The sequence below is a fragment of the Denticeps clupeoides genome, chromosome 16 (genome assembly GCF_900700375.1).
Source record: "Denticeps clupeoides chromosome 16, fDenClu1.1, whole genome shotgun sequence".
Taxonomy (NCBI): domain Eukaryota; kingdom Metazoa; phylum Chordata; class Actinopteri; order Clupeiformes; family Denticipitidae; genus Denticeps; species Denticeps clupeoides.
The window spans coordinates 1,722,367-1,776,235 of record NC_041722.1 but is presented as its reverse complement, the minus strand read 5'-3'; the positions used below and the strand labels follow the sequence as shown (position 1 = coordinate 1,776,235).

The 53,869-nt window shown below is 41.7% G+C and overlaps 5 protein-coding genes across 5 annotated transcripts; 4 read left to right on the top strand and 1 right to left on the bottom strand.

Annotated features, from left to right (window-relative positions):
- Positions 1 to 17,972: 17,972 nt before the first annotated feature.
- Positions 17,973 to 20,241, top strand: fgf3 (fibroblast growth factor 3). Its single transcript, XM_028956924.1, has 3 exons — positions 17,973 to 18,396; positions 18,970 to 19,073; positions 19,372 to 20,241. The coding sequence occupies exons 1-3, from the start codon at positions 18,153 to 18,155 to the stop codon at positions 19,750 to 19,752; spliced, it is 729 nt and encodes a 242-aa protein (XP_028812757.1). The 5' UTR covers positions 17,973 to 18,152; the 3' UTR covers positions 19,753 to 20,241.
- Positions 20,242 to 24,248: 4,007 nt separating this feature from the next.
- fgf4 (fibroblast growth factor 4) lies at positions 24,249 to 25,745 on the top strand. The gene is made up of 3 exons (XM_028956876.1): positions 24,249 to 24,516; positions 24,933 to 25,036; positions 25,380 to 25,745. The coding sequence occupies exons 1-3, from the start codon at positions 24,249 to 24,251 to the stop codon at positions 25,554 to 25,556; spliced, it is 549 nt and encodes a 182-aa protein (XP_028812709.1). The 3' UTR covers positions 25,557 to 25,745.
- A 5,934-nt stretch (positions 25,746 to 31,679) lies between these two features.
- fgf19 (fibroblast growth factor 19) lies at positions 31,680 to 38,480 on the top strand. Its single transcript, XM_028956997.1, has 4 exons — positions 31,680 to 31,717; positions 36,812 to 36,978; positions 37,154 to 37,257; positions 38,142 to 38,480. Exons 1-4 carry the CDS (start codon positions 31,680 to 31,682, stop codon positions 38,478 to 38,480), a joined length of 648 nt encoding a protein of 215 aa, XP_028812830.1.
- Positions 38,481 to 40,666: 2,186 nt separating this feature from the next.
- On the top strand, positions 40,667 to 44,330 carry lto1 (LTO1 maturation factor of ABCE1). Its single transcript, XM_028956671.1, has 5 exons — positions 40,667 to 40,836; positions 41,375 to 41,480; positions 43,205 to 43,275; positions 43,360 to 43,474; positions 43,591 to 44,330. Exons 1-5 carry the CDS (start codon positions 40,778 to 40,780, stop codon positions 43,660 to 43,662), a joined length of 423 nt encoding a protein of 140 aa, XP_028812504.1. The 5' UTR covers positions 40,667 to 40,777; the 3' UTR covers positions 43,663 to 44,330.
- A 4,213-nt stretch (positions 44,331 to 48,543) lies between these two features.
- On the bottom strand, positions 48,544 to 53,040 carry ccnd1 (cyclin D1). Its single transcript, XM_028956591.1, has 5 exons — positions 52,843 to 53,040; positions 51,420 to 51,635; positions 51,030 to 51,189; positions 49,673 to 49,821; positions 48,544 to 49,508 (listed from the first exon to the last, which is right to left on the bottom strand). The coding sequence occupies exons 1-5, from the start codon at positions 53,038 to 53,040 to the stop codon at positions 49,353 to 49,355; spliced, it is 879 nt and encodes a 292-aa protein (XP_028812424.1). The 3' UTR covers positions 48,544 to 49,352.
- Between the last annotated feature and the right edge of the window lie 829 nt (positions 53,041 to 53,869).

Sequence of the window (53,869 nt, the reverse complement as noted above, 5' to 3'; positions counted from 1 at the left end):
GTTGCTGGTGGCAGGACAATGTACAGTTAGGGCTGAAAGAATGTAGAACATGGCTGGGCCTATCAAGGCTAGGGCAATGGAGGCCATGTGAGCTGCATTCCTGACAGAGTGACACAGAGTGCTAACACTGTGTCAGCCTCCCTTCAACTGTCTTCAACCAGCCACCACTATTTAACCACCTATAACATCAACTTCCAAATAATCAGTCTATCAAATCATTTTTAAAGATTTTAAATTGAGAAGAGAACCTTGAAGTAATTCCTAAACTCTACAGAGCAGTAAATGCATAGTAATATGATTGTGATGACAGACAATGACAGTGTATGAAAAAGTAATGAGCATTTACATGCCTACGAAAGAGTAAACATTGTCAGTATTTAAACAAAGTAGCTTCATATGAAATATCTTTCTCAACCTGGTGGTCCCGATCCACAATGGGGTCACAAGATCCTTCCAAGGTGACACCAGATCATTGTGGAAAAAATGTATACTTACAAAATAATATTTATATTTATGTTTAAATACATTATAAGTATCTTTAGTTGTTTTCTTAGTTTTTAATTGTGCCGTCGATGTTGGCAGCATGTTTAGCATGTTTGATAGTTGTTAAAAGCATTGGCTTTACAGAAAACCAGAATCACCTGTTAGCAAACCAGAGTTTGGAGTCAGTACTAGCAAATATCCAAGCTTGTAAGGTTTGTAAAAATCAGTCTAGAAACCAGGCAGCGATGTATCTATCTGCACCTGGATGCATGAGGGAGGTACAGAGGATGGTTTCAGTCAGCTACAGTGTTCAGTCAGTCTTCTAGGAGCTTCTAGGAACAGCTGAGGAACCAGCACAATATATGTTCTATCAGCACATGCCTAGAAACCATAGGATAAATCACCAATGCTGAAGCATGTACTACGAGATCCACAAAGGTGCATATGGTTAACTGTATTTCATTTGGGTTCATCCCACAGCAGCTTAAACAGTCCCTATAAACAAAACTATGAGTGACAAAAGAAACACGTCTGTACCAGGATACAGTGTTTTTTTTTTTCCTATTACAATGAGAATAGTTGCCACATTTAAGATTTTCTCACAGACCCCATATGTGTCTTTCATGAAAGAGTCGTCATTAAGCACAGAAGCTCCGGGTGCTCTTGTGCATGGAATGAATGTGATTACGTACTTTTAACATAAAGTGACACTCTCCATTTTCCCTCTGATCTCTGAGCCATTGTTATTTCACCAAAGAGCCCTCCACCTCAATAAACACACAGACACAAACCAATGCAAAAGTTGAAAAAGTGGCATTGGGTTGCAAGGTGGTCACATGTGAACTCCTTTGATGAATGGTAGGTAAAGGGCTACCTTTGAATGTAGATAAAAGGTTTACGGAAGGGGGGGGGGCAGAGGGAGCACTGGAGGAGCCGCAGTGAGGGGGGGGGGGGGGGGGGGCACTTTGGTTTCTCCACTGGCAGCAGTGCATGAAAATGGCAAGCTATGTGAAGAATCTTCCTACTTTATATTCCCTCCTTCTAGTTTCTTTGTGTCTCCCACTGATGCGGAGAAAGAGTGAGAGAGAGGGAGGGAGGTTCCTCTGGGGGCTGACACAGTCAGTCTCCCATGCGATTGCTGAGTGTGAATCGTCTTGTAGGACAAGACTGATGACATAGAGGAGGCTGTCAGATGTGACAGCTGGGTGGGGGACATGGGGGTTGTGTGTAGAGGAGAGGAATGAGTCTTTTCAGTTTGGCCAGTCTTTGCTCGGCTGACCTCTGATCAATTGGAAAACAAGAGGGGAAAAGGTGCCACCGTGGTCACCTTTCAACAATCCCTCAAACCACTAACCTCCTCCAGAAAAAGGCTGGAGCCATCTAAGATTGGACCCTACCAGACATTATTTCTTGATTAATTCATTTAAAAATCAGAATCTTTTAGCCATTTACCTTGTCTCACTAAAGTTCCACAAAAAGAACAATATTTCTTTTTTAAATTAACCTGCACATTAGATGAAGTATTATGAAATTATGTCCCTTCCTTGTTCCCCATTTTCAACGTGCTGGTGTTGCTTGCTAAAACAACAATTCTCTGTATTTGTGGTTGTACAGTTACACATGACAAGACCATTTCTACAGCCTTAAACTCAATTTATCTCCAGTTGTTATTTTATCATTGTTGGGCTGTAAGTTAGGCCCTTCCCAGACCTGAAGACCCGCTGATCACTCATTTGAAGTTGTATTTATAGAGCACAAGTACAGGTGCTCAAAATGCAACTGGATATGATTATGAATTAACATCGCCTATAGACAATTCCATGCGGAGGTGCAGGAGCCCGCTCCTTCTACGGCTGCTTACTTGTGAGTACCTTATCCTTTCCCAACATTACTTTTTTACCAAGCTGTGTGGCAGGTCCTATGGCTGTGTGGCAGGTCCTGTAATGTGTGGTCAGTGTTTGCACTTGCTAAAACTGTAACCAGGAGCAGGGCCCTTTGAAAGCTGCAACCTGAAACCACACAGAAGGCCCATTGAAGGTGTCTATTTATCTCTCCTTCACACTTTTTCCTACTTGTCTTCATGTCTGTCTCCAGCTTTCTGTGTCCCACAGATGTCAGTAGTTTTGCTATCAGACTTGTACCATTGTGCCATTGTACCAAGGCAGAAAACCATGGAGAAAACCATGGAGACCATGCTGCATGCATCCCCACCAATATTTACACTTAGTACAACCAGATGGTCTGGAGAGAATGACCAAATATATGTTTAGTTTGGTATCCCACTCTATTACTCACTATACTTGGAATGTCCTTTTTTTTCCCACACATTTAATTGCATGTGTATTTGCCAGTCACATTTCAAGACTGTAGCAAATTACCTTAAGGCTTGCAGTATATTCAATATGGCAACTTGTTCCAATTGTTTTTGGCACTGGCTCAAAGATCTGAGGAACCAGGTTCACCACAAGCCTCCAGCAAGACACAGCATTATTTTCACTGGGGGTGTCCTCTCTTTGACAGATTCTGAAAAATAAATACCTTGATACCACAGAACACCACATCTTTTCATAAATTATGCAAGTACAGGAAACTACACCACAGAACATCTGAGTAAGGAATTCAAGTGGAACTGCCTCTCCAAATTCTACTCTCATAAGCCCTGACCTTAAGGTCCAATATTCCAGAACCCACTGACTCTAACATTAGCAGTGTAGGCTGTAGTATAAATGTTTTTTTTTTCAGTTGTACTGAAGGCAAGTGGAAAACCGCCTCTATTAGTATAGATGTGCCTTTACAATCATTATGAAAGTTTCTATAAATATTCTCTATAAAGTAGTTGATAGAATGTAGCATTTTATAGTAATATTTAATAGTCATGTATGCCATATCACAAAGACATTTCAAATAACCAGCACAATGAAAGACTTTCAGAATCTGAAACTGAATCAATGACTGAATCAATCAATTATTTAATATTAATATCTGAATGAATGGCTGGTTAATTCAGCATTAACACATGATGTCTGTGTATTAGATGGCTCTTGAGAAAGAAGTCATTTCCTCACCATTTCTCACAGTCAGTGAACCAAAGACAAAGGGCTTGAGATGTAGGGCTGAGGAGCAGGACGCACCATGGCTCTCCCAGTCGGAGGTGATGGCCAGTGATGGTGATGGAGCACTCCTGATGTCAGCTGCCTTTGTTACTTTTGTGTCTTTGAATATCTGCTAATCTGAAGAAGGGACACTGATCTCAGGCATCTCAAAGGGCAACATATCTTCTCTATCACCCAGCAGAACTAAATAGGTGGACCTTCACAAGCCTTTTTCTGGGGAGACTTGAAGAGACTTTTGAAGAAGGAAGGCTTCCTCATGGGCTTTGTGGGCCTCCTCTCTCTGACACACACACTTTGTGATATAAAGAAACAAAGATTGTTTATTACATTTTATTCGTTGTTTTTCTGTTTTGGCCCAATTACTTGTTTTCTTGATAAAGGAGGGAAATTCTAAGCTGAGATAAAAATATGAAACAATATTATCTAAGATAAGATAGACTAGTTTTTCTATGAAAACATCCATCTGACATTACTGTCGGGTGAGGAGGTTTTCCTGTGTTGAAGACCAGATGCCCTCAGTGAGTAACTGGTCTGTCACATCGTTTTGACTGTGGCTCTATGTAGGAGAAGCAGATAAACATGCAGAAAGGACCCAAACCACACCATTAACAATGGAAGGGTTATGGAAGAAATCACCCCCCAAGACAAAGACCATAGAATCCTTTTATACTTTTAGGATGACCAGGACCCACTGGTGTACTGTATGTAACATGCTTTGTGGGGGGCTTCCACCCCAACCTCGGTGAGTCCCTGCCCTGCAACTCTGGTCTGCAATAAGCTAGCACTTCAACCATACCATCATATTCAATCTAAAGCAAATCTTTTTTTAAAAGTTCCTAAATAAGCATATCTGACCATATTCCCTGTCAACATGCTCACTTTATGAAGGCTGTATATGTCGACATCAAAATACCACACCATACACATACACACACATGCACACAACACACACACAACCAGTATCAGTCATTTAAGCTTGTGTCTGTGAGAAGACATGAAATCCTGCCAGTCACTCTTCTGACATACAGAAACCCCTCTGCCATCAACCACCCTGTCTTACTGATGACAGTTCCCTTCATCCGGCCTTCTGTACCCACTCAGATAGAAGGTGAGGTGTTGTCCTTCTCTCAGATGACCACCTGGCCACCACCTGTCCTCTGGATCCTATTCCCTGTCATTTTCTCCAAGACAAAGTCTCCAGCAACTACACATAAGCTTCTTGGGTAATTGTGTATATTCCCTTTTTCCCCAATTTTAACGCTAAGTAAAGCTGAGGATACATTTTCACGTAAATATCCTTAACTTCCTAACTTCCATACATTTTAATATTACGAGAGACCACATATAAAATGCATGGGTGGACAGTAACAAAGTAAATGTAGTTGTGTATTTGTAATGTAATTTAGGGTATTTTATGTTCCCCCTGTAGCTTGGCGGTAAGGAAGTGGACCTGTACACAGCTCACACTGCTCCCCGGGCGAATGTCACAGCCCACTGCTCATTAAGGTGACGGGTTAAATTTTGTTGTATCACCATGTGCTGTGCTCCATGCCTGGACGGCAAAGGGGCGTGACCAGGACGCTTCTCTTTCATATTTGATTCTACTGAGGTTTCATGCAAGAGTTCTGCAACAGCCAATTCTTTTTGCACATGCACTCTATATATGCATTTTGTGCTAGGAGGTTAGCAGTAATGTGTCAGGTCCAATTTATTTAGACATTTGTGTTCCCACATGCAGCCTAGAGAAGTTGGGGTGCCTTTGTATTATTAAAGAGTAAATAGACATAAAAACTGTAAGGGGGCTGGGCTATTCTAGACTTGTCTAAGATAGAATACATACCCCTACAATACTAGAATTGTGTCAGTCGGCTAACACTATTATAATTTTTACTATAACAGACAATAACAGTCAACACTACTGCTGTCTTGCATACATTCCAACATATCTGTGAAAAAGAAGGCCCATGTGAGTTGTAATGGCAGCACACTGAAACATCCCTTTTCTCTCTCAGACATCTTGTGAGCTGTGGGGCAGCAGCAGAGTTGCAGCAGAGACTGTAACACCTGTTCGAAACCACAAAGCTACAGGCTACAGGGACACACAAACAAAAGGTATTGGAATGAAGAGAGACGCTGTCTCCCATAGATGAAAGACTGCAGCAAGGAGGCCTCCTTTCTTCTTTTGATGAAAACAAAAATCAAACCATACACACCAAATGGCCTGCCATGTCATGCTTTTTTCAAAAGCCACACCTGCCCACTCGCTGTGGCTGTCCCTGTGCTGTGGACGGTGCGGAGATGATACAACTCGCTTAAAAACACTAATGTAGACATGAGAGAGGGAGACAGACAGAAAAAAAATACAGAACTTCAAACAGTCAACAGGTTTGTGCCCCTTGCACCACGCCCAGTTTGTATGTAGCACTAAGATATGGAGTTTGAAGTAAGCAATCCTTATAACAACATCTTGTCATTCAGTCTGACAAACGTCTACTCGTACTTCACTGTAAAAAAAAAATAATAATAGCAGCTATAAATAGGTATTGCATACAGAAATTCTGTTACTTTTCTTTTTTTTCTTATTGCTGGTTTATTGACCCCTTACTAAAAGACTATTTATTGCTTGAAAGCTGTGGTGAGGAGAGAGAGAAGAGAGTGAGGACAGATGGGGGACAGGTCTCAGGACAATCTGAGAGTCCAGTGGCTGGTCTGCATGTGTAATGGAGCTGCTGGAGGTGCACATACAAAACTGACCAGGTCCTCACCTCCTCCTGCATTGTGCCCCTTTATTCTCCGCTACACAACAAAGGAACCCATTCACATCACTGCAGCACTGCCCTCAACCTCCAGAAAGGAGAGCCGCAGACAGGTTCAGCCCAAAAATGTGTTGAAACCCAAGGTCTATTCAGGTTGTCCTGCATGTCTACAGACAAAAGCAAATGTTTCTCCCATTAGTTTTAAGTTTCCCAACAACCAGCAAACCCTGTAAAAAGGCAGAGGTAAGAAGTCAAAATTAGCATTATTTTTAACCTGTAATGGAAAGAATAATATAATTTATAACCCTATCAAGAGTAATATAAATGGTCAGTGTCCATTAAGTTGTTTAATGTAATTTAAAATGTTGTTAAGAACTGACATGGTACAAGGCAGCATTTTAATTTGCAAATATTGTTGTATAACCATCCATGGCATGTGCGGCGTGTGCGCACACACACACATACACACACACGCACACACACAGACATTTGCAGTTCAGGCGGAGATTAAGGTCATGTCAGGGTGTGTTGTAGACAAACCCTATGTTAGCTGCAACAGACCAACCACATCAAGGGCTGTCTGAAAGGAGGCTCGTTTCAACTGAAGCATGGCTACAAAGGGAACAGGGCTCTGCAAACATCAGGAGATTAGGGATCAACAAGGTGTAACTTCAGAGCGTCAGCCAGGGCAGCACACCAATCTTGATCTACGAGCCAGAGATTGAAACAGCACTAGAGTAGTGGATATCATTGGCACAGTAGGAACAGTAGGAATTATTAATTGATGTTTAAAGCAGATTTACATAGCTGCAATGCATGCTGCATATTAAGCAGCTGTACATGGGGCTAATGCTATAACACATAATACTTAGAATGTTTACTGTCTGGTACTTGTTTTATCCCATGAATCCCTCATTGTTTTTTCTTCATCTCCTGAATAATGAATATTTTGTATTCCAGTTCATTCTGATTATAAATTTGTATGTGTAGAGATGTCAGATTCTCCTTTTATTCTGGTATTTACAGCTAGAAACAATATAGAACATAACTTCATTCTCAATATTTCAAACTTCACGTATAAGGTGAGGGAAAAAAATCTTAAACTTAAATTGATTTAAAAAATCTACACACTATATCTGAAACTCTGAATGGGTGCAGGTACAGATTTAAATATACATTTACATTTAAGGCATTTGGCAGACACCCTTATCCAGAGCGACTTACAATGTTCTTACAAAGTTACCATCGATTAAGAGATCAATTCTGGACCCCCAACTATGAATACAATCTTTTAATTCACTCTGTTGTAGATTCTGTACACAAGTTCGACAATAAGAAAGTTACAAGTTAATCTAAATATTCTTTAAAGAGGAAGGTCTTGAGCTGTCGTTTGAAAATACTCAGTGACTGAACTTTTCTGACCTCGAGGGGAAGTTCATTCCACCACCGAGGGGCCAAGACGGAGAGGAGTCTAAATGAATGTCTTCCTTTTACCTTTAGTGATGGGGGGACCAGGTGAGCAGTACTGGAGGCTCGGAATATACGAGGTGCAGTGCGAGGTGTAATAAGGGCTGTGAGGTAGGATGGTGCTTCTCCATGTTTGGCTTTGTAGGACAGCATCAGTATTTTGAACCTGATGCGTGCAGCTACTGGGAGCCAGTGGAGGGAGCGTAGCAGGGAGGTGGTGTGGGAGAATTTGGGAAGGTTGAAGATCAGTTGTGCTGCTGCATTTTGTATGAGTTGTAGAGGTCGGATGGTGCACAGTGGTAGACCAGCTAGAAGGGAGTTGCAGTAGTCCAGTCTTGAGATGACTAAGTACTGAACCAGTAGTTGGGTGACCTGGGTTGACAGATACGGGCGGATTCGTCTGATATTGTAGAGAAGGAATCTACATGAGCAGGAAAGTTTGTTGAAAGTTTATTGTTACGCCAAGGTTGTGGGCTATTGTAGAAGGAGAGAGCTGTGAGTTGTCCAGCTAAATAGCAAGATCCTGATGTGGTGAAGAATCTGCTGGAATGAATATTAGTTCAGTTTTGGTGGGATTGAGTTGGAGGTGATGGGCTGCCATCCAAGATGAGATGTCGGTTAGACATGCAGAGATTTTGGAAGCAGCATGTAGATCAGAGGGAGGAAAGGAGAAGAGGAGTTGTGTGTCGTCAGCATAGCAGTGGTAGGATAATCCATGTGAGGAAATGACCTCACCAAGTGATCTCGTGTAGAATGATCTACATTTTTAAATCAAGCTACACACAGTTTTAGTGCATAAACAGTCAAAAGATTCACAAATTTGAACACCTCAGTAGCAGTATTGTTCTGCTGTCTCAGTAGGTACATTTTCAGTCTGTTTCACTCATTAGTATAATATAGCAATAGTAGATTTATTCACATAATCAATTTTACTGTATTAATAGGCAAAAATGGTTCAAAAAGACTTGAAATTGGTGTGATCTGTGGGCAGTGTTGCCAAAAACATGTCTTCTCTCACTTCTCATTATTTGTCAACAATTATAATGACATTAATGATTAATGATGTCAATAGTGCTTAAAACTTGTAATCAAGTTAATTGGAACTTGATTAATAAATAAACCTATTTACCTGTTATATAGAATTGTTGTCAGTCTGGATCAATTAAAATCGTCTGTGTTTCTCATTCAACAAATAATGTTAATGCTTCAAACACTGACAATTATGTAATTCACCACATCTTAGCGCATTAATGTCCCAGGTGAGAGGCTGAATGTAATATTATCCTGAAAGTCGGGCTATCATTACCCTCAGGACAGAGCTGTGGATAAATCCAGTTTTGGCGAGACAAGTACACCGTCAGAAAAGCTCAACACATTAGAGTGCAGTCTGCAGTCCACATCACAGTGCTATTGTATGTAATAATGCCTATAATTTCCCCATCTATTCATCCAGTTTGATTCCACCCTGTGCTTTGAAAAACAAGAGAGCTATTTACTCTGTAACAACCTAAGTTGAAGCTGGTACAGATACATGCTGTATCTGCTGATTGGGTTTCTGCTGTGGGTGCTGTAACCACTGGATCCCATTCAGATGATCCAGAAGTAGATGGCATACCTACAGCCATGAAGGCAACTCACAAACACGTACATATAATTACGCCTCCCCCTCCCAGTTTGTGTGTCTGCTCTGTGGGAGGGCTCACTGATTTGTTTGTGTGTTCTTGTAGTTACATTTTCCTGGGAAGCAAATGTCCCAACAAACATTGACATTTCCCTCCGTAGGGAAAAAAGATGATATACCCTTTTGATTAACTAAAAGAAACTTTAGTTTGTTAATGAGTTCAGGTTACATTGAGAAAAATTAGCTCACATATATGCATAGTTAGGAATTACACAGTTATAACACTGTTCACAAAATAAAGCCCCCATGAAAAAGACAAATGTGAGTATGTGCATTATCTGGTGTCTGGCGGCACATTCATTTTGTAATCCAAACTGTTCCTAGCATTGCAGTGGACAAAACTACCCCCGCTAGTCCCCATCTACCCAGCCAGCCACCCTCCCCCATGCTGTCATTCAAACTCCATGTCTGGTCAATCAGCACACAACTAGAATAGCCACCCAGCAGCCAGTGCCCTTTTTACTCCATTAGCCGATTCCTGACCAAAACAAAAAGAGCGCATTCAGTGCCCTGTGCTTCAGACAGCTCACTGCTCCCATTCTCCTGTTGCTTTGATTTTTCCCTTCTCTCCGCATAGCTTTCCTTTTGTTGTTCTGCCTCAACCATGTCATCTATTGATGTCCCACCCAAACTTTTTTCTCTTTCTCCCATCCCCTTTTTTCCTCCCCTGATTCCTTTTTCATAAAACAGTACCTGCATGAAGCTCTGTAAAGAAAAAGAGTCGAGCAAGAGAGAGTGAGAGAGACAGAGGGCGGGAGGGGACTTGGCGTTGACACATAAAACCCTGCGTTTCTCAGTTTTCAAATGTCTCATTGAGTCCTCTCTCAGGCTTTGATATTTTAAGTACGTATCACAACAAAGGGGCCAACAAATGGCTGGAAAGGTAATGCAGAATATTAAGGGTGCCTAATGGGCCAGGCCTCAGAAGCAGAGCTCGCCCGAAAGGCAAGCCATCTCCCACGGGTCCTCTAGAGTTTCTCAGGGGCGGACCCACCTGCCTAGCCTGCTGGTTCACCGCTGCAGCCCTTTTTCATGACAATCATCTGGACATTTCTTAACTCCCCCCCCAACAAGGGAGAACCACAAGCAGCCCCCCCACTGTCCCCACCCCCTACCTCTGACCACAGTACATTTTCTCATGTCATGTACATCTAATGTCATCCAGACGTTACCCATTACCCTCTGCTGATCCCTCTGCCCTGGCTTTGCCCGTGAATAAGGAGTGGGGATCAGGGTTCAGCGTGTGTACTGGCCCTATACCACAGTTAGCCTTCAAAATAAACCATGAAGCCATATTCCTCTCTTTTCCGACTCTGAGGTCCTGATTAACACAGAGCAGTGAGACGTTTTGTTCATCTGCCCCAATTCCCCAAATTTACCCAGTGACCCATGAGCTCAGAATAGCCCTGTAGTGGACAGATAATTGGCCGGTAAGTCACTCTGACCTCTCAGAAATGTGTGAGTGTGGTGGAGCCGAGGGGCCCTGTGCTGATTAAACCTCTGGGGGACATGTCACTGGAATTAGTCATGGCCTCAGTCCCCTGTCCATACAGTGCAGACAAGTTTTAAACTGGGTCCATCTCTGTATACAGACTCCCTCTGGTAGTAGTGAGGACCATTGATTCACAGTGGAAATGGTACCTGCTGGATCACCAGACCAGTGTGACCAATCAAAGACCAGTGTGGTGAGGACAATGAGCTGAGAATAACATCCAATCCCCGGCTCCCAGGAATGTACTTGCCTAGAATTGCTTGGGTGGGAAGAGATCGTCTGGATAAAGTCTCTGCAGTTATCAGTGTCGCTGTAGGGTTGCAGGGGTACCCATGGGAAAAAATCCGCCCACACAGTTTGTCCCCTTGGCAGTCCTAGCAAATTGTTGGGGTATATGCCACAAAATAATGTATGTTAATGTGTCTTCCAGGTTAATATCTATAAAACCAGGACCATGCCTCTAATTAATCCAAACATGTTTTCTGGACTGTATGTTCAGAATTACAAACTAGGGTACCTCTTACCTCTGCCTTTTTCATGGTGACACTGTTAAATCTCAATCCATTTCCATTGCTTGCGGGCCAACAGAGGCCAAAAAAATTCACTGGTTAGTTCACAATAGGAGGCACCTCACGTTACACACACACACACAGACACACACACATTCTCCATCTGCTAACAGTCTGGAAACCACATTGCACCTTTGAGACAAAAGTCTGGATTTTGCTGTGGGTCCTTCAAACTACCAGAGTTGTACAAGGAGTACAACCCTTTGTCTATAATGTCCTCCCACTCTGAGTTTCTACTGCTCTCAACATGGGCACCGAACAAGAACACAACAAGAAGACAGGTCTGTTATTTGGTAGCAATGATGGCGATAAAAGAAAGACTTCCAGCAGGATATCCTGTCCTTTATTGGGGTATGTTAAGCATTACAGTATCACACTTCCTCACTGGGAGTTTGGGAGCACATGGCTGAGTGCATAGCACCTCTGCTTCTCATTAGTCAACCCACCACCCAGCAATATCCATGCACGGCCACTCATTTCTGTCTGAGCAAAGAATTTCCATGTTTGTGTGTGTGCATTGGACTAGTGGTGGGGGAGGTATCTACTACGATTGCAACAGGGAAGAAAACATTTTTTGGTTTTTATCCCTTTCCCTAAACGCAAAAGTGTGACACTGACACTGAGTCATTCCCATCATTGATGTATGACCATGTTAAATCCAAAAATAAAATTGCATAGTTTGAAAAGGAACTTTCTACACACTGATGCTATTGTTTGATGTCAGAAAAGCACCAATAAAAAAATCTGTCATCCTGCATTTTTCCCTCAAGTGGCGCTGCATGATCTAAACACAGAAAGATGTTCACAACAACAGCAACACTAGAGATCTTTTGGAAAGCCTATGTCAGCCGAAACAGTAAGTGGGCATCACTCCACACACGGGCCCCTCTACTCAAAGCGCTTTTTTGGGGTGAACCAACAATACTTAACCTTTTCACCCTACGTCAGTACCTCTGTCTTCCCCACGACTCCTCTGAATGCCAACGTCACGCAGAGCGGAAGAAGGTGATTTCGCAAAAATGTTCTCAGACGACGCTCGGCTTGTTTTTACCCTGGTGGTCTGCGGTGACATTTTAATTGGAGGACAGATAGGAAAGTGAGGGACACTGTCTGGAGGGACAGGGTGGAGTGAATAGGCCATGGGGAAATTTTATATAGTGTGACAAGTATCTGGGGAGGAGCAAGGATGGAACACATTAGCCTTCTGTGGTTTTCCAGCAGATTCCATCTAATACTGTCTGGAAGCTGTTCAAACTCTGGCTGCTACTTTTTGAAGTCTTCTTGTCTTCTGCAGATGCTGATTCAAAGGATGAAAGCACATTTCCATTGTGGCCTTTCACACGTCTCTTAAATGAAGTACACTGCATATGTTAAGTGTAAATCCCAGGAATATTCACTCCCTGGTATGTAAAAAATTGGCCTGTTGGCTGTGTAGTCTATGAGCGCACAACACCTGTTCCTGACTAACAGCAAGGTAGGTCCACCACAAGCTTAATATTTAGCAAAGTATTTCATTAAATTACAAATGTATGATTTATGTACCTGGTCAGCAGGGTCAGTTGGGTGTCTCAGATTTGGATGTTGATTGGCATGTTTGGTGGTTCTCTTTATGGTCGCAGTTGAACTCTGAATCTCATTTTCTCTTATCACAAGTGGTCAAATTGACCACCACACACTTAACTACACACTACACCACTTCAGATATGACATTCAGAACAGACAATGTTCAAGAATACACAGTTCCACAATCAACATATCTACCTTCAAGCACCACTACACCCTGTCTAACACCGACATGCACCGTGTGCAATACTGTTCCCTGATGCATCTTTCCCTCGCAGCTTTTTTAAATGTGGCTTGAAATCCAGCGTCTGAAACCATGTGTCACAGCCAACTGAAATAAAGACTTACTGAAGGTTCATACCTCATCTCATCTATATGAGATGGGGTGGGGTTGCAGACTGGGAACCTGCAGCACATGTTCCTGTTAAGGGTCAGCTTGAGGTGTCACCACATCCACGAAGGCTCATCCAAAGGGAATAGTAATGTGTGTCACCTAGGAAGGCAGATGCTCTGATTATTTTGTTGGTCAGTTTCTGGAATTTAAATTTTTGAGTTTGTCTAATTATTGGTAACCTCACTTGTTCCAGTTTTTATCATTAGTGACAATGAACTTGCACATATAATAGTGACGCACCGATGCTGGGCAAAATGTCTGTACAGATTCGGTACACAGAGCTGATGCTGTGGGGCATTATAATGCAAACTCAAAAAGAGATGCTCAGACTAAAATAAAACAGATGTTTTAGCAGAATAACCGAGGAATGCCTTAAAAAGGTGCCACAACAACATAAGAGTAAAACAACTACAGCTTCTATAAAGTCCAGGAAATGCATCATTCTCTTGCTTTCCAGACAGAAGCGAAAAAGAATGAAATTATGTTGAAAGACTAAACTTACAGACTAAATTTACATTTGTTTAAAACAAACAATGAAATTAGATTCTTTTAATTCAACACTTTAATTCAAACATCCTTAACTATACTTATTAAATAAGTTATCATGTTAAATATTCACATTTATTAGAAGCAAAAATATTTAACATTATTCTTTCCTAGTTTGGGCGATTTTTAAACTGTGCTGTTCAGTCTGAGCCAAAACCATATATGTGTGTGTGTGTGTGTGTGTGTGTTTTTAATATATATATATATATATATATATATATATATATATATATATATATATATATATATATATATATATATATATATATATATATATATATATATATATATATATATATATATATATATATATATATATATATATATATATATATGTGTGTTTTTTTTGCTAACCTATTTCTGTCTCTGTCAAAATAAACAAACAAATTAATATCTGTATAGGTATTTATTTATTTACAGAGAGAAATAAGTTAGCGAAGAAATAATTCTTCCATTGCAATGTTATTAGAGCACACAAGTGTTTTAAAGTGTTTTATCAAATCATATATGAAGAAAAATTTATGACAAGCTTTTTTTAAAGGGCTCAGCCCAGCCCAACCCAGGATGCCATCCAACGTGTGGGACCCACAACAAGCTTTCTCATGCAGCACTGCCTGCTGGGAGCCCAGGACCCCAGCCGTATCTTCCACTGTAAAGGGAAATGAAATGATATTGAGTTTCAAATGAGCTGCTCCGTCACTGTCCAGGGAGGAGATAAGGAGAAGGCCAGTCCACTGGTGAAGAGAGGAGGAGACAGAGGAGGCTTCCTCCTGTGCTGTCTGTCAGGATGAGGGTCCTAGTTTGAAAAGAAAAGCCTACACACTAATAGCCCCATAAATCACTGGCTGTCTCATGTGTTCTAGCAGTGAACACAGCGGCTCACATCCTGAATCTCATGGTCAACAAAATAACAGAAACACACTTTACTGGTTTGAATTATATATTGCAGTATATTATACATATTTTGTGTAGATTTCACTAAACCTAAAGCTCTAAATGGGCTTTCAACTGATATTAACTCTCCTGATGTCTGATAATTGCAGTGATTGTTCAGCATTGTTTATTGGGAACACTAGCAGCTCTAACACACAGGTGTGAACCAAAACATCAAACTGTGTATTCTCAGTAGATTGCCAATAAATGAATGGGAGGCTTAAAGCTTCACCACTTCACCAAGCAATATCTAGAAATGTGTTTGTGTAACGATTGTGCTCTGTGCGTTTTCACATTGTTCATGTACAGTTGTATTAATAATGCCACAGTGACATTAGGGATATTTTCAGGTGTCTATGTTGTCTCCCTTTTTCCAAATTGTATTCTAGTCTAGTCTTTGCCAGTCATTGTTTGTCTGTGTGCATTGATGCATGTAGTCCTGTATGATATGCTTTATATGATCCTGTATGATTTGTTTTATATTAAATCCTCTTGTCTATGCAAAATCATGTAGATGCGTCCTGCTTCCTGTTCCTGCCATGCCAATGACAAATAATAATGATCATAAGGACAGAAAGATGCAACCCTGGATTCAGTATTGCACGGTCTCTCTCGCTCTCTCTTGCTCTCTCTCTCTCTCAGCTCTGCTATGAAAGTTGCTTATGGCTTATTCAGTGTCAGCCCACAATCCTCTGACTGTTAGGAGGTGCAGAGTGCTTCACTATTCACCCAACAAAAAGGCATCTGAGACCTGCAGGTAGGAATCAAAGGGCTGCAGAGGCAAACGAAAACCTGATCTGGTTTCAAGATGTGACTGAGTGAGTGGGAATCAGAGACATGAAGAGAGAGAAAAAGAGAGAGCGACCCACAGTATATAATCAGATATGTTCATTTATGGATATATGAAAGGTCATCATTTTAGATTAAAGAACCATTGCAGGGTTTTTATGAATCTGTGATTTTTTTTTTTTTAATCCTGGGTGCAGAAACCCAAGAAGTCCTTCAAAAACACTGAAGCAGAAGTCACTCCCTCTTCCTGCAAAATGTTTTGGCACAGCAACTCATAAAATCATAAATTAAAATCATGCACACATCAGACATGATTATTTACAGCAAAAGTCTGATGTCTGATGGAACATATTAGAAGAGAATATTAACAAACACATTATGTTTAGTGTTTATTTGATTATTAAATGTAAGTGCATTGCTTTATTGCAATTTTTTCTGTATTGCTGGCAGAACTTGGCAACTCTGCTAAGCCTCTGAAACCAGTTGCATAATGAGGAGCGCCAATAAAACCTCTCTAATTTGTTTGCAGCGCACTTGGACTGTACGGCGGTTCTTTCTTAGCCCCTGACAAGCAGGTGAGATCAAAGTGAAGCCGGACAAAAGGGGTTCAACCGCGATTTGTCAGGAGACGAGAGGCATTCCCTTCTCCAGCCAGTCCCTCAGATCACTACCGCACTAAAGAAATGGTGCTGTGAGAAAAAAGTACATCAGAAAAGGTTCAAAGGTCAGTTTGATTTGGATTATTGATGCAAAAGGACCAGTGACTATCCACCTTTCTAATCCCGAAAAGACCTTTTGTGCCAATAAACTTTGCAATCTGCAGACAATTAAAAAAGAGAAAAAGTTTCTACTTGCCTCTTTTCACAGTTGCTATGGCTGGTTGTTACAAGTGCACTTTCTGTGAATAAAGAATTGTGATGTTTCTGCTAGAGTACCAATAACAAGACTTGATGTTTGAGGTGTAGTGCTATGAGTGGATTTTAATTTTGATGAACAGTAGTGACTGTCCCTCCTTGTTTATCCGTTCAGCACCAGATGCAGCGGCAGCAAATGCAGCGGCAACAGAAGCAGCAGCGGCAGCAGCAGCAGCAGCAGAAGCAGCAGCAGGGCTAATTCCGATTATTACTGTCACACGGTTTTGTTGGCCTCTGCAGATCGTTATTAAAATAGTTGGAGAAAGAACCCGGCGACCACTTCAGACACCCCCTCCGCCAGAATCAGACCACATCAAGGCTCTCTGGTCACCACCATCTTCGTCGTGGGTCTGGTGCTTTACTGCGCTTTTGGGCTGATTTCTCCCACCCCCTCCTGTTTAACCCCACGTTCAATGCAGCGACTGGCCAGGACACCCAGTGATGTATGGATGGGGAAGACAAATTAAAGCCGCGTCCCCGCAGGGATTCGGGAGCCTGCTTCTGGTGCAGCGCCAAAGGGCAGGGACGTTTGGAGATGATGGTGCTAATTACGAGAATGGTAACCATAATGCGGCCAAGATGGAAGCAATTTAGGCAGAAGTCGTTTGCGTGTCGCTCTTCCGCCCACTGCCTGCAGCTATAAAGGGCGCTTTCATATGAGCCATGTACCTGAACCGTGGTGACACAGATCAGAAACCAGACCCGACGTTCACCAATTCACATTCCATATGTTTATTCTAACCCATTCAATAAAATCTGTATTAAATCCGGCAGAACCGATAGGAGAGTCAGTTTTCTTTCGAGTTTGACTCCGCCAAGGAGAAAAAGACAAAATAGAGACAAATTACAGACAAAGATTAAACTGCGTACAATAAAACACAAATATTATACAGTGCAAGTATTAAAGCGGCACATATAACTGCTACACGCACGCACGCAGGCACGCGCGCGCGCGCGCGCGCACAGGACAGAATCTTCATCTGCGCGTCATCCTCCGAGTTCAGCGCAACTTTTCTGCTTCTTCTCGCGTGTTCGAACCTGCGCCCGCGTTGCCACGTGCGCGCGTCCTGTCGCGTTAATGTCGCAAATGGTTTTTATTTTTGCACGGTGAGCCACCGATGCTGGGTCGGGACCGACATATCGCCTCCTCGTCTCCTTTGTATCAATTGGTCGGGCTTCGGGCTATTGTTGCAGGAAGCGTCTTTTATTTCTGCGCACGCTGTCGATCAGCGGAATCTCGCGACAGCCTCCTCCCCGTGAGACCCTGGGCTTTCCTCCACCCGGCTGATCCAGTCTGCTCCGCTGGCGTGCTGGTGTCCCACAGTCGCTCTTTTCAGAACGCCACCGACTACGGATCATGGTCACCGGGACATTCCGCAGCGCGTCGCCATTGATGGGATCCCGAGTGTCGCCGCAACCAGAGATCCTCTGCTGCTACCTGGCCATGCCACAATGGTGATCATCCAGCTTCTGTTACTGCTGCTCTTCCTGGATCCCAGCACGCAGGACCCGAGCCGGAGCGCCGGGGAGCCCTGCGACCCGCGGCGGCGGCGTGACGCGGGGGGACGCGGCGGCGTGTACGAGCACCTCGGGGGAGCGCCGCGGCACAGAAAACTTTACTGCGCGACCAAGTACCATCTGCAGATCCACCCCAACGGGAAGATCGATGGATCTCTGGAGGAGGACAACCCGTTCAGTGAGTTTTTATATAGCCTGCTTTTAAAAACACGCACATGGGATTCGATCGCTGGAAACGACGTCGATTCCCCTGCGGCAATCACCGTCTTCCGAAACGACATCCCCTTCGCTTACCAGGTTTTCTTCTCCAAATCCCACATTTCCAGATGAAAATGAGAATTAACAAAAACGAACGAGACGTATCTGAGTATTTATTCCAAAGCGGCGCATTCATCACTGAACAGAAGCACTCAGTAAAATATAAAGTGTGTTCGTTTTACTCACTAGTAAAAAACATCGTAGGGAAAATGGAGGGAAATCGAGGACAATACAAATCGCATTTATCTCGGAATTAATTCAGCATAAATAGATTATCAATTTGTTGTAATCAAAGAAATCGAAATGTTCTTTGAATGACGTTTCGACTAAACAAACATGACAAACCAATCATCAATAAATCGTGCTTTAATCCTTATTATTATTATTACTATTAAAATTTTGCATGCCCTCACAACAAATCAACAAATAAAAAAAACTGTACTGGGTCCTGTTGTGCTGTTATAATTGACAAGTTTGTCCTGTCCACCCACAGGCATCCTGGAGATCACAGCGGTGGACGTGGGAGTGGTGGCCATCAAGGGTCTCTTCTCTGGAAGATATCTCGCCATGAACCAGAAAGGTCGACTTTATGCTTCTGTATGTATTTTTTCATGTTTTGTGCTAAGGGCCTGCAGTGGCATAGCCCGAAAAATCCTACTATATTTCAGACTGAATGAATCCAAAGACATTTTATGCCAGTGATGTTTAATGTATAATTACATTTAAATGCTCAATTGCAATAAATTAACTAATTAAATGAACAATTTATATATAATATAACATACAAAACACACAGTATATATGTAAGCATATAGAATGTAGAAATAGAATGTTTATGTGTTTATTTGGGTTTATTCTGATTGTCTGACTGACTGATGATGCTTTCTCCCTGCAGGAGGTCTTTAATCAGGAATGTGAGTTCCTGGAGCGGATCCATGAACAGGGATACAACACTTATGCCTCCCGGCAGCACTCCACCAACTCAGCAAACATGGCTGGACAATCAAGTCCAGCTAGCAAGAGACATGCCACTGCCAAAAAGGAGTGGTACGTGTCCATCAACGGCAAAGGCCGGCCAAAAAGGGGCTTCAAAACTCAGAGGACGGAAAAGGCCTCGCTCTTCTTGCCCCGTGTGCTGGGCAGCAAGGACCACGAGATGGTGCGCAAGCTGCAGCAGAACCAGCAGCAACAAAGGGCCCTGGCCGGCAGGGCTGGGAGGAGGAGGAGGAGGAGGAGGAGGAGGCCACACTGGCACACCAGGACACCAGATGATTGAGCTTCATGTATGAGAATGGATGTAAACCAAGAATGGATGTAAACCAAAACACCTGAGCATGGATACAAAGAACTTACAACATGACACAAAACACAAAAAGAACATGGCCACATCGAAAAAATGGAGATTACCAAGAGGAACTTTAGCAAAGACGTTCTGAAATGCTACTCTTTCAATGACAATGTTGTTGAGATATGTTTATATGTACAAGTAGGTTCATGTGACCAAAATTAAAACTACTGGATATTTTGTTCTCAGTCCTGTCCTGTATTTTACAACATTAATACTTTATACAGTACAGTGCATCTTCAACTATGTTTCATTCTGAAAATATTTTATGATGCCAAGTGCTTGAGAGTGGACACGATAAAAGGAAAAAAAGATGATTTTATAGACCGTCATATGCAAAAGCACTTTTACAGATGAATTCTATAAAGAGAAAAGCATAAAAACATGGGAATCTGTATTTTTTTTCTGCAAACTTACTTATGTGACACTGTTCTACTGTTCTTCAGCTGCAAATAAGAAGTACTTGACTAATGTTATGCATATTTATTTTCTCTCGTTGTTTTTAAATTATTGATGACATTTTCTGCAGTTGCATTATGCTGAAGATCCACCACTGATATAGGATGTATTTTTATTCCCACAGTGTTGCCTTTCAGGATACGTACAATCTTGACTCTTAGTTCTTTTGTTTTATTATTATTATTAATGTTATTGTTGTTTTAGCAAGCTGCAATCAATTGATGGGATGGAGGTGTCTGGTCGGTCCAGAACTGATGTCTGATGTAGGAGTGGTTAATATCATCTCTGGATGGTACACACTGTACACAGAAAATGTAGTCGCTATTTGGAGCTATTTGGAGGAATGTCAACAATAAACTTTATAGAAGAGAATAAAAAGTCTATGTCTATGCGACAGATTTCAGACAGGACCCACTTTCATGTCTTGGCATGTTACCTGCCAGTCCTGTAAGGTGACAGAGGAACATGCTCCACATGACATCACCTGTCTCTGGAAAAAGAAAAGAAGAGGAAGTGTCTATGGTATCGGTTCACTTCTCTAAGAGTGTCCACGCAGGATCGCTTGGGCCCAAGCACAGCCGCATGGTTTTGAAATGTATAGGAGAGAGAAATGAGTGTCATTCTATACACAGCTTCCTGCCGGCGACAATGACATTTCTCCAGGGGAACGTGGGAAGCGGTGTCGCCCGAGAGATTCTTCGGTCAAAGCCTCCGACCCAACAAACAAGGCGATCCCTCATGCAGCAGAAAGTGTGTCATAGAAAGTGTAACTCGGCTTACTATAGTGTGTTATGAAAGGCCCGACTCTAGTGTTACACACCTGGAATGCAAGACTGTGGAGGGGTGAATGGCGCTTTGTGTCATTCCCGCTTTATTGTCGACAAACCACATCTCTCTGAGCCTGCAGTGGCCACGCCTCCCATGCACTACGTTGTGACTGATTGGAATATTTTTAAACATTCTTATTATCCATTATCCATGGCACTAGACTGGCAAATAAAGCTTCTGGGGCTGATCGTTCAAACGGGGACAACAGTTGACTCGTGTGTCACAATGACAAGATACGTTCATAGCCAAAATAACACAGACACAAACACACACCAGCTACGCCCCCCCCGTCCCGCTGCTGGTAGATCGGATTTCAGGTGTCGAGCTGCAGCAGACATGGCACCCATGGGCGCTCGGTCAGTCATGGCCCGCATCTGAACTCAAGGGGGCTGATTGGAATGAACAACGTTGAGTTGAATGCGTCATCACACATTCATGTTGATCGGAGTTGCATGTCAAGTCTATTGATGCGCGTTTTGATGGCAGTGGACAGCTGAGCCGCCTCAGATAAGTGTGTGTGAACTGTGAAGCTGTCCTTGTCCTTGTCCCTTCCTCCTCCCTAATTGGTTTTGCCAGGATTTCCTGTGGTCTCAGGCCTGGAAGGCCTTTGTCTGTCTGGCTGCGCCTGCAACACAGTGACCTCTGGGCACCTTTGACCCCTGTGACTGAATTTGGAATTATCCTCTAAATAGGGATGGTTTAAAATTCACATTTGTATTTGTTTATTGGATATCAGCACAGAACCAGGCATTTTGTAGAAATGCAGTTTATAAATGACATTTAATTGAACAATCTATGAAGATAAACGACTGGTACTTTTTTCACTCAGCATGCCTGCATAATGTTTTTTCTTCAAATCATTTTTTCTCAAATCTGTGTCATTGCTAAAAGGGGAAAAACAGCACATTCACATGAAGGGGTCATGCGTTTACTGTACTTTTTCAATTTGATATATTTAAAAGAAACCATGTTAAATGAAACTGATAAATTAGCCTTAAGTACAAATGTGAACTATCGTTATGATTAATTAAATAAAGGCAATAATTAATTTTGTACCTGGTACGATCTCTCACTGCACTTTTTAGGTATGTAATTTGAATGGTCACGAGATTCATGTTTTACTTTAGTTTTTGAAATATTAATTTATGTAGGGTGATAATGTTGTATTTTATTGGTGCAATTTCCCTGAATGGACCGTAGAGGGACACCAGAAGCATCTAGAAGGCGTGATGTAGAATTTTGGAAGATATCTGATGCAGTTTTTAGCAGGGCTGGAGGTAAAAAGGGCCGGGGGACAAAAAGGCCAAACGTGAAATCAGATAAAAACACCGACAATAAAAAATTAAACGTGAAAAATTAATTAAAAAGTATACTGAACGCAACAGTGTAAAAGGATAAATAATTTGCTATTCGGCAAATTGTATGAAATGAAAGAAAAAAGAGAAAGCAATGACATAGACAACAAAACCGCATGACTTGGTAAATACAAATTAATTCGCACAAAAATGTGCAATAAAATGTCATTTATTTTGCAGACTTATAAAAAAACATCCGTTATAAAAAACATCCAATAGAATTTTTTAAAAACAATTATTGACCACAGAAACCGCATACATATTTGTTTTTTGTATTATAGTGATATCAAAACCCTGATGCAAATCAATCATCCAAAAAGAGGTTTGCAGCACCATGGAGAGCAGCCGGCGGTAGAGAACAAATATGATTCATGAATCGTTAAAAGGAGCAACAGGAGACGTGGATGTTTACGATCTAAGGAATAGAACCCCAGCAGGATTTTAAAAATTATTTTATCACGTGCTCGCATCCTCCCTAACGCCGACCTTTTGCTCACCGTCATTTATCGACTTAATATAGAAATGATATAGTGTGCTCGTCTTGTACTGTATGGCGCGAAACTGTGACAACTGACAGGATCACTGGGGACGCAACAACGCAGCTTTGATGTGCCACAATACACCATTGTCACCAGCGCGGACATCCATGTCATGGATACAAGCGGAGCATTTCAGATCAAAAGGCGACATTTGGGAAGGCACTGAACCCTGAACGAAATGCCTCACCCAAACGGGCCACCCCAAAAATGGGGACAGTATTCAGACCTCGGGCCACAGAGGGTGCCATGTCTACTTCATTTTGAAAATTAGCCAGTCGTGAACGTGAGAAAAGGTTGTCATGCGCATCCGCCAATTGATCAAAGTGCCGCGGCGCGTCCGTGACTTTCGCGAGGCGCCATTCCCACAATGCGCAAGGACGAAATAGGCAGACAATGGACGTAAAAACCGCGGCCACGTGATCACTGGGTGGATTCGCACATCACAGACAAGTCAGGGCCATTTAACGGGTTTTCACATTCGGAATCGGAAGGAAGTCTGCTGCGAATTCGACAGATCGAATCGATATTGATGTATACATAAAACGCTGATAATGAAATCACAATGAAGTAACGCTGGTATCAATTTGGTGCTCAATCACAAGGAATCCTGCGTGACACACAGTGTACTTCGCCGCTTCAATATGCAGGCCCACGCGTGGGCTACTTATCACGCATGTATCACACACGGCTCTCAGCATTGTTCTGCCGGAGAACCGCTCTTATTATTTTCTATCTTGACACGGTTTTCAATTAGTATTTTTGGTTCGTTGAATTCGGCTTATGTTTTTTCCTGTTATTGTTCATTTATAGAACTGTCTCCTCGCCGGTTTCCGAGTTTACATCCTCCCATACATAAATTATTTCATTGCTGCCTGATAATGAAACCTTTTACAAAGAATGTCCCCAGATCGGCCCTATTTCGTCCCTTTTATTTTTTTTACAATTCATAAAATGATTGCCGTCAGATAACGGGATCGTTTGTATGGGCAGTTCTCCGGCGCGGCGCACAGTTCCACTTTTCGGGCTTTTGTTTTCCGAGCACGACCCACTCGGTGTGTGGGGTGAAGTGGGGAAGGCACAGGCTTGTGGGTGATGTAATTTGGTCCCAGATATAAATATCGCTCGCGCGGCATGGCCGAGGCTGCGACACTCGGACGCGCCATGTCCCGCCGAGAGGAACGGGAGTAGCCGCTCCGTCCCCCCCACCCCACCCACCCTCTCTCTCCCTCCATTTCCGAGCATGAAGATGTGCCCGCGCTCGGTCCTCGTGCCCGCGCTCATCCTGGGGCTGGTAGGCAGCACCGTGCGCGCCGCCGCTTTCCACGGACTCTCCGCGCTCTACTCGCGGTCCTTGGTCCGAGTCCCCGGGGAGAAGAGGGACGTGTCCCGGGACGGCGACTACCTGACGGGCATTAAGAGGCTGCGACGCCTATACTGCAACGTCGGCATCGGGTTCCACCTGCAGGTCTCACCCGACGGGCGGATAACCGGCGTCCACAGCGAGAACCGTTACAGTGAGTCGATGCTGTTACAATTGACCTTTAAATAAGTTTAAATGAGCTGAGTTATGAATGTATGAACTGGGCGCGTTTATGTCGGGCGGGCAGGTGGAGCTCTGGTGCCAAGTTGCCTGTAAGGCCCAGATAAAGCCATTCGCTCCGCCGGATTAACCTGCTGGCCCTGCGTGTCTGTTTAATGGCCAAAAGATGCAAATAAGCGTGTCACTGACACCCCGTTGGCGTCACACGCCACACACGTCCTGTCCGCCACCGGCCTGCAGTGCTCCAGACCCGAAGACGGCTTTGCGTTTCCTGCCTTACCTATTTTAAACGGCAGTTCGGACACGGCAGGAAATAATCTGAGAAAAGCGGAAATGGTCGAACCTTCCTGAAGGACGGCGTGGGTCCGATTTGTGATGTGCTCTCTGCAGGTCTGCTGGAGATATCTCCGGTGCGGCGGGGCGTTGTGACCCTGCTCGGCGTCCGGAGCGGGCTATTCGTGGCCATGAACAGCCGAGGGAAGCTGTACGGATCTGTGAGTGCACCAGCTGATTTACGGCAGGTTTCCTTCTGGAGATGCAACAAACACACACCCCAAGGAGACCTGAAATACAAACAAACTATTTCATTTTCATATTCCTAAACCTAAATAATGAATTATTTCTCAGTGGGGACTTGATCTATTCTTCAGAACATGTTGTCCCCACAGAGGCATGAAAACTTGACCACACGCTTCCCCTGTGCATGGGAGTGTCTATAAGTAATCCACGTAATCAACACACACTTATCATTATTGAACCATGAACCAACCAATTAGCATCACTTATGATCAACATGATGAGCTTCTATCTACAGATTCTCCTCTTCTCTCATCACAGGCTCATTTCAGCCATGAGTGCAAGTTCCAAGAACGACTCCTGGCTAATAACTACAATGCCTACGAATCAGTGGCCAATCCGGGGATGTACATTGGACTCAGTAAGACTGGCAAAACCAAAAACGGGAACCGGGTATCCACAGCGATGACGGTGACACATTTCCTGCCAAGAATCTGATAGCTGTGATGGGGACTCAGAGCCATGCACTTTCCCGTGAGGATCACCATGTGCCGTCAGGTGTACATATATCTGTTTATAGTAGTCTGCTGCAGTATTTTGTACTTTTTGAATCCTTAATCCACGTTAATTTATATTTGCTGTTTGTTAATTTATCAAGTCCTGCTGCTATTAACTGCTGTCTGGACAAATCCTGTACTAAATTCTTTAACATACATAATTTGCACTGTCCTTAAACAAGCATTTATATTGGTTCTACTGAACAATGAGGGCTTTGCAAAAAAAAACAAAAAACGGAGCGATCGCAGCGGTGCTGCTGCTGTCTGGGTTCAATGAAGCACTATCAGCTTACTCCTGCTTACGGAAAGTCTGCCATTGAAGTCCTACCCTTCAAATCTGTTTTTAGCTCTGTGGAGGGTCTGAACTTTGAACTTTTCCATAGTCAATCTTTGTCAGATCTATTAGGTCCCAGAACAGCATCTTCTTCACATTACAGGAGCCTTGCAACATCACTCACTCACTCTGATCACTAAAATAACAACTCTGAAATATTTTGTCAGTGGGGAAAGACTTTATGGCGCATTGGCTCCAGAGCGGCACCAGGTGATCGTGAAGAGCTGGAGCAAGTTTGTCAGAGTAGAAAATCTACCTCTCTCCCCTGCTCTGGGTTCTCCCGCTCCCATGTCACCCTGCGTCTGCCTTGTCATGTTCAAGCTATCTTTACCCCGTGATTTACTTTTAGAAAGGATAATCATGGGGGAAATATTTGCAGACAGCTGTTAGACATGCTATATGCTCAGCTTGTAACTCTATATTTTCTTTATCTATTTTGTACTGTGTGCATTCAGCAGCATATACAGATTTTTTTCTATTTTAAGAATAAGGACTAGGTGGCATACAGGCATTATGTACTGGTCTAAATTCCTCTCTAGACGATAAGTGATCTTTTTATTCAAACATTCCTTCCATTGTTAGAGCCTTACTGGGTGGAGCAGATTTTATGTAAACGGACGCAGATTTATCTATATCACCAAATTTATTGGAAAACAAAACACTTTGGTTCCATTACTTTATCATTTTATTAGTCAATGATAAACTTGAATAACTAGAAGCAAACTTTTCAGCAGGTCTCTTCTTATTTGAAGCATGGCTAACTGCTGTCAGGGCCAATCCATCTTCCATCTGTTTGAATGGCTGTTGATTATTGAATAGAATCTTGTTTGTTGTTGTTTTTTCTTTGCTCATTAATCATACCTGACATGTTCACCATACAGAGTTCTTTAACATGGCTGCAGATATAGTTTACAAAAAGCTGGAATGACCATTGGCTTGGTTTTGTTCATTGGAATAACAGGCCAGTACCAATCACTTCATCTCATTTGTTTAAAATACAACTGCAAAGACAACACACACCCAACCGTGACCTTGTAGGCAAAATAACAATGTCTAAAATGTAGAAAGAAAAAAGGAAGCAACCTCTTCTAACAAATATGTTTTTGATTAAGTCTGTTCTATTGTTATGGTGTTTGTGTTAGATGGCACTACATTGGAATTAAGTGCCGGTTCACACTGGTAATTCATTGTGAAATGAACACACATGTGAAGTCATTTTTTTGCAGCCGTGGTAGGAAATCTCTAGATAAGCTGTACATTTGACCAGTGTTATGTTACGTGGTTGTTCCCATGTTGGTCCCAAGAGCTGTCTGTAGTTTTATACAGACCCTGTTAGATATTGTGCTGTATGTGCTGTGCACATGAAGGAATTCTGACTGAAGTTAAGTATATTTTGTTAAAAAAAAAAATGTTATCTGTGTGATTTTGTTTTGAAATTACTACCTTTGAAATGCTTTTTGTTTCAAACCATGACCCTGCCATGACCCATGTTCAAATTCAAATGTAGGTCAGACTATCCCAAAGTCAGTGGTGAAATGATATGTGTAGGGCCATAAAGAGTGGAGTTCAGTTGTAAGAGCGCTATTTTCCATGCTTAAATTTTTATTAGAAAAATAACACCCCTTCACATTTACATTTACAGCATTTAGCAGATGTCATCATCCAGAGTGACCTACAAGTTACAGGGAAGGGTGCCCATATATTCTCGAAAGCCTGCTGTTCTAACAGTAAAGTTGACAATATTTGTTTGATAAGCCTTCAAATTCTGTACATTTCATGCATATATCTTTGTTGTCTTTATTTAAATTCATACATCTGAATAACCAATTTGTACTGGATTAATTTCCTTTGATGTATTTAGCAGGAGTTTATATTTCTATGTTGAGTGTCAGTAGATATCATTTCAGAGCAAACATTTTTTTACCAGTTCTTCCAATTGAAAGAGTAAAGTGCATGACTTTGATGTGTCAGTTCAATTCAATTCAGATCATAATATTTGAGTCCAGTAGATAAAGATGTTTAACCATGTTAAGTCCATTAGAATGAAACATTTTTGTCACATCACCAAGGAAGGGGATGAACCAGGTGCAGGTGCTGCACATAAAACAATTTGCACAGAAAACAGTTTATTGAATCATGCGACACACACAAACATATAGGAATGTACTTTGTGGAAGTGGAAACGGGGAAGGGAAAGGCTCACTCACACCAGAGACACTCCACACATGCACAACACCTGAAATACAAAACACAACCATAACTTTAATCACGTGACAGTGTGTCACCTGACTCAGGGTGCCCTGTAGCCCACTGACCATAAACATAAAACCTGTTGGCGCGGACCATCCGAATTCTGACCAGCGACCACGCCAGTCCACTGACCAGACACAGGACATGCGCACATACTCACATCACTCACTATGATACCACACACAAAGTGACAAACAGATGAATAAGACCAGAACCGGAACACTGTGCAGGCATTCCTTTAAAATAAGGAAAACAAGTGTGGAGAATAAGGGAATGCACTCAATGACCAGGACCCGCAAGTGTTGACGCTGGACGCCAGGTAGGGTTGTTGCAATTTTAAATATTATATATGCTGTTCTTGGTGTAAAGAAAGTCCAGTAAATACAGATAGAAAATTGATAGTAGTAAAAATATTTGGTTCTTAAAAATACTCTTAATGTTGTACCATTTCTTTATGCTATGTTTTCTAATTGGACTGTAACATGGTCCCTCTACTCACCCTATCATGCTCATCTGAATTCTAATAATGAGACTGTCACGAACCACACCCACTTAACACAGAGAACCTGTTCACAACTCAAATGCTCACCTGTTAAAACCCCATGCCCTTCAATCAGTTGTTGTCTGGTCTTACTTGTAGCTCACATCTTTTTGAAGTGCACGTGGACACTCTACCAAATTCTTCCTTGCAAACTGTGTTTTACAGGCCTAGTCACATTTATCATTTTTGTTTCATTTATCTGTTTCAGTTCTGCACCTGGGTTCCCTCAATGCCCCGTGGCATTACATGGTTTTTTTGTTTGTCTATGTAATTATTGATATGAATATGAATGTCATGGGGTGACTGGGGTGATTACTGGGGTGAAGACTGAAGTGCGGGGATTTGGTTTCAAAGGGGTTCTATGGGGGAATCAACCACAGGTGTGTAGTGGCAGGAAAGAAGGGTGTAATTGGTGCATGGGCACTGAGGGAAACCATTTTTAAGATCAGGTCTCTCGAGATCGAGGAGATTTGTGAATTAGAAGGGAGAGAATTTGTGCTGGACAAACAGGGAAACAGGGCAAGCAGGGAGCAGCACTGGAAAATGAACTGAACTGAAGCAGCACGAAATGGAACAGCATGGCAAGGAGCGCAAGTTGTGGATAATCTGTGGGTGAGACTGGAGCAGACAGAGAGTTGGAGAAGAGCATTGATAGCAGGCTTCTCACCGTCTGGTGAGAAACCAGAAGTTCGGCGGGCAAGACACTGACACTTCTGGGACTTGACGGGTGCTATTGTGCATTACTGTGTTTTAAGTGACTTTTTTTTCACAACAGATCTCTGCTATCAGATGCGCTGGTTATTAGGGCTAGTAATTATCTTCTTTGACCCTCCTAGTAATTAGCCCTGAACGATGTGGATCCGGAGAATCACATGGACTTACCTTTGCAGTCTTGTGTGTCAACTGTAAGGTCTTCTCAGAGCGCATTGAGGCATACTAATTTTGGGCTATGTAAGAAATAAATGTTGTTGTGTTCCTGGAGGACACTGAACTGCGACTCTGGGACAAATATATGAACTTTTTTTTTACCTAATAAACATCCGTTTTAATGACTTATGCTTGGTGGCAGTGCAAACGCCCCACACCTGTGATATTTAAATGTTCATATTCATAAATAATACTTACAGGTTTTGGCCTTTCATAAAAAATTGTCAGGGGAAAAACACCTTTGAATTAACACGGGTGGATTTCTTAGATCCAAATTAAAATGTCTGCTGTTATGTTATTACATCTGTTTACTCTACCTTGTTAACACCTTGTTAACTAAATAGTAGGCTCCCCCAAATCCAATGTGTATTACATCTCAGGGCCGGCTCTATGCTGTGGCAAGAAAATAGAATTGAGCATTGAGCATGGACAAGATTTACATCCAAACATCCCAGCTAAACATCCAATCCTTGTTAGTATGCAAATTAGGTGGTGTCAGGTTTCTCAGTAGGCAGTATAGCTGTAGGCAGTAGAATGACCGCATAATTTTAGTCTGGCTCGAGCTCACACTGGAAATGAGCGGTCAGCAAACACGAACGTCCGGTCTATAGTACCTATCCTTCCATATGATTCGCTGCTTGTAAATTGGTTTCGGTGATTGATAAAAGTGTTTTGCATTTTATAAAGTACTTTCATTGAAAGTTTGTTTTTAATGAAATGTGCCTTTTAGACCCAGACACAAAACTCCGTCCCCACTTTCATCTCTGCACTCAACATTTTACTCCTTCCTTAAACTGATGTAATCATATTGGTTTTAGTAAAGCTTATTGACATTTTTATATTAATTATCCTTTTCTTTAATTATCCTATCCTTTTTAGTTTTGTTAATGTTGGCAATAGTGAGAAGTGTTCGTGAGGAGAAACGGATCGTGAGGGCAGCTGAGAAGATCATCGGAGTCTTTCTTCCATCCATAACAGACATTTACCACACACACTGCATTAGGAAAGCCACCAGCATTGTGACGGACTCTAAACACCCCTTACATGCACTCTTTCACCCTCCTGCCATCTGAAAAAAAGGTACCGAAGCGTTCGGGCCCTCACTGCCAGACTGTGCAATAGCTTCTTTCCACAGGCAGTCACCTGTACACCTGAACACTCAGGAACTTTCCACTCTGGTCTGACACACATACACACACACACACACACACACACACTCTGTTACATTGAATAATATTATCTGTCCATAATATTTACCATTAACACTGTTTTTGTTAATTGTTACTCTTGCACTGCCTGTGTCACACACGTGCACTTTATGTCAGTATGTAACTTTGTTTAATTGTTCAAATGTTACATGTTACATCAGGTTTCACTATGTACTGTCTAACACATATATAGCTGAAACTACAATAAAGTCAACTTCAACTTCAACTAATCCATCAGTTAATCTCAGTGTTTTGTTTATTTAATGTCACATTAAGCCAAGACGTTGTGACTATACATGACAGAACAAGACAGTACAGAAGTACACCCAGTTGAACACACTGTACAGACAAACCAAGAGCATGCAGTGGAATGATGGAGAAAGAACTAATACAGTCTGATCAACACCACACATTCCAATGGTCAGTACTAGTATAGACATGGAGGACACTTAATTGACTGCCATACCAACAAAACACTGCTGTCCCTCACACATCAGCCTGTGTAAAGCCATGGGCTGGTCCTTATCTCCACACCCTATCCAACAACCTGTTCTGACTACTGGCTCAACTACTGAGGGAACTACCTTCCACCTATAGTGTTCATATGTCCCATCATTTAATTTCACTCACAATGTAATAGTTCCTGCTTCCCCTAAGACCATAGCCACATCCTGCTTGAAACTGGTCCTACCCATTCCTGTGCCCCAGCTCTGTTCTCCCAGCACCTCTTATCCCATTTTGTAACTTCAGTACTGACATTGTGTACTGCTCTCAGAGATCTCTGTCCCTGTGTTGCTCCTATCAATGTTGCTGTTGTTCTTTGGAGAAAATATATGTGGCTCTAACATCAACTTATTTAATATATACCCTACTAAAAGTTGATCAAGCCATAATTGGCTTAGATTTAGACATTCCATGTATGGTGCACCTTGGTTAAATTAATTGAAATAATATCACATTAATCTAGCTATCTAACATCCAAATAGTTTTCTCCAGCTCTAAACATTTGATGTAAGTTAACCAAGTGTTTGGGTTTGGTCAGAGAAACAAGAAATCAGCCACATTTATTCTCTGTGTATTTTTGTTGTTTAGAATAAGTCCTGCCCCTATTTAAAGGCCTAAGATCCTTTTTCTTTTCTGTGCCTGTCACCTCTCCCAAGACTGCAGTCACTCCACAGTCATCACAGACCTTTACAAGCAGGCAAAGGGAGTTCAAGACCCAGAACATACATTGACACTGCTGTGAGAGTAGTTCAGCTTCCAAATCACAGCCTTATCCCATCTACCCGAGTCAGCCCAGTCCAACCCAGACCAGTACACTTCCATCCTATATATTCCCTCAAAACCTTGTCCAAACCAGACCGGTCAATTTCAGGTCCTTCTTATTGTGCACAGGCTCTGGGAGACAGGAAGAATGTGGGCTCTCCTCTGTTATAAAGACAACCTTTAGCAACCTTTAACATTCAAAGAGCCATTTGGACCCAGTTTCCACAAAATAGAAAGCACTGGGAGCCACAAATTATTTTTTTCCACATAAAATGAAGAAAATTCTGCATATGTTACTTATAATTTTATGCTAGTTTGTTGCTTGTGACATTTTATATATGCAAGGAAATTAATTTGCACAGATTACACATGTGTGGATATGTTGGTGGCAGAACACTGTTTTTTTTTTTTTTACTAGCATGAATATGCATGTAGAGGTTAATTGTCACGTTCCCCTCTAGCTCAGGTGAAAAATGGAGGATGCAGGTTGAAGAAATAACAATGTGTATTTTATTTGAACTCAAAAAAACAAAATGAAAGAACTGAAATGTCCTTGCATGAAGTGCCACGCCTCTCCTCTAGAAGCCGGGTTGTGGGATCTTCCGCGAGGCCCTCGGCGAGAGCCAAAGATCACCCTTGTCTTGCCCAGGCTTTGAACCAGCGTGGCTGAGCTGTAGTGAGCCTAGAGGGGAGAGTTGAGTTCCAGTCCTTCTGTGGGGTTCACTGTCAATTGCCATTAAGGACAGCATGCAGTGCTGCAACAAACTCTGTTTGTGTAATGGAGACCAAACGCAGGACTAAAGGGACCGGCTGGTTATAAAGAGGAGTGGACAGACCCATTACCGCTAAACTAACCAATCACCGATCAGAAGTCATTACCCCTCTAAGCACCCGTGATTACCACCACTTACCTGTGATGAAGAACAGGTGGGAATAATCAGGGTGCTAGTGAGCCCCAGAAGAACACACATTAATATATGGTAGAGGTAGACCGCTGGGGGCGTGGCAGAGGTGGCACGAATGCTACATTAATGATATAACAAATGTTTATTCATCCATGAAAAACCAAATGTTTTAATCATACATACAAAATAAACATTAACATAAATAATGTTAGAATTAAAAATTTTACATTTAAATAATTATAACAGCATTTAAAATAATCTGTAATAATTAGTCATATTACTTGGGGTGGTAGTAGCCTGGAGAAAACATACTGGCAGACCCCAGTGAAGAGACCAGCAAATAAATCCTGGTTCCTGACAACTGCTAAACATCAACTTAGCATGAAACGAACCAGAGGGTCACCACAGCCACCATCACCATTACAACTACAGCTTCAGGGATCTTCAAGTGGACCAGTAGCATCAGTATCATCATTATGGACACGTAATCTAGACCATGACACTGGACTACATTCTGGACTTCTCCAACCCTACAACTGTAGGACTTATTATTATAATGTACAAATCATCACCAGCCCTGCACTGACACCATTTGCAGGCTCACTCTACCCTGGAAGGGGTCCCTCTCTGTATCACTCCTTCCCAAGGTCTCTTCCTTTCTTTTTTTTTCTCTCTCCTAGAGTTTTTTTTTCTGTGGAGTTTTTCCTTGTGTGCAGAAGGATCAAGTGTGGGGGGTGTCAACTGTAGGGCTTGAGACATTGAGACAAACATACAATGTTGTTGTTGTTGTTGATTCCAGCCAACCTTTGGTGGAGGCACCAAATCGTATGTGTAATTAGACCCCTCTTGTCTCCATTATGCATCCAGCACTGTAGACCCACTATAAACAGATTAATAGGGGTTGGGTGAAGTGGAGGCCAAGCGAGTAAGATAGTGGGCCCGTAATCAAAAGGTTGCAGGTTCAAATCCCAAACTGCCAAGGTGCCACTGAGGTACCGTCCCCACAAACTGCTCCCCGGGCGCCTTTCAGGTTTGCCCGCTGCTCCCTCTGGGGATGGGTTATATGCAGAAACCACATTTCACTCTGCTGCTGTGGTGTGTCACATGTGACAATTCATCACTTTCACTTCAGGGGGTGGTTACTAAACGTTGGAAACACACTTCAACCCAAGGAAAATCAAGCTATTTTTAACAAGTACCCTGTAACCCCCTGATGCAACCTCAACAAAATACTACTCCAGGAACATTCATCACCAGTACTCATCCAGGTCATTAAGCTATAAAAATACTATTCATAATTTTGTTTTAAAATATATTTTATACCAAAATCATTTTTGTATATATTCTTCAGGCAGTTCCTTTGACCTCATGATTCTCATTTGCTCTGACATTCCAGTCCAAATGAACCATTGTGCCCCCGGGCCAGTCAGCATACATATAGTGCAAGGTAACCACTCAAGGCCATCTGTAGGTACAGTATGTACATGCTCCCCTGGCCCCTCAGCATATAGTAGGTTTCCTGACCATCAGGGATTGGTGCTTCTGCAGGCAAGAGTTGATCTCTAGTGCCCCAGGGCTTCTTGATATGTAGAGTGCAAGAGTACACAGGTGCACATGGGTTCATCAACTGACAGCAGAGCCTCAGCTTCACAGCATCCTCTGTGTGTCTGAATTAAAATGTGTTTTTGAATAATCTTGGTGAAAGTAGCACAGCAGCAGCTGAGAAAAAAATGAATCAGGGCGTGGGGGTGGCTCCTTAGGCGCGTGCCCATGGGCCCCAGGGGCCATGACCTGGCCCTGTGTATAGCACAGAGCAAACAGGGTTAATTACATACCTTGTTTAACTTTTACCGCAATCAATATTTTCCTTTCATGTGACGCACACAGAAAGAGACTTCATAGGTTATGTCACAGATCAGGACCCTTGGTGACATGCCCTGCTAAATAAATTATTATAAAAAAACTCTCTGTTAAATATCCACAGCACTATTTTTGCTGAATTTCCTTAAGAATACACTAACATTTTCATTCAATGAACTCATGTGATCTCATCATGAAGCTAAATGTTACAAAATTTGAAACACAACAATCAAAAAATTAATGCATTATTAATTTAATATCAAATTTAATAGTGTTATTTCCTGTTCAATTTAACAGGAGAATATCCAATTAACATTGTGGGCATATGCATGTGTACTTTCAATGTAAATACATTCAAATGTATTTGAGGTATTTTCATGATTGGGTTTAGCATATCACAGCTCAGTCAAACATGCAATGATATGGTTGATCCACGCTTGGCTTAATGAACAGCGCCATCTACTGAATTTAGTTTGATGCACTCTGAATTTAGTTTGATCACAAAGAACTGGGGATGAGATCACCAACATCAAGTACTATTATAGCTTATAGTCTACCTGAAGTCCAAGACTTGGTAGGATCAAAACTATATCAACAGTTCACAGGCAGCGAAATAGGCTGAGGAAAGGAAAGACAGAGAAAGAAAACCATTTTGAAAGTTTAAAAGAAAACAAAAGCATGAGAAGAAATCAAAACAAATAACCACTGGTTGAAATATTTGTAATTAGTCAAGTTCACACACACAATTCAAGACTGTTTCAATATCAAACCTGGACTGGAGCACCATATCTTCATTCAGTATATTGTACAACATTACAAACTATATAGTTTAGTCAAAAAACCCTTATACCAGCTATGTAACATGTTGATGGATAACCTTAAACCCAAAGCTTCATTGTTTAGTGTGTGTGTGTGTGTGTGTGTGTGTGTGTGTGTGTGTGTGTGTGTGTGTGTGTGTGTGTGTGTGTGAAAATGAAAAGGAGCAGTGCTGAGGCAGAGAAACTGCAGATGGTGAGACACCTTGAGGACTGGATGAGAGTATGGAGGAGATGCTGAACGGTAATAGCAGCTAGCGAACAGAATCCACTTTAGCAAAAAAAATCTGGTACAAAGGTGGGGTTATTATCAGGAGGATGCAGGGGGGATGCAGGAGCTGGTTTTCAGTGGAGAAGAGCATTTCCTGAATTTGTATTTAGTAATAAGCAATAGAATAAAACTAGAATATGAGTCTAAGATGATTCCAAGTCAAGTTTGGAAGGTCTTTAATTGAGAAAATACATTTAAAAAACATTTTAACAGACCAATCTCAAATTGATTTAATCATTTTAATAGCATTTTGCAGCTGAGGGCTAACTCCATCAGGCACACATAAATGTATATTGTTATATAAACCATGAAGGAAGTGTTTAATGGACTTTGTTGTTTTCAAAATGACATTATTGGTTTAACATATACAGAAAACCACTGGAATTGATGATGGGTCTATTCCATTCATTTACAGTCTTTTCCAAACAATTGTTTCCCCGTTGAAAAATAAATAGCATTTCTAAATGACTTTTGAGCAGCATTGTGTATTTATGGGTGTGTAAGTGGGAGAAATTGAAATGAACCGCTCCATCTGGCACAGTAGAAGCCTGCTGGAGGTGGAGTTAGGACATTTGAAATTTGGAACCTATTCCACACCGATCTGTGCTGCGTGCCCGGTGGGTGTGTTATGATGTGCGCGTATTGATTCCCCTGATAAGCGCTGAATATAAAGAAGCTGAGCTCAGCCTCCGGGGCGCGTAGTCGCGGCCGCCTGGGGGATGGTCGGTGGTCCGAGAGCCGAATCACTCCAGCTCGGTCACGGACAGTCGTTATGTCGTTCCTGGTGTGCGTTGCGATGTCCTGGATTAACCTGCTTTTTTCGCTGGGGGTCGCGGGCTTCCCGTTGCCGGCGTCCGGGCCGCATGTGGCGGGCGACTGGGGACATCCGGTACGTCTCAGGCATTTGTACGCCGCCAGACACGGGCTCCATCTGCAAATAAGCAAGGACGGCAGGGTGGAAGGGTCCTTTCAGCAAACGTCACATAGTGAGTAGGTTTCCGTCCACGTGCTGTGATCACTACATAATAATGCTAATAATCATCACCAACTATTGTGCCTGGAATTAACTTCTTTATTTTAAATGCTTTTCAACTTATTGTTGACATGAAATTCTATTTCTATTTGCGAACATGCCGCATCCTTCCTTCCTTCCTTTGAAAGGTTTGGTGGAAATTAGTCCAATAGACCGAGGCTGCGTGGCAATCAAAGGAGTCGCCAGTTCGCGGTTCTTGTGTATGGACCGAGGAGGGAGTTTGTACGGATCAGTAAGTATTTAAATGACTTTTTAAGGCCATTGAAACGACTACTGGAAAGAGGTTTAAAGAACCAAATGGTTTTTCTAAATGTTTTAGATTTGGTGGCTAAAGAAAAAAAAAACCCAAACTTTAAATTCTAACACCTTGCTTATTCATCTGGGCCCTATACTTATGCAGTCTTTTTTATTATTATTTATCCACGTTTTATTTAAGGCTACATCCCCACCCATTTGACCATGCGATCTGGCATTTCTGGGTCTTTGGAATTAACATAAAAATCAATTTTGTTTCATCCTAAGCTCTGTTTCTTGACCCACATTAAATTCATTACCAAACTCAACGCAACGCTTTATTTGATTCAATAAATTGGCATTTTCAGTTTAGCCTCCTTTAGTATTCACTTGATGATGATGTACCGATAAATTAGGCAAGAGTTTGCAGACCATTTAAGTGCTTAAAAAAAAAAATCTGCCGTCCAAACCTTGTAGAAATGATCATAGCACCTACATGCTAAATTGCTTTGTAGGTTGTCCATAAAAAAAGTCCTTATTAAAAGTCCGAGTGCGCTACCAAATGGGTGGTTCCTGTGTGCATAACAGGTGCAGGCACAGCTTCGATACAACATGCAGCATTTGCAGAGGGGAAAAGCTGGTGTGAATGTCACTGCAAATAACCTTTGCCCAGCAGCGGTATGTTTACACAATGAGAAAACTTGAATGGAAACAGCAAAAGCAACCTTGGCCTCACTATGTCCACTGCAAACATCCCTTGAAGTACTTGAAGCTCTGCGGTAGCATATGTGATGTCAGAGGGTTGTGCAGAAACTGCACTCTGTGTGCCTCCTTTCATTTTTCTGGTCTCTCTTATCTTGCTCTCCTGCTGTCTGTCCCTAGTATAGCTATGTGAAAGATGACTGCTCGTTTGAGGAGCGCATTCTCCCCGATGGCTACAGCATGTACATCTCTGGGAAACATGGAGCACCGGTGAGCCTGAGCAGGGGCTCTAGAACCTGGACCCAAGGCAGCGCGAAGGGTCCCAGCACCTATGCCCAGTTCCTGCCCATGGTTAGCACACTCTCCCTGGGAGAAAACCACAAGCAGCCTGGCCACTTGGGTCCCCAGGCCTCGGTGGAGCAGGGCTTTAAACCTTTAGACCTGCAGATCGACAGCATGGACCCTTTTGGAAAGCTGTTTCAGATCTATATCCAGAGTCCCAGCTTCAACAAAAGATGAGGATTGAGGCCGTGGGTACAAAGCAGTAGTGAGACTCCAAATGTTGCTCCAGGAACAGATGGAAGAAGGGAGGCTGTCACAGGGTTGTGCGATCTAGATGTGGCCAAGGTGAGCTGTGTCTTGGTGGACAGAGCTGTTCTGCTGGACAAGGTGCTAATAATAAGACCATTCCAATTATACAGAAGTGTTGCTCTTTGTTCTCAAGGACTAGATGATTCAGAGCTGGCTCTTTACCTTTGGTAAAAATGTTGTTAGAATAACAGTTTGGTTTTCTTTTTACACTTATTATTCTCCTATTTTTATATATTTAACCTATTCCATTTTTACACGTTCCCTCAGTATTTGTGTTATTTCCAAAGACATTTCCTAATAAATTTTAAAAAATATATATGAATCTATTGTTTTTTTTTATTTTACCTCACAGTACTCATGGGCCTCATATTGCACAAGCTTTCTTGTGCTAGTGATGCATTGTTCAAGTTCATAAGTTCATTGTTCATAATTGTTCATGCAACTTCAAGTGAACTTATCAAAACCAGATTTAAAAATGTTTTACTCATGCATTTTGATGTTCTATATAACATTCAGACATTCAAAATAATTAAATATGTTTATAATACAGCTATACTTCTATTTATACACAGCATTGCACAGCATGTTGGTGCATTATGGCCTGTCTGGGACACCCGTCAGGTGTCCCTTGCCGTCTGTCTAGGACAGCCCAAGTGAATTGATTCCAAAGCAGGGAAGCTCAAAATCTTTTTTCATGTATCTGTACTTTACTGAAGTATTTCCATTTGGGATACTTCTTACTTTAACTCCATTACATTTCAAAGTCAGTTATCTTACTTTTTACTCCCTTTTTAGTTCTGAGTTAGTTATAAGTGGTGACCGTGTTTTTTTCCCTTATGACTCCCTGGGCCATTGAATAACGATTTCTTTGTTTGTTTGGTTTTACATAAATTTTTCTCTTGCTGAATGGATTGGCTGATTAATTAACAAGTACTTTCTTCAATATCACCTATTGCACACTCACAGTATCCTGCCGTCTCTGATTCATGCCTCCTATATATGTGTGTGTGTGTGTGTGTGTGCAGGGATGGGGTGGTAGAACCCTAGTGTGTAAGATACTCACCTACGAACCATAAGACTGCAAAGTGACAGGTTCAACCTTACTACTATTGTGTCCCTGAGCAAGACACGTAACCCTTTGTGTCTCCAGGGGGACTGTCCCTGTAACTACTGATTGTAAGTCAGTCTGGATAAAGGCTTATGATAAATGTCACAAAATGTAAAATAGATCATTAGTCCAGTGTCATGGGGCACATATGCAAGTATAAGTCCACTATGATTAGTCCACTGATAAATGCCATAAATATGATTATATTGACTATACTGATATCAAGTGAAAGTGAAGTGGTTGTAATATAGTGCAGCACAGTACATGTGCACGCATTAAAATGTGTCTTCTGCATTTAACCCATTACCTTTGGTGAGCTGTGGGTGGCCATTTGGTGGACGGTATTTTGGTTTGTTGCACCTTGCCGGTTCTGCCACAGATATGCCTCTATCTGGCCTCTGCTACATCTCACACTAGTCAATCTTTGTTGAAGCTTACCATCATGATTCAGTATAGCTAATAAAAAATATATTAAATTAATTTGGCTTGGACTGAGTAGTTATGGAATGCATGAATGCCTATCTAGGACAGTACTCAGTCAGATAATTATCTCACTATTTGTGCTTTAAAGTGTTATAGAATGTTTGGCTTATTAGTTTAAGACTTTTGAGACTATATCTCAATCTTTCTCCTTTAACAGTCTTAACGTAATTTGAAAACTTTAAATAATAATGTGCCCAATGGATACAAAAATTGAAGCAGTCAATTTTTTTAAATATAGTATCATTTTATTATTATTAAGACTTATTATTTATTGCTGCTGACTTATTATTTATTGCTGCTGCACTTTGTCTTCTATGTCTTCTATGTATCATGTTCTATGTTCTGTCTACGTGGGAGAGGTTTTCAAGTAAGAATTTCATTGTGCTCTGTACGCTGTACCTTGTACATATGACAATAAACTTCAACCTCAAACAATGGATTTATGAGAGCCTGTGTCAGGCCTTCACATGCCGGTACAGCAGGTGGCAGTGCAGTATTGTTCACGATCCACATTCAACACTGCAGAAGAAGAAGATGAAGAAGGCAGCGCCGCACTATTTGGCGCATAGTTCCTTTTAAAAACAGAGGAAGACGCGAAGGGAAGAGCTGATCTGATTCAATAGACTCGCTCCTCATGTCTATGACCGATGAGAACGACGATTTGTTTGATTCTGTCCTTATGGCGGATGACAGGTAATTCTTCACTTGAATCAGTATAATTTTTTTTAATAATTTAGCTGTCTGTTAAAACTTGGGGCTGAACCGGGTTTATGGTGTGTTCTGATTACTTATAACACAGTAAAATAACGGCAGTATCCCCGAGGTATGCTTATGTTCCCCGTGTAAAATACTGCTGTTCTAGTGAATTCTGGCTTTTTGAAAGTGAACTGTTTTTGTGCTGCTTTGTTTGCCCCCTGTGTGAAATCGCCTTCGTTTGTATAAATGCCTATTTGGTCACTTTAGATAACGTTTACTTTCGCAACGTTGTCACTTGTTGCATAAGGATTTTATTTCTTCACACAGCTGTTAATATGGAACCGCCCGGTGACCTTGTGGTGACTTAGAATCTTTTTATCTTTAAAACCAGATCTATCCTTCTACCCTACATTTTACTTAATTTAATTTGATTTTTTTGTCATGCGTTTTAGCTCTTTAACCACTTCGGCCCCTCTGGTGTGGGGAGAATAGGGGGTGTTTGTTTGTTTGTTTTATAAGATTTTTTTCCCCCCAGATTTCGCATTGAAGGATACCGTGAGGGATTCGAAGAAGGAACTCGGCGAGGAATGATTGAAGGTCATAACCATGGAATGATTCATGGAGCCAAACTGTCCTCTGAGGCAGGTTGCAGATTATTTCTTTAATCTGAAATTAATATATGGTACTGTATGAAGCCATCGTTATCTTCCATGTCAGTTTTGTATAAATGAAGGGGCTCAGAACATCTCTGTGGTTCCCTACACATTCACTAAGACTGCAGGCTTTAATGCTCTATACCATTTTTCAGTATAAAATCCAATTTTTGTTCACACAGCTGTTTTAATATGATCAATATCTGACTTCTGATATCTAATCCACCATACTGAACTGGCTAACATGCACACAGCACACACAGATGCAGATGTGTGGTGGTTATCTCCTGAATGATCAAGACTGATGGATACCTTGCATGAATTCAATTTCCCATTTCTGTTCAGACTGAGGTTGCATAGCAGATTTTCTGCCATGCAACCTCAGTCTGAACAGAAACGGGAAATTGAATTATACATGTTGCTGTGCACCATTTAACTATGGCCTTCGTACTGTATTATGACAGAAAATATGGGCTGTTGTATACAGTGGCTAAGTAATTTCAAAACATCTCCCACCTTTGATCTAACCAATTAAAAAAACATCTGTTAGATGGAAAAAAAAAAAAAAAGTCACTATTTTGTTGATTCAATTAATTCCAGCATTCTGGGGTACACCTCTGCAATTCAGTTATAGCGGCTCTGATTAACCATAAAAACCCTAAATGTCTTTTTCCTGACATTTACTGTGTTGCGTGCTACAGCAAAAGTTAGCAGAGAGCTTACAAAGCATCAAAGGGGTCTTATTGTTGCTGAAAAATAGGTCAGGAGATCCGTAACTGAATATACCATTGAAAACTGTAAAGATCCATAAAGTGGAGAAAATATGGGCCAACAAAGGCTTAGCCAAGAACATCTCTTCAAAACTGATGAAAAGACACGAGACAGCCAAGAGATCTACAACACTGTACAACTTAAACTGTCACTCAGGGGGCAGTGGTGGTCTAGCGCATAATGACCCATAATCAGAAGATTGTGGTTCAAATCCCGAACCGCCAAGGTGCCACTGAGCAACCTACCGTCCCCATACACTGCTCCCCGGGCATCTTTCATGACTGGCCAATGCTCACCAAGGTGATTGGTTGAATGCAAGGAAACACAGTGTTTCACAATGACTTTCACACATCAAAAGATGACTCTTCCATCCCATATTCAAAGTAAGAATTAAGACACACCTCTTCAATAAGTTCTCAATTTACAATAAATGAAAAGGCACTTCTCCCTACTTCAAAAAAAAAAAATCTTTATACTTTAATAGGATATGTGAAGGTATTAAACGTATCTGCTAATCTCTGTGTGGCACTTGGCCTAGCTGGTAAGAATGGAATAATATTGGCAAGTTAAGATGTACCATGCTAAATGACGTCTAACCAAGAAAAAAGTGCTTCACCTGAGTTTTCATTTAAGGTTGTGCATGTTTATGCAACCATATTATTATACATTTTATGTCATGTTTTTCTATTTATTTGTATAGGTTATAGGACACAAGGTGGGAACATTTTTTGATTGTATATGTTCTCTTTTTTTATCTTGCCATTTTAACTGTGATGCGTCACCTTTTTGTATTCACTGTATATCTGAGAGGGATTAACAGTATGTTTTGTCCTGCCACATCCACACACTGTTTATATGTTACCAGGGTTTGATTGGTGGAATGAAGGAGATCGTTTTGTTGGGTGGAACTCCCACCCTGACTAAAGTTGGTCTTTTTGTAGGTGTCGTTCTATTACGGGTTTGCAATGACCTGGAAATATCTTCTCCAGAAGAACACACATGGGAAAGCAAGGTGACAACCTTTTGTCATCAGTTTAACTATTGGAAAGGTTACAATATAGGCGGTTGTATATTAAACACCAAACTTTAATCCCAGGAAAAGACTGAAGGCTGTTGAGGTTCTGGGTGACCTGATCCAGAAATTTCCACATGAACCACAGCATGAAAACCTTCAGGAAGATGTGGAAAGGATTCGAGCCAAGTTTAGACAAGTACCTTTTATTTTATTTGTTATTCCTTTTCATTCTGTAGGGACAGATCTTGGCTCACTCGCTTGATAGACTGCAAACAAGGCCTGAAATGTATTTTTTTTTTTTTTTCTTTTCAGGTTTGCTCTTTGTTGAATGTCCCAATGAACTTCTGTGACTATGTCCATGGATCGGGCAGTCAAGACTTTTGAGCTCTAAGATGCTCATAACAGTGCAGACTAATTGGATTTCTGCCTATTGGATCTTCAGTGCTGTATCATCGGCTCCTCCCACCATTAAAGCTCATTCGAGATATAATTACACACCATCAAAAAGGGTTGGGGGGGTTAGGTACAGTTGAGTAGCCAGTTCTGATGACACAAAAGATGCGATAAGCAGAGCCTATGTCTTTGTCATGAAAGTTGTATACAAGTGGACACTGAACAGCTCCTGTCTCACACAGGCAAAATCAAACTTTCTCTGCACTGCTCCACTTTATTTTACATTCTCAATCATGTCCCGTGGGGTAAAGCATTCTTCTGGGTTCCCCTGATTGGATGTCATTTTCAGACCATGCTTTTTAGAAAGACCCAGTTTTTAGATCAGGATAGGATGGGAGAGGCAATCATTCTTCTCTAGATGGCTCCCTCCCTCTCTCTGTCATGAGTGAGTGAGTGAGTTTTATTTTTATTATATCCAGTGTGTTAAAGCATTTTTGTGGGATTTCCCCTGATTGGTAATCATTTTCAGTATTTATTAAAGGGCTATGCTTTTTAGAAAGACAGTTTTTTCAATCGGAATGGGATCAGAGTTAAAATTATTCTCCCTGTGTGTGATTACTTTTCTTTTCATAAATAAAGCTCCAATTGTTTAGAAGTTGTATTTGTCGTTTAGTATTAATAACACTATGTGAATAATGCAGATGGAAAAATGGGGCAATGCTTGCTTCTGGAACTCTGCTGATACTTGCATTTATTTTGCAACTGGAAGAGAAGCCAGATATCACTGATTTTCCTGTTGCTCTCCTCACTACAGATACCTTCAGTCCCAGGATCATCCATGTTGTAGCTGAGTGATCTTCCCAGGTTGGCTGAAGTATTTAGATTGTTATTTGGCCTGATCTGTGCATTTACACTACTCACAATAATTTAGGGATATTGTTATTTACATGAGTGCTTTTCCTATTTGCTCTGAATTTTAATGAAATAAGTAAAAGTTCCCTTTAAAATTATAAATAATGTAGAAGACGAAACACAATTTTCATTAGTTTGATATTTATTACCCAAAAAATTTGGACTATAACAGGGGATAGCCACAAATAACAAAAATTTACAATGTCAGTAGCAGGTTTTTCCACCATTTTCCGCAATGACAGCTTGACAGCGATGTCTCATGCTCCTCACTAGCCTCATGATGTTGTTCTGAGGCAATGCGTTCCACTCTTCCACAAGTGCTACACACAGTTCTGCCAGGTCACGTGGGGGTGGTGTACGATCATTCAGTCTCTGCTTCAACTGGTCCCAGACGTGCTCTATGGGGTTCAGATCAGGGGACATTGATGGCCACACCATATGTGACATTCCAACTTCCTGAAGTCGAGCTGTGACAGTTCTGCCACAATGTGGGGGAGAATTATCATCCATGAACAGAAAGTTGGGGGTGTGCTGGCAGAATTGGGGTTCTATGATGTCTAGAATGTGGTAAGAACATGCAGTGACAGCCATGTACAAAAACCAAATCTGTTTTGCTCTGACTGGTGATGCCTACCCAGACTGTTGCACCTCCACCAAAGCAAACCCTGGGGACCATGTTGTCCTCAATGTATCACTCACATCCTTCTCCAGCAACGCTGATGCAACACTCATCAGTGAACAGGACAGTAGACCACTGCTGCATTGTCCAGGTCACATGGTCATGTGCCCACTGCAAATGTTCATGGCGGTGTCTTGGTGTCAGTGGAGTCACCTGCAATGGTCGTCTGGCATTCAAGCCAAAGCGATGGAGTCGGTTGCGAATGGATTGTCTGGAAACCCTAGTACCCCTGTGTGGCAGTTGCATAACGATGTCTGAAACCATAGGTCCTTAGGTACTGATCATCATTGCGGTTTGTCACTCATGGGGCTCCACTGCTGGGTCTGAACTATGCTAGTAGTTCTGTGTTTTGATGCAAGTCTGCTGATGACACTTTGAGACACACCAAGTTCCCAAGCATCATCCGACTGCCTGCCACTGACCTGAAGGCGCGCCATGGCCAGGTGTCCATTAAGTGTTGTCGTGTGTTCATGGCTGTTTGAAGGATGAACTTCGAATGACTTACTGACAATACCAGCTTTTTATATCCACAAAATGTTGAAATTGATGTCACATTGAGAAAGTTTGTGTCTTTGTATTGGCCACAATATAAGGCACACCTGTACACAATGATACCATTACATAGACACACATAATTGTGTTTTCTATCACCCCAATACAATTGCCTCCCTATCCCAAAAATGTCTCAATTGAAAAAAAAACACTGTATGTATGACATCCACTAAGTCTGCCAGTGTCTCTAATGATGTCATGAACATGTTCTATATTGATTTTCTGCCAATACTCCTGTTTATATATTGTGTTTAAGGAGACATGTTCTTGAGGTTACCTGGATGGAAATGGTTTTATATTTTAAACTTGTTCTTAAATAGCTTTATCTCCAGGCTTGCTTTATACAGTGGCTGTTTTACTGATCATAGTTAATGCCTGCTGAAATATATAATAAATAGCATCAATGAATGGTATTAATATTTTTTATTCTTTCTTTTTATTGAGTAGATTTGCTCAAAACATTAAATAGAGTTCTGGAAAAGTTTTTGAGTACTCTTACGATGAATTTGTCTACATGGCTGTCATCCCAGAAGAAAGCATCTTCTAAACCGGGTGTGTCTTGCCTACAATGAAGCATGTTATGATTTGCGGCCTCATGAGTGCTGAACATGAAGACCAACATAGATACTGAAAGATCCCCTCCCTTCAGAAACTGGGCTGCAGGGCAGAATTCCAACATGAAACATGTCTCCTTGCTACAGAGAGTGAAGGTGCTGAACTGGCCAAGCATATCTCCAGACCTAAACCCCACTGAACATCGGTGGGAAATCCTCAAATGAAAGGTGGAGGTCTCTAACATCCACCAGCTCCAGCCAAGAGAATTAAAGCAGTGCAGGAAAATATTGGTAGCATCCTGTCAAGGATCCTGTCAAGAGTGCATCTGCTGGTTTTCATTTTCACTTATGGGTGCATAAAGAAAAACACAGACAAGAGCCTTGGGTCATTCCCTCATTTCTCTATTTAAAAAGGAAAATAAAGGCAATATACTTCTCTAGTCAAGTTGCATCACCATTGCTATGTGGCAGTCTACCAACTCAGCCAATAGCTCCATTTGCATTTTCTGAAAGTAAAGCCTCTTTGCTCCAGTTAGAATGCATAGCAGCATCACATCAGTGACTAAATGATCACACAGTGAGACCAGGAAAAATTACAAATCACTGTGGATTAACGTCACTGGGAAGAAAAAACAACCTGGGATGAGATTTGAGTGTAAAATAGCATTCAGATCAACATCTGATGAAGCAAACAGTTTAAATATATTTGCAGCACAAAAAAAGAAGAATTGCTTTATATAGTATATATACTGTTAATTTTAAGTACAATTAAAACAGTTTAATAGGAAATCATAGTCAGCTGGTTTTAAATTGCTATACACCAAGTTATGGCTTCATAAGTAGACATGACATTTTCACGCAAACAAAGCTTCATAAATACATAGAAAAGACATCACAGGCCTGGGATGTGGGAACAAGTTTCTTTGAATGAAACAGCTAAAGACACAAAGTCATACAACTCAAATACATTAGTGGCACCAAACACAAGCCAAGGCTCAGTGTGCTCTACTTGATCGTGTCAGGATCCAGTGGGATAGTGGTAAGTTGTTTGTAAGTGTTGCTTTATATAGCAAAAAAATCTCAAATTACTAAAATAAAATCTAAATCTGTTATGTGAGGTACTCTAGACAAAAACAGGAACATTTCTCAACTTTATTATTTTCATCCATTTTTGGAAATCTGTAGGAATCTCAAAAACCTACCAAAATATTGTCAACAATAACAATTTTCTATGCGAAAATGTAACCCTATTACATGGCAGTATATTGACATTTGATATAAAACATAGCAGCAAAACATTTTGAAAACAGGAAGAGGCATTTCACTTTTTAACTTTTTTTTTCTTCCAAACGTGTGGACTCCTAGACTATCGTCCTCCCCTTTTACCCCTTGTTACATAGATCTGCAGTTTAGCCCCCCCTGATGTTCAACCACTCATCCAGATCCCCCAGAAATAATATGGGTTTGTGCACAAAATGTCTGCCAAATAGACAGTATCCACAAGCTACTCGTTCTAACATACATTTGTTTCGACTCAGTATAGTCCCATGAACACTATAGTATGATGCTTAAGTGGGTGTGACCTAGCGGTGAGCTGATGCCACTGATCCAGATGAAACACCTTGAAGACCAGTCTTTCCCACTCATGTAGATTCCTTCTCTACAATATCAGATGAATCCATCCTCATCTATCAACACAGGTCACACATATACTTGTTCAGTCGCTAGTAATCTCATGACTGGACATTACTGTAACTCACTTCTAGCAGGTCTACCTCTGAAAGTCATCTGGAATCAACAACTGATACAGAAAGAAGCAGCATGACTGGTTTTCAACTAGCTGCCAGCATCAGATTCAAACCACTGATGCTGGCCTACAAAGCCAAACAAGGGGTTTCAGCATCCTACCTCAGAGTCATTATTATACCTCGCACTGCTGGACGTACTCCCCGACCCTCCAGTTCTGCTCGCATGGTCCCTCCACAGCTGAAGGTACGAGGAAGACACTAATCTAGACTCTTCTCTGTCTTGGCCCCTAGTTGGTGGGACAACAGCACAGTCGCTGAGTATTTTCAAACAGCAGCATAAGACCTTCCTCTTTAGAAAATACTTGTAACTTTCTTATAGTCTGACTAATGTAATAAAAACTACAACCGAGTAAATAAAATGATTGTATTCATGGTTTGAGTCCTAGTGAACTAGAACTGAATATTTCATTGATGTAACATGAAAGCATGTAGTAAATCGCTCTGGATAAGGGCGTCTGCCAAATGTCACAAATGTAAATGAAACGTAATATTTCAAAAGACCTGCTCATACCCTGTCCTCCACCACATGCCATTCCAAGTTTTTAACGTTTGTTTTGTTTTACAAATATCATTTTATTTTCATGTCATGGTTGAACAAAAGTGCTTCAAGAAAAAATGGAATGGATGAAAGGCTGCGGATCACATTGGGTGCTAACAGGATAAACAGATCATTCTTTCATAAATAACTATGAATTCAAACACCTCAAAGACTGATCACACTCCACAATCCAGGGTTAAAGACAGTATATCATTTTAAGAAAGCAGAAAAAAACTCAATAAAGTGACAAAATGCAAGGATTAGGTACAGGACAGAGACAGGCCAAGAATGAGACATGGCAGGGCTTTTCGATAGCATGTCTGACAATGTACAATTGAAGCTGAAATACCTCTTCTCTTTTAAAACCATGCGTACATCACTGAACTGATCGTTAAAATAAAAAACACTTGGAACCCCTTTCCTTGGCTTGCATCAGTCTGTAACAGGGATTCCTCCCTTCCAGAGGGAACATGGATGACCAGAGAAAACCAGAGGGACACCGTGCTGGAGGGAATCTTTGGGGCTGTGGAATCATGTGCTGATTCAGGGGCGAGGGCTCAACTCCACTGACTTATTCCTTCTTTGCCGTCCTTCACCCACAGATAACATTCTGGAGAGCAACAATTCCACTTCCCTGCTCATATGTTCACATCCCTGACATCTGTGGGTGTGCAGGGAAGGTTTGCATCCTCCTCCACCATTTTGGTCTCTGTGGCAATGCTGTGTTGCTGTGCCTGTCTAAGGCTTGACTCCAGAAGCGACTCAATTTGCTCCTGACAAGATCTCAAGCAGTCCTGTACAGGAAAAGAGAGAGGAAATGTCAACATCACGCACACACATTTAACAGTTAAAAGCCTGATGTCTTTGAGGCTCCAGAGTGCCAAACAGCCTAATCGGCAGGTGATATTGACCAAGTGAGGTCCTGAGTTTATATTTTCTGTGGTTGTCACAGACGTACCGGGTCACTCCTGATGACTTGGGAAAAGAAGTTGGTGAGGTTCTGGGAGGAGAGGGCGCTGTCTGTGCTCTTAATGTAAAGTCCCTGCACTGCTGCAGCAACACTTGCTGCTGCAATCATGGAAGGTGGGCTGGCAATGAAGTTTACATCTGGCAGTCAAGCAGAAGAAACAACTCACGGTTAGACATGTAGGCATTTGGACAGTGGTGGCTTAGTCAAGTCAAGTCAAGTCAACTTTATTGTCAATTCTGCCACATGTACAGGACATGCAGAGAATTGAAATTACGTTATTCTCTGACCCATAAAAGTAACATTAAATACAAAAACAGTAACAGTAACGAATACAGAGTATAAATACAATTTAAAAAGAAAGGCACAATATACAATTTTAAAAACACCTTAGTGGTAAGGAATCAGACCCGTAATTTGAAGGTTCACGGTTTAAAAACCAAACTGCCAAAATGCCAATGAGGTGCCATCAATCACTTCACTCTCACTTTTATTTTCAAAACCAACTTACACCAATGAGCTAAGAGATCAGCAGAAGTGTACCAAGAAAAGGGAGAACCAAGCGATTAGGCTAAAGCTTGATGGATAGATGTCAGTGGGTGTGGCTAAATCACATTCACTCTTATGCATCCACAGCAAAGATCAATACAAAAGGATTAAACAAAACAACTAAAGCTTGAAAAATTAGAACCACCCCACCTGTTCTCATAAAAATAAAGCAATATAAGGAGGATGACAGTAAAAGTCAGACTCACAGCCCATCGTGTCATCATCATATCACCACTACTGGGTACTGGTAGGATAGCTTTAGGGTTGCTTGCATACACACTAACAAGGATGGGTGCCTTTGGGATGCGACCACACAACAAACAGAGCAGCCACTGCTTCCTTTCACAGCCCACTTTCAGTACAGCAGTGGGAGAACTGGCTGTTTAACATGCGTGAGGTAATATTGTGCTTATATACAAACTTTCCCATTCGAGTCCCAATCATTCCAATATCACACATAAAAAGAGGCAGAACAGAAACAACACCATACACATGCTTCATATTTAATTCTTTTAAATAATAAAACCCCACGATAGTGTCAAATTGACACTGTGCTGCATCTATCCCTGTTCAGCAGAGCTCTGTCTTGGGGGGGGAAGTTACATTTACGGCATTTAGCAGATTTCCTTATCCAGAGTGACAGGAGACACTCAGGGTTAAGTGTCTTGCAATGGTAGTGGGTGATGTTTGAACCTGTGACATTGTGGAGACGATTGTTTTACCCACTAGGCTATGACAAATGTTTGAGGAAAACATTGTGCTTTTATGTTTTTGCACTGATAATGGGTGGAATGCATACCTGTTGCACAGAGAGCCACAAATGTCTGTGCGTGCTTGTGCAGAATATGTTTGGTGCTGGGGTGAATTTGGAGCTTGGACAGAAGGTAGTCAATGAAGTCGTGTGCGGTCACAGAGGCTAGATCCCACTTCAGTTTATTCAAAGCCATCAGCTCCATTTGCTGCGGAAGAGAGAGAAGAAAAGGGAAGAAAGAGAGTGAGAAACGCTGCACAGCGATTTTCCATTTTTACAGGTTTCAGCCGCTAGAGGGCAATGCCACCTATGGACGGACTTTACGGTATTTTGTTAAATAAACAGGAATTTGACAGAGATAGCATGCAGCGGATATCAGATAAAAGGATATATATGGATATTCATTCCCGTCTTGTGTACAACTGGGTTCATATTTACCAAGAGGTCGCAGGGTCGGATTGAGTTGTCGGTGTAGACGCACAACTTCTCGGCTGTAAGTGGGACTGTTCCCTTCATCTTCGATGCCAAGAACATGCACGTGGCTCCCAATAGCTGCAGCATCGTCTTCTTCGTTGATTCGATTGACAAAAATCTATCCAAGTAGTTCATGGCCAGCGGGAAAACTTCCTCCTCACACTTCTGCTCTTCGCACACCTTGAAAACGAAGTATGGAGACACGATGCTTAGAACAATAAAGATCACCCCAACGAGTCGAAACACAGCCGCACCAAAACATACGGAAATTACGCATATTAACATTTTCATTCAAATAAATGTAATATTATTATAATGTAGACATATCCAGATGCTACAAAGGTAAGTTGGTTGTCTTAAAAGCATCGTTTTAAAAAGAGAGACGTCAACCGTCTAAGTTTTTAAGTGTTTTTTGCTAAAAACTCGGATCATTGACACGATAGTCATTTTTTCTAAGACAGAAAGGTGGCGTGCGGCGCGAGCTTCGCGAACAATTTTCTAGTTCGTCATCTTTTCAAAAAATATTTAAAAATAGAAGAAAATTGTTAATGTGATCCAAAGCAACACGTAAATATTCAACAGACTGCTCTTTATTGATTTAGGTGTAAAATATCGACTTTTGTCCCCGGAACAAAGCTACAATAATTTAATTTGTAAGGCACCGCAAACACGACCATATTGCGAGACATTTACTTCCCGGAAATTAAAATAAAATATTTCACCCAACCGATTTCCACGGAAAAATCACATAAATCTAAAGAAATCGGTCTAGTATTAGCTGAAACAGGTTTGCTAAAAAATAACACAGAGAAACGTCAAAAAAATTGTTATTTTCCACGCGACCTTCAGAAACCCAGAGCACCAGAGTCGATAGTCTGGAATTGAAACTTGCAGATAATCACATTTTTAAACAACATAATGTAAATGTCAAAAAGTTTACTAAATCTGAATCCACCAACGCCCGTCTATGACTGTTGTAAACATTTTTTGGACATTAAAAAGAAATGTAACTCCCCCCCACAACAAGATGGCGCATTTTGGCACGGTTGGGGCTGCATACGTGTACATTGATATTAATTTAAAATAAACTTCTACAAATATCGCATAAGCCTGTTCTATATCTAGAAAGTCCAAAGCATGTGATATATGCAGATAAAGTCAATGTGGTTGCGTGAGGTTCTAAATTGTTCTCTAAACCCATGGGCATCAGTATTACAAAGTATTTTAAAAGGATTCTTTGTTGTTTAATTCTCAAATCCCGATGAGAGGACATTTTCTCAAAACCAGTCCATTTTTTTAGATTTTTTTGTTTATTGAGTCCAAAGTGCACGAGCAGCTTCCAAACCGAACTTGCGCGCGTTGGCCTTAAACGGCTCGGAATACGAACCTCCAGCATCCATGTCGCCACTATTTTCCTCATTCTGGGCAAAATTTCTTTCTGCACACACTTGAAGTAGTTGGGCGACGGGAGGTAGGACTCCTCAGCTTTCAGCATAGTCTGTAAAACTCGGTCGTTGAGCAGGTTGCTGTCCTGGTAAGCTCTTCTTATTGTCTCGGACTCGCAGCACAGCAGCTGGTGCTCCATGTCCGTGTCCCCGCAAAAATGTCCCCTTTAACGCCTCTGCGGATGCTGCGTGGTGCCGATACGTCAGTCCTCTGCAAGCTCGCCGAACGACTGCCGCTCTTCTCCGCAAAACTCCATCTGAGGGTTCGCGGTGACGTAGTCGTGTTAAGGGCAACATCGAAGCCCTCTGAGGCTGCGTGCGAGCGCGCGTGCGTCAGCGTGCGTTAGGACATGGCTTCTCGTGAGTTCCTGCTGCTCTCCAACACCGCCGCAGAGCAGACGCGCCGCCCCGGTCCCTGGAGGTGGGTGCGGGGCAGGGGGCGGCTCGTGGTGTCGCCGCTGCTAGGGGGAGCCACTCCACTCGCAATATAGTCGAGGCGCAATGAATGAAACTTTGCAAACGTCTCCCAGTTTATTCAAAACAGACTTTTTTTGACACGGATCACCCGAATTCATATGGCCATAGGCGTATGTTACTTATAACGGGCCAAAGGGAGTTTGAAGTCATAATGACTAGTGTTTCAAGCATATGTAATATATTTTGTAAAATATTTTAACAGTGCACATTTTTAACCCGCTGCTACCAAGACTTGGCAAACTCTGTTTAAAGCGCTACTTTACTGCAGCTCCCACGTGAGGATGAACATTCCACACATTCCACAGTGCGCGGTTACCGTAAAACACAGAATCACGAGGACCAGTAGTTTTCCACCATGACCTCAGTACTCTCGAGCACTTCAAACGCATTGGAAAACCTAACAAGGAACGTTTCCGCAACCAAATTTTTTATCCATCTAGTGATTATTTAAATTGGGTATGCATTGTTCCACCACCCTTTTCTCCAGGTGCT

Coding starts and splice junctions, on each gene's coding strand:
- lto1 (XM_028956671.1), top strand. CDS start 40,778: ATGTCTATGACCGATGAGAACGACGATTTGTTTGATTCTGTCCTTATG. Junction 40,837..41,374: donor GTCCTTATGGCGGATGACAG/GTAATTCTTCAC, acceptor TTTTCCCCCCAG/ATTTCGCATTGAAGGATACC. Junction 43,475..43,590: donor TTCGAGCCAAGTTTAGACAA/GTACCTTTTATT, acceptor TTTTCTTTTCAG/GTTTGCTCTTTGTTGAATGT.
- ccnd1 (XM_028956591.1), bottom strand. CDS start 53,040: ATGGAGCACCAGCTGCTGTGCTGCGAGTCCGAGACAATAAGAAGAGCT. Junction 51,636..52,842: donor TGGCGACATGGATGCTGGAG/GTTCGTATTCCG, acceptor TTCGTTTTCAAG/GTGTGCGAAGAGCAGAAGTG. Junction 49,509..49,672: donor AAGTCATCAGGAGTGACCCG/GTACGTCTGTGA, acceptor TTTCCTGTACAG/GACTGCTTGAGATCTTGTCA.
- fgf3 (XM_028956924.1), top strand. CDS start 18,153: ATGGTGATCATCCAGCTTCTGTTACTGCTGCTCTTCCTGGATCCCAGC. Junction 18,397..18,969: donor GGAGGAGGACAACCCGTTCA/GTGAGTTTTTAT, acceptor GTCCACCCACAG/GCATCCTGGAGATCACAGCG. Junction 19,074..19,371: donor AAGGTCGACTTTATGCTTCT/GTATGTATTTTT, acceptor TTCTCCCTGCAG/GAGGTCTTTAATCAGGAATG.
- fgf19 (XM_028956997.1), top strand. CDS start 31,680: ATGTTGCTGTTGTTCTTTGGAGAAAATATATGTGGCTC. Junction 31,718..36,811: donor GGAGAAAATATATGTGGCTC/TAACATCAACTT, acceptor TAACCTGCTTTT/TTCGCTGGGGGTCGCGGGCT. Junction 37,258..38,141: donor GAGGGAGTTTGTACGGATCA/GTAAGTATTTAA, acceptor GTCTGTCCCTAG/TATAGCTATGTGAAAGATGA.
- fgf4 (XM_028956876.1), top strand. CDS start 24,249: ATGTGCCCGCGCTCGGTCCTCGTGCCCGCGCTCATCCTGGGGCTGGTA. Junction 24,517..24,932: donor CCACAGCGAGAACCGTTACA/GTGAGTCGATGC, acceptor TGCTCTCTGCAG/GTCTGCTGGAGATATCTCCG. Junction 25,037..25,379: donor GAGGGAAGCTGTACGGATCT/GTGAGTGCACCA, acceptor CTCTCATCACAG/GCTCATTTCAGCCATGAGTG.